The sequence below is a fragment of the Ischnura elegans genome, chromosome 8 (genome assembly GCF_921293095.1).
Source record: "Ischnura elegans chromosome 8, ioIscEleg1.1, whole genome shotgun sequence".
Taxonomy (NCBI): Eukaryota; Metazoa; Arthropoda; class Insecta; order Odonata; family Coenagrionidae; genus Ischnura; species Ischnura elegans.
The window spans coordinates 101823606-101895694 of NC_060253.1; the positions used below are offsets into that span (position 1 = coordinate 101823606).

The 72089-nt window shown below is 39.3% G+C and overlaps 1 protein-coding gene across 1 annotated transcript; it reads left to right on the forward strand.

The window, feature by feature from the left end:
- The first annotated feature begins 27312 nt into the window (after window positions 1-27312).
- LOC124164474 lies at window positions 27313-55044 on the forward strand. Its single transcript, XM_046541801.1, has 5 exons — window positions 27313-27399; window positions 28713-28921; window positions 38985-39062; window positions 41269-42677; window positions 54856-55044. Exons 2-5 carry the CDS (start codon window positions 28762-28764, stop codon window positions 55042-55044), a joined length of 1836 nt encoding a protein of 611 aa, XP_046397757.1. The 5' UTR covers window positions 27313-27399; window positions 28713-28761.
- Window positions 55045-72089: the final 17045 nt, after the last annotated feature.

Below are 72089 nucleotides of genomic sequence, written 5' to 3' on the forward strand. Positions count from 1 at the left end.
GTCAAATCATATTGATACTTCATTTTTTTATTATCTTAGCCATTTTAAAATAGATAGTACAAGTAATATGTCATTGCAAATTCATAATAAGTCATCAATTCAAAGATTGGTAAAATCCAACCAGTTGATATTTTTGATTTACGTCATTCTTATATAAAGCAATTGGTGAATAAGCTTGAGCACGACCCTTTCCCGATCCATTCCTCGACCAGGGGCTCATCTGGAGACAACCGTCAGTGCTTGAGGTTCCTCTGGAATAATTCTGCAGTCATGGTACATGGTTTCCCAGCCGGCACAAACCATCAAATTTCCTTTTGGCAGCTGGATGGCATCCAGATGCAAAGAGTATGAGTGCATTCTTTCATATAGATGCCATCCATATGCCGGTCCGCTGCCGAGGGGATGCGGAAGAGAGATACCGCCGCACTTAGAGAGATGCCGTAAGGATGAGGATGCACGAAAGTGCTGCCGTGCTGCCCTCTAACGGCCGAAAATTGAACTCGGTAGAAATCGCATTTCTGTATTGCTTGCTTGGTTCTCTTTATCTCAGGATAGTTTTGAGATATAAAAAATTCATTGAAAACGGAGGTGCAATTCGGATCTTCATCACTGGTTTGACGTAGCTCTCCACTCAATTCTCCTATCAGTTCATCTTTTCACAACTACGTATATCATCTCTTTCACATCTTTCTTTACCCGTTCCATACATTTCATTCGAGATTTCCTTTTCTGTTCTTTCCATCTACTTGTCCCTCGACGATTGTCTTCATCAGGCCATAATGTCTCAATAACTGGCCGATGAGGTTGATTCTTCTTAATATCGGTTTAGACGAATGGCAATGGTCAATTTTATCCCCATTTGAAAATGGCCAGACTGGCGCCCATGCGATGCCACTCCACGTGACGTCACAGGGACGTAGTTTCTATACGAGTAGATAGGAGTTTTACATCGTCTGAGATTACCAATGCATGCATGAGTCACAGAGCTCAGGGAAACATCTCTTATTAATCACTTAATTGTGTAAGGTCGGAAAGTTTCCTTCGTTTGATAAGGTAGTAATAATCCATATTGAAGCCAAGCGCTACCAGCTAGCAGGGTACTCTGCTACCTGCAATCAACCTGCGTCGTATTAGCGCTCAAGCCTCGCCACAAGGTCACCTCACAGGGCGGCAGTGGGAACCAGAAGTACGTCACACGGACTTTTCCCATCATTCCTACTTAGCCGTCTCGTTTTCTTGCACTTGAAAATTTTCACTTTTCGTTTAATCGCGAAAAATAGATATCGTCATTTAAAAATCTAAAAGCGTGAAATACGTACTCCAGGAGTAATAATCTTTCGATTTAGGCAATAAAAAAATAATAGGAAACCACCCTATTCCGTTTCGGTGATGTTTGGCAATACGGGCGGCCCGCCACTCCGCACCCCCAATATATATCCGCCCCTGGTTATCATTGTTCTGTATGAGTTTTGAACTCAAGGGTCTCTGAGCGTCTGGCCCTGGTCTTAGTTCCGATCATCCGGGCATTTTTGGATTTCAATAGTCTCCCAGACCGGACGGGTTTTAAAGATTTTCTTCCTCTGCTAAAACTTTAATACTATTCATGAGGAACTGATGACCCTCATCAGCATTTTTAGCTGAGTGATCAATATATCTCAATCTGATTGAGTGATCAGTATGTTCGCACGGATTTTGGTTTTGATGGTTCTTCCCGTTTCGCATCACTACGGTTGCAAGTTTAGCATTTGAACTGATAGACACCCTAATTTTCCCGGCCTTTTTTGCCTCTAGGTAGACTTTTAGTACTTTTAGCACCGGTATAAAAGCAGTTTTACCATCAAATTCCTTGATTATTCGCGCTATTTTCTCTTGTTAACCTCTGATGTATATTAATTTAACTCTTTTTTTGGACAACCGCTCTTTGATATCAATTCGCTATCGGTCGTTTTGCTGAATTTTTCTCGGTTGCTTTTGATTGGATCACATCTTTTCTACCACGATTTGTCGACCACATCTTTCCTGTAACCATTCTACAAGGGGAAATTCCGCGGAGTGTTCTACCTATCCTTTGGATGATCCTTTAGATGGAACGAGCGTTGCATCATGGTTTTTTTTAAAAGATCGTATATCTCTCTCTCCTTCGTGGTGTTGCCATTCGAAGTGCAAACATCTGTTCTTATTCACAAGATTTCCATAAATTGTGTGTCTCGATCTGTTAAAACATCTAGGAATGTTAGTTTTCCTCCGACTTCAACCTCTCCGTAAAAGTTATGCCGTTATTACTGCTATTAATATGATTCAGGAATTCGTTTACTTTTGGCGTCCATGTGTCCAAATGAGAAATGCATTGTCCACGTATCCTAGTCATAATTCCGGCCTACATTCAACATTTTCAATTCCTCTTCAATGTCATTGCATCCCTTCTATTCCGATAGTTATCAAAGGAATTTCATGGCACTGGTTTTCTGTAAATTTTACCGTTAATTAAATTCTGTAAGTCAATGTTCAATGCTCAAAGTTTATTATGGACCGGGATATGTATCTTGTTTCGCCTTCTACCTTCTCCAACCCTTCGGACTCGAATGCCTTCCACCTCTTCAAATGCCCTCCGCAGCTTACATCTCACAAGTCAGTGTTCCACCCTTGTCAGTTCCACCCTCGCAGGGGTCAATCACTACGGGTTCCACTCTGCTTACATTCTTACCTGCCAGCCTGCCTGCCGACCCCCCCCCCTCTGATTGCAGCATCGCCTCCACGAATCTAGAACTGTCACGGAGCTGAACATGTCGAGCGTGAGGCATGCGTCGTCTTCAAAGCACGCATTTTTCCTTCTCGGCCGTTTTATTTTGTTTTTCTCGTATTTTGTATTGTTTCGCGGCAAAAAGCTTTCATGACCTACGTATTCATCACGACATTTTTAGAATATAAAGGGCTAATGTTTTTTTCAATAATTTCTAATCTCAAATATAATTTTTTACATTTAAGCGATTACTGAGGTGAGCAATTAAAATTTTAGATAGTGGCTAATGATCTACAGTTGATGTCATGAAAATTCTAAAGATGATTACGAAAGTCTTGAACGAGTTAGGTCCGATTAATGGAATAAAAGTCGAACTAAGCACCTGACGAAAAATTATCTTCACAGCTTTCGCGGGTTTAACGAAAAAAAAACGAACACGCACTTGGCATCATCTATCGTTATTCTGCATAACTATCACCAAACTTCCGCACATACGGATTTTAATGTTGAATTGCTTCATAGACGCGTCGGTGTCTTTCCGAGGTTCAATTCTCATTTCTATATTTTATCCACGTATTAGTTGTTCGTCCCTATACATCTCTTCTATGGTGCAGGACTAGAGACGACAAAATACGGATGAAATATTAGCTACGACACTGCGCATTCAAAAATTACACGCTGATTATCCCGTTAGTTTAAAATAGGGCAAACACTTGCATGCTAATTATCTCGTAAATTTCTCCACGCTATATCTGCGCTATTTTTCCTATGAATGCCGCTTGAGACCTGGAATCTCGCCCTACGTTCCTTCTACGTTTTATTTAAAGTTAATTTCATTTCTAAGTAAGAAACCGGCCTGAATACATCATGAAAATAGACCGCTCGAGCGTAAGTGAAATGTTACTCAGTCCACTGTGTTCCCCGTTTCAGCGTTAACTGTGAAAGCGTAAGGCGCAAGAGACCTCTCTCGGAATAACTGTGAACTAAATGGCTCTGGTGGCGCAAGGAGACGAACGGCGGGAACGGAAATAAATTCGAAACTTTGTAAAGGACAGACGCTGGATCGGAGGCAAACGGAAATTTGAACACGAAGGTTTTTCTGGAGTGTAATAAATCTAAAAGTAATTAATATACAATATACATATGTAAGTTGCATCGCGTATTTCTGATTTTAATTATGTATCCGTGTAAATACTACAAGCACCCTGGACATAGTTGTTCATAATTGGGACTGGTTAACTTTACAGAAGATAATTCTGTCCCTTCAGAATGAATCGCAATTTAGACAGCTTCATACCGCGGAGCAAGTTCGTGTTTTAGCGCGAATTAATTCAGAAGGACTGTATTTGATCAGTGGAAAGGGAACTGAGGATCATTGAAGAAAACATTAAATATTCGAAATCTTACGTAACAACGTAGAGTAATTACAATTTTGTCATTTCACAACTTCCGTATTTTATCATATCGTCCAGAATTTGTTAATTGACTTAGAAAACTTGAAAGGTAGAGATTTAGAAATAAGAAATAATGAAAAATTCTAATATTTTAATCGCACGAAGTTCTAAGTTTATGGTACATTTTTGATTTTTAAAAAAGTAGTATTAATTAGTATTTACTTTTTGTCTTATTTTAGCTCAATGTTTGCATGTTTGATATTTTAGGGAGTTGCTAAACGATTTGTTCCACCGCATACGACAGTTCACTCTTATATTTAAAAATATTTATCCTTCGTGATGTTTTTAATTTATTTTAACAGACGCTTTATAAGTTTACTTTTTAATAAGTGATTTGATTACATATACCTCTATCACAGTTGGCAGACGCATTTTCCGCGAAGAAGTTCCAATTTGAGGTTATAGTCCTTAATGTTTATTTCATGAGGAAAGTAGAGATACAAATCGGCTAATTTCTCGCCAGTTTAATTTTCTTCGGATGAATAGATGAAGAAAATTTTTGATACTATTTTCCCTTACAAGAATTGACGATGATGACTCAACGCTCTCCTACGATTCCCTTTTTTCCTCAGTTGTCGAGTTTCTTTAGGGTTCAATCCAGCAGCCATCATCTTTCTCTTCGTCAGATTGTCTCTCAAAATACTTCTTCATTGGGGGAACCTTACGCTCCTCAATGCACTTACACGCAAAAATATCGCATAATTTAAAATGTTCCTTTAAAATGTTTTGACTCTTTACTTCAATAAAACCCTACTTTTGGCAAATAACGATTTTCCGTAAGTTTTAGTACTTTCTGTGGTACCGCTAAATCCATTTAGTCACATTCATAATGGAAGAGAAGCGCGTCACCATAGTTCGCACACCTTCATAGCCACTCGAGAGGGGTCTTCATAGATCGTAGTCTCCTTTCCTGCGTGCGCAGATCTAAAAATATTTCATCACTTCTCTAAAAGTTGGTAACATCGATTTGTTTAACGCCGACGAGGCGCCAAATAAGGGACAAGTCGTCTCACTACGCATCGTTTTTTACCTTCTACCATCTTCTGATTTATATTATCAAAGATAAACGACCTCCTAGCAGCATGCGCGGGATGAATTTTGCTGTGTTAGAGGCGTGGGAGGGGAGGGGGAGAAGCGAGCGTGGAGGGGAAGGGATCGGCCTGCGGCTCTGGTATCCGCGACGCTGCGTGGGCGTTGGAATATTTTCTTCGCGGACGCGGACTCAAATTAGGCATTTTGTGGCTAAACGGTTGCAGATACGTCAAAATGCACGAAAATTTCGTCCAAGAAGGGCAGTAACTCGGCAAAATCTATAGGAAATGGCCATAAAATATTATATTTTTCGAATATTGACCTTCCCCCCCTAAATTGCATTTGAGCGAGGGTCAGGGGTTCACGTACAGGTCTGAAAAATTTCAGGCCTTATTTTTGATCGGTCCCACAACTTTTTTTCATTTGGCCAGATGGATTTGAAAAAAATCGATTTTTCCGATCCGCCCTAACCGATGGATTACTTGTATCCTGTGACTTAGGCAAATGGCGCACTGCAATGTTTCGCCAGTGAGTCTAATGCAGCCCCGACCAGCCGCTATCCGACGTGGGAATAGGTCTCTGCTGACGATGAGGTCTCTTTCGTGCTCACCCATGCATGGATGGCCTTCCGAAATACCCCCAAGCCATGCACCCTGGCTTTGTCGTATGCACGCGAGAGCAACTGCCAGATAAATGCATCATTAAAGCTGAGAATATCCCACTTAGAGACACGCATGTGTGTTGCGGGCGATGGTAGAAAACACTATAGATTTATTTCAGGGGTGATCTGGAGGAATTCTTACGCACGATTACATTAAAAGTAAGTGGCAGTTTTTTACGAATTCTTTCATTTTAACTCACGGCCTGTTTCTCTACATCTTGTATGATCTTCTATTCACATGAGGGAAGTGACCCGAAGATAATGGAAAATGCATTAAAACCGGTCGTAAATTAAAGGTAAAGTGGTTTAGGAAAACAGCCATCAAAATGTGAATTTTGTAAACTCGGTTAGAGTTTTGGACCTATAACGATTTATACTAATCTACATAATTCCCAGCGTAATTGCCATCTCTAGCGTGTTTCGCCGGGAGTAATCAATGCACATGCAAGCATGCCACATGCACACCATACGGTCGTAAAATATTACGCACAGTAACAAAAAATACGTCCACATTCATACAAAGGCAAAACTTACCAACGGTTAGTAATTCCTATAGCAAATCCATGCAAGATTAGGACAGTGAAAAAAATAAAAACATATAAGTCGACTTGACATGAGTCAACCTTGCGAGTGACGTCATTAATTTTTATTAATCAAGACGTCACTGCTTTCTCTGATAGTACGAGGACAGAACGACATCCCAAATCTTTCTCTCTCAGGATAAATCAGAGCACGTTTATTTCAAAAGTATAACTTAAATGACTCAGCATAAAACAAGAGACAGACGAACACTGGACTACATATGAGAAATATAGGCGTACACAATACAACATGAGAACTTCAGTACAACATTGCTATCCATCGGTGTCCAAAACAAACACAGAGTTCAAATCCAGGAGAGTAGAGGCCAATGAGTGAGCGAGGGTCGATACCGGGAGATTAGTCAAAATTGCTGCAATGTTCAGAATTAAAAAATATCACAATAAAACACGCCTAACACAACACTCAATCTACGAGGTACAACATTGCTATCCATCGAAGTACAAAACAAACGAGGATTTCAAATCCAGGAGAGTAGAGGCAAATGAGTGAGCGAGGGTCGATACCGGGAGATTAGTCAAAATTGCTGCAATGGTCAGAAAAAAAGTCACAATAAAACACGCCAAACGCAACACTCAATCTACGAGGCTGCAACAAGTACAGAAAGGGAAAGATGGCTACCAGACAACGAGTCCATACCTACTGCTGTAGTCATTGGCAGTTCTGTATGTTCGTGAAAATCTTGAATACAGTGAATAATTATAATTATAATTATAATAATTCTTAATATTTTATAATAATTAATTCGAGGATTTGTAGAAATTATTAAGTATGAAACCACATCATGAAAAATATGGCGTACATAGGCACAACTAGCAAAGGATGGCAAAAGGATATTTGGTAACTAGCGCATCCTGTCACACATTGCATCCTCATTGCATCCACTTCACATATAGATGCAGTATGGGCTGTGCCGGCTGGGTTGCTTTACTAATTCAGAAACTTTGCGATTAATAAATTTGGTAGCCGTGATCCTGATGGTGGAGCTATTAATAATGCCATTTGATCGAGGTTCTACAATGACCAATAGTGATTTTACTAAAAGGTGATCAGATTTACGCCAAATGCATCTGAAATATTGGCAATGCCAAAGCTATACGTGGGAATGGGGGATATCAAGAGGTGTCTTTGACTCCCATAAGCAAAAGAAACAAACAAGACAGGTACGGTCTGTAACAAAGGAGAAAATGAGACCTATTGATATTATTTCATTTCGATATATCTTCATTAGGAAACGTTACTTATCAAAATAGTTCATATTCATAGTGAGAACATTGCTGTCTTAGCAATCTCTTAAAACTTTTATCCCCTAACTATGTAAATAAGTCGGAAAAAGGCATCTATTGAATGCACACTTGGATCGATTATAACTTCGATTCTAATCATTCGATCCGCTTGATTTGCTAGGCGATTCGCACATGCTGCGGTTGAGGGTGCACCTAGGGTGGGAGCTGGAGGGAGGTAGGTACATTCTAACAGCCTGATGGAAATACTTACCAGTTAATGGTGTTTGTTAAATTTTTCGTGACATATATCCACAATACTTTTTTCCACAAGTTCACCCCGCCCGGATCAGGATGTGCGTCTCCGGCCGGCTGACGGAGATGGTAGATTTTCATGGATTTTTTTCGAGGCCCGTGATCGTCCTTATTGGCTCGAATGATCTCCGCAATGTAAGTTTGCTGTGACAATGAACATTGACAATAGGTGGTGCATTTTTTACTCAGCAATAAAAAATTTCATCCTTTTCTTCCCTAATTCCAGAATTGCGAATATGGTTCCCTCCAAGGTGCCCTCCATCGGCTGATAATGCGGCTCCTGGCGCCGGAAGTCACATTCCTCACCATTCCTCCCGCGCCAGCCATGTGGGGTAATGACATTTATCGCACACATGTTTTGGCACTGGGGGGATGGTTGAGGAGATATGAGCGATGTAAGATATTCCGTGTTCCTTATGCTTTTGCACTCTACCAGTCGTGACCTATTCATCTGATTAGTGACTTCTTTTGCAGGGAGGGTGAGAGTAATTGATATCACCACTCCCTTCCTTCGCGACTGTGGGGTGGACGACACCTGCTTCGAGAAGTGAGTATCATACGCTGCTATTTGACTGTAATTCCATATAAAGTCGTTCTCATTATAATGTGAATCCTTCCCCTCTTCAATGTAGGTGGATGGTGAAGGGGTGTTGTCGCCATTCCGAAGGCATACACTTGAATGCCAAAGGAATGGGGGTGCTGATGGAGAGTCTGGATAGGCATGTGTGGTAAGGAGTATTTGTTACAATGCATTTAAAATGATTTGAAATCATTAAGAAATACAAAACCAGTGAATAAGCTGAAAAACCTCTTGAAAGTTTCCACAACAGCAACTTGGTCTATCAATCATCACTGTCACAGCAGCATGTGTACTATACAGGGCCACTGCAACTGCTGACATTGGCAGCCTTATAATATCTGAAATACTGAATAACATTGAAAACTCGGGCAAGTATGCAGCAAATGCACGTGACATAATCATTAAACCCAACATAAATCGAAACAATGATAAATTATGCGGTTTATTTCTCCCTTTGAGCGCATGTATCTTCATGCCCAAACAAAATAATTAACATTCATAGCCAATGACAAAAAAAAGTAGTAACAGAACCTAAATTTCCTCTAGGAGCAATTGTGGTGCCACAAATTTTGTCCTAAATCTTTTGAAGGGGACTGTAACTCATTCAAGACCATCCTTGGCCCTTCTTCCCTTCCACCTGTCATACAATTGTTTTCATTCGACCGTCATGACTCATACATAATGTGGCCAACTAAGTTGTCCCATCTTTTTCTTAAGGTTTCTAGATGACTCCTCCTGTCCCCCACTCTTCTTAGTCTTTCATCATTGCTTACTCGGTCGGGCTGTTTCATCTTTATCACTATTCAGCACCAAGGGCAAAATTCAACTCCTGACATGAGTTCTCTTAGCCTGCCAGCATGCAAGTCTTGCCTCCATTGAGAAACATGCTCCATATGTAGCTTATGATTAATTGTTTCCTTACCTCTATGCTTGTACTCTCAGCTGTAATTAGATTCTTCTTTTTGTAGAAAACCCCCTTTGCTTGCGATATTTTTAATGACTATTTCTTTTTTGCTTTTTCCATCATTGGTAATTTGGTTTCCCAGGTAAGAAAACTCTTGAAGCTTATGCTTTCTATGTTAATGTTCATCCTAACCTCCTTTCCTTCTTGCATACTAATATCTTACTCTTCGTTTTGCTGATTTTCAGCTTATATCTGGCCATGAGGTGGCATTCTCACATAAACGCCACAGCGTGGTGTTGGAGGAGATAGCTGTGGCTATGGCTGCAGTGAATGGTGTGCTTTAGGCCATTGATGAAGATCATTGTCCCTAAGAATACGTACCATGACACAAAGGCAAAGAAAGTCTGCTTGTCGTGGAGCTTGCAGCTGGCCTTTTTTTAATGTAAGTTTCTTTATAGTGATAATAAGTGATTGTCCTTTCCCTGTTTTTCGGAGTCTTTTTCAAATCATTCTCAATTCTCAGCGATCACGATCTACCGATTCAATCAATGGATTTTTCTTCCTCATAGGAAAATCCACTAGAATTTGTAGCATTGCGTTTTGCTTGGTTTCCCTGTTAGTAGGGCCCGCATGCCTTTGTGACGGGTTGGGATTCCTCGTCCATTCCCTATCCCCTTCCCGGAGGCCTCGTCGGGCTCTCATCGTGGCGGCGCCTCCTTCCTTGTTCATTCCTGTCCTTCCCCTTCTGGGTGCAGAGGAGAAAAGCTAGTGCTTAAAGTCCCTGCCCCAGGAGTGTATCCCCGCGAAACCTGCCCTAGGGTATCGTTTCCACTTTCTCAGCGATTACACTTCCTGACTTCCTCTTGATGGAGAGAGACTGGAGAGGGGCAAATTGCACTTTCTATTTGTTTCAAGTCACGACTGAAAAGAACTACATAATTAAATCTTTTAACTGAAGTAGGCATGCACAAGAACTTGCACGAATACCTAGTTTACACCAACAGTGCCACATTGCTTCATAAAAAAAAGTATTGCTCTTGTTTAACTAAGGAAATATAATGGTTTTAATAATAATATATTTTGCTCTGCAGTACAATGGTAATTTAATTGATTTGTTTGCAAGGTTTTGGAATACAGTGGTAATACCAAGGTTTTACAAGTATTAATACAATTTGTGACTGTACAAGAGATTTACAATTTGTGTAGAAGCGATTGTGCTGTCTGGCTGTGACCCTCTGCTGTAGAATAACAAGCTTTTTCTCATACAAAATTAAGTAATAGTCTAATTTTCAATTAAAAATGTGTATTATTACTCTTACTTATTTTTACTGTCCATCCCACAATTTATCTAGCCCAGTAATCCAAGAATTTGACCCTGAAAAAATAACATTTAGCTGAAAAAAATCAGTGCTCGCTGTGGAAAACAGCATCATATCAGTCCCAGACAGTCCCTATCATCTATAATCTTGACAGGCAATGCGCTTTTACTTAGTCATGTGTAAATCATTAAAAAAATATTGTGATACCACTGAATAAATTAAATACTGATTCTTCTAAATGCACTAAATAACTCAGATCTCCAGCAATGCAACATTTCACTAAAATAGGGGCACTTCCTTCAAACCTTTATTCACTTTCTCTTTCCTTGTTTCTTGCCTCACCAAGGCAGTTGATTACAAAACTGAGTGTATATAATTAACATCCTGCATGATAAAATTGAAATTCACTACTAGAAATTCTACCTCAACTTGTGGCAAAGGAAAGGTAGCTAAGACTCTAGTGAGTTAGATAAGTCCACTAAGTATCATAGGCATAATTTGCTGGTCAGTTTTGGGTATTGACTGAATTTGGATCATTGTTCACCAAGTCAAACATGAGTTGACCCTTGACCTCTAGGATAATGGTAATACATATTTGCCTCCTCAATTGAAAGAAATGATTTGCAGCATTTTGCAAAAATATGGAATAGATTGTTAAATGGGTATTTTTGAAGTAACAATTTTTTGGAAATATCTATGTATGAAATTTTGGATGGCACATGTGTAATTAGGCTAAGCCTAACTTTGTGGAAGTATGTGACATCCATAATTAAAATACATGATTTGGTATCAGTTGAAAATAATTTTATCCAATCACCAACCTGGGTTTGAAGACCTAGTGGCATCTAGGTGACAATGTCTGAAGTTTTGATGGGATTAATACTGTTGAAGATTGGAATGGTGAAAATGATGAAGGTGCATTTGGGTGGAAAATAGCATGAATTTAAGGTGTGTCATAGGTATATCTTAGTTTTTCAACCTTTCCTTTTGTCATTTAGTTATGACAGGCGAATCCAGGTCAGTGAATTGTAAAATATAAATAGGGCTTCTAATTTAAGGTTCAACAATTTGTCATTCCTAGATCGGAGAGCACTCCAGCTAATTTTGATAGTGAATATTAATACTGCCATCAATGAATATCCAGCTATTATTTTTTTATATTAATTTAGAATTAAAGGTGATACACCAAATGTCCTATCTTGTAGTTTTTATTAATACTTGACAATTCTTTCTTTAGATAACCAGTTCCTGGTCATCAGGAAGGAGATGATGTGAAAAGTAAGATGTTCACAGTAGATCATCTTTAATGTGGAATAAGTCTCTTCCTGTGACTCTGTTAAGTTTAAGCAATCGTACATTTTTAAGTAATATTTTATTTTCTGTGAAACGAGTGATTTTGGATGCCATTTGTCCATTATTCACAGGAAACATGGGTCACATCTGGTGGCACCCTCCTTCTCCTGGAGACATACGGGGAGAGGAAGGCGGCCTTCTGACATAAACGCCACAGCAAGGTGTTTGAGGAGATTCCTTTGGCTATGACTGCAGTGAATAGTGCGTCTGGCACTGGTCGTCAGTGCCAGACGAAGATCAGAAGCCTCAAGGGTACAAACCATGAAACAAGGGTAAAGAGAGCCAAGCCTGCTTACCATTTAACTTGCCATTGGTCTTATTTTGATGTAGGTTCATTGGCAGTGATAGTAAGTGACATTGTGTCACACGTAACGTGAGTGACAAGCTTTCTAATTCTTATGTGCTGTTTTCCCTTCCAGAAAATGGGAAGCATCTTTGGAGGGAAGGCATGGGTGGAGGTTCCTGCCATGACCACCAGTGATAGATCAGTGCCTCCAACCTCTGTACTAAAACATACTCTATCCTCTAGTTGCAGTAATAATAGGTATTATTTCACTTGCTTAGAAATTTATTCCACGTTGCAATTATTGCAGCATTGCCGAGGGAGGGGGTGTGGGTATGCTATGAATCACGCCCATGCATCATTCAATCAATGACACTCTAGAGTGCCCTGTTTTTGTATGGAAATAGTGATTCTGAAGGGGAATTCATTATTCCAATTCTGAATGTCACCCTCTAGAAGTATAAAATATGTTAAATGTTCCAGATGCCAGTTTTGCAGCAGCCAAAGCACGCTCGCTGTGTACCTACGGAATCATAATTACACATACTTCACTCAAAACAAACACTGGAATTTATCAAAATTTATAATGATTTATGACATGATTGGTTAGCTTTATCACACTTAATTAATGAATTCAGCATTACAATAGAAACTGAATAGAACTTGTTCTCTTATGCCAGCTTTCAAAGTTGCCTCCAGGATCACATCAAGACATGCCAAATCCCATGGAGGCTTCGGCACTTCAAAGAATTCATGTATTTTGGAACGATAGCTTCAAGGCCATGAACTGGGATGCATGATTCAGAACGCAGCCCAGGACGGTCAAGACAAATGTTCTGTTTAGGTATTCTACTTTATTTCTATAGTGTATTATTTGTAAAATTCATAGATGCTCATGAATACTTTAGTAACACCAATAAAATATTATATGTACTCTACTGGAGCAAGATAATCAATGTTTGATAAAATTCACTTGTCATACAGGAATAATAATATCCACTATCATAAATAATATCAATTTTTATATCTTGATAAAATTTTCATGTCCTTAATGATGAGTGAACAAATTGAAACAAACGACTTTCGCACTGCATAATTACTCCTTAACAAATGGCGACAGCCAGCTGTCCTGAAATTTAAGGTTAACTATTACAGGGAATACCCATATGTCATGAATACATAAGGTTAAAATATGCCATTCAGTTAGTTGTTCTAGACAAGGCTTATGTCAATTATCTGGAAAAATTTTCCAAACATTTTGTATACATTTGCATAGGGTTTGCATTAGTGACGTAACTATGGGGGGGGGGGGGGATGAGGGGATAGATCCCCCCAAAGCCTCAAAGAAATAAAAAAAATACTTTAAACTATTGTCCAGTTTTGATATGGAATGACTGCGTGTGCTGACTGAATAGAACTATGGATTGACCTATATTAATTTAATTAAATTTAAAAATTATTAAATATCATATGCCAAAATGATGGAAAATGTATTTCCAGGTATGTCATTTTTCAAAAACTTTCCCGGACTGGTGGGGGTAGAGGGGAGACTCCCCCCTCCCCCTGCCTAGAGGGGAAGTTGCCCCTCTGCCCCCAACATCCCTCCTTCTTAATCCAGTGGTTTGTCTGTCCCTGCTAGCACTGAGGCACAAGAAACAAGGATATTTTGTGTTGCTAAATTGCTGCCCAAGAAGAAACAAGGATATTTTGTGTTGCTAAATTGCTGCCCAAGAAGAAAGTTCACCATTTTTAAATCTACACTAATCACCTAGCGATGTCCCAGGGATTTTATCTTCTGTAAGATCAATACTATTGTATCATATTCTTCTTTCATTCCAGTTGAATGAGCGATTGGTATTGAGCCAAAGTTGTTAACATTGTGAAAAACACATTTTAAACAACACTTGGAGCTATCAATGAACAAACGCCAATCACTAGCTTCATATTGCGGTAGTTCCATTTCTTTCAGAAGACCTCTAATGTCTAAACAAAATGTAAGATTGTCTTCTTGAGTAAAGAAGGGTAGCAGATCCTTTTCCCTTGTGCGATAAAAATTATTTTTTGTACTTTGTTCCAATAAATTCTTTTCATGCATCCTTGAAGCTAGTTGTTCAAGTGCTTCCTTCAATAAGTTCAATTCTCTAACAAGGTTGCTTAGTTCACCTTGATTAAATAGTTGAGAATTTGTTGATACTGCCTCGTAGTCACTGTCACTATCGTCAATAGAATCAGGAATGTGTTCACATAGCTCATATTCATCCTCACATACATCTGGTAATGTCAAAATATTACGATCTGCATTTCTTCTGAATGGGGTGCCGGGTGTCTAGCTGAAGGCAAATCTGGATATTTCCACTTGTGGGTTGATTCCCGAAACATTTACCATGCAAATATAACAGTCGTCAATATGGTTTGTAGGTTCTCTCCAAACCATTGTCACACCAAACTTTAAACTTTTCCTTTTTCCTGTAGTCCAATACCGCTTATGTTCTGTACGTTTTACACACAACATGCGGTGCCCACTTTTTACCTTGGTCACCAAGCTGAACACCAAAATATCCAAGGTGTGCACGTTTCACAAAGTCTGTGATGTTTTTCCTATTTTCTTTTAACGTATATTCCCCACAAATGTAACAAAATACATTACAATGATTTACACAGCTTCTTCGAATGGAGCTCATTCTTAGAGGTTGCTTTACAAAAAACTTTGAGAATTTGACCGTTTGTTTTCGGGAATCCCCTTACTCCCTACTTACTCCCACCTCTCCATTTACAAAGACACACTCTCTTTTTACCCTATCCCCCCTTTTTACTCTTCTCCACTTTACTGTGATTCTTCCCACATGTCATTATTCTACAGTTATGACTAGGGTCTTTTTAAACCGTGGGTTTCCCACACCCCTTAGTTATATCTTTTCCCACTGTCTCCACTCTATGCGCCTGTCTCCCCCTTCTTCAAACACGCCAAATCCTCCCCAACCCCTTTCTCAAAGGTATAAAGGTGATTTTTAAAGTAAATACTGCAGAGTGGTTATGAATTAGTTTATTTAGAGATTGATTTAAATTTGAAAAACATTTTCTGAAATATATCAAATATTTAAAAGAATCTAATCATAAAATGTGCCGTATCTAAAAACAAGTAGAGCTGTTACATGAAAATGGATATCATATTTGGATTCAGCACCACGCATATTGTTTATATCAGCTCAGAAACTCCCGGAACAAAATAAAACAATATTTTTGTTGGCCTGTCTTATCCTACGGAGCATCAGTTAGGCAACTTAGCTTTTCATTCATGTATTGCGGGAAAGTATATAGTTTTAGGATCATCATAAAACCATATCGGGCGTTCATACTAGGAACGTGGAAAGGTGCTCACCTCATTTGGTATTTGACGAACTTGAACATAAGTAAATGCAAACCTTATATGATGTGACTCATATTTTTTTGGGAAATATGATGTATAATTCTACTCGGGCGCTCAAGACATCATGGTCAGCTTCGATGTTGTCTCACTCTTCACCAACGTACCCATTGCAGAATCAGTGGAGATTGTGAGAACCCTCGTTGACTCAGGAATACCAAAAGACTTCCCTGACCTAGTCAACCACTGCCTTCGGAATTCCTTCTTCTTGTGGAACGGTGATTTCTATGACCAGTCAGACGGAGCAGCGATGGGATCGCCACTTTCACCTGTGGTGGCCAATCTATTCATGGAGAGGTTTGAAGCGGAGGCCATCAACACCTACGACAAGAAACCTAAAAAATGGCTGCGGTATGTTGATGATACATTCATTATCTGGCCCCACGGAACAGAAGAACTGGACCGATTCCTTAATCACCTCAACAGTCGGCACCAAAACATCCGGTTTACCATGGAAAAGGAGAGAGATGGCAAGCTACCATTCTTGGACGTCATGGTCAGGAGGAAAGGTGATGGGAGTCTTGGACATGCCGTCTACAGAAAGGCCACTCATACCAACCGCTACCTAAACGCAATGTCACACCACCATCCCGCCCAAAAGGCCTCTGTGGTATCCTCTCTACTCCACCGCGCCTTCACTGTCTCCGACGCCGATTCCCTGGAATTCGAGAAAAGACTCCTGACCACAGCTCTACGCAAGAATGGATACAACCAGAAAATGGTCCTTAAAAGGGCCGAAAAGGTCGCCAAGCTTCACGCCCGGCCACCTATGGAACGCCACACCACTGAGGAGGATTCGGTGACGCCAGCAGCGAAACTGACTATCCCGTATATCGCGGGGACTTCGGAGAGGATCGCCAGAATTCTCAAAAAACATGACGTGGTCACCCGATTCAACTGTGTGACCAAGATCCATGACGCTGTGCCCGGGCCGAAAGACCAAATCCCACAGGAGCTATACGAGGGTGTCTACCAAGTGCCCTGCTCATGTGGGAAATCATATGTCGGAGAGACGTGTCGAGGGATGGCCACAAGGATGAAGGAACACGCCCGAGCCATGAGACAGAAGCAGTTCAACTTGTCGGCCATCGCAGAACACGCATGGAGTGAGCCGGGACATACCATTGAGTTCGACAAGGCAAGAATACTGGTAAAGGAGAGCCGTTACTACCCGCGGCAAATAAGAGAAGCCCTGGAGATATACAAAACGAAGAACTTCAATAGAGACCACGGCTACCCAATCGACAAGACATGGAAGAGGGTCCTGGCCAATCAGCGCCCAGGGGCCTGCCTATATAACTCGACGGAAAATTAAGCTTCTCCACTTCGACCTGAAGATGGGAGCAGGATGGCTCTCGAAACCGTCGTCACCCAAAACCGACGAACGCGGCTGAAGCGCCCGGAAACCCATACGCACCATGATCATCGCTGCGGAAACCTACGCAGGAATTTTATAATTCTACTCCTCTGTATCTATACATGCAGTCTATATGTATACATTCGTATATTCTTTGGAGGAAAAAATATTCCAACAAAATGTGTGCCCAATATCGCTCCTTAGGGCTGTTTGCAGGATATATTACACACAAAAGTTAATGTTTATTTGTATCATTGATTTTCCTGGACCAGAACGGAACATGTACAATTGCATGAACCAAATTAGAACATATGTAGTTCAATGTTATGTACATGCATTTGCACAAGTTGGATGGTTACACACTGCATTTTCGTGTTGATTCACGCATTCATACATTTAAACATTGACTTTTAACGGTTAATGTGCAGTTTAAACAGGCCTTTAGAAAAATGAGTTTCCTTTCTGATGGTACAGCAACCAAGGTTGAGACAGAATAGGACACCTACCTCCTTCTTGCTGGTCACCGGAATGGTGGTGTATTTGATATACATATGTTCAAACCTGCTTTCTATTTCACTCTCTCACCTACCTTTTTCATACCACCTCCCTATCACCCTCCTTTCTACGCTTTGGACCTTCTCCTTCACCCATGTAAATCTTGGAGTTAGATTCAAGCCCACCTCTGCTCCTTAGCTCTCTTGTCTTTGAAAATTTGAAGACTGGAGTCTCCATAGTCAGTATACCGGAGGGTGGCGCAGGGGCCCGTCGGCTACCTGAGTTTTTATGGCTGGTCCATTTCTCTTCCCTTGGTGCTCACGACTCGCTGACCGACTCAGGTAACTGGCGGTCCCTTGTGCCACCCAACGGTATACAGGCTGTAGAGGAAATGAGCGATGGCAATTAGGTACTTTGAGCAGTAGAGAGGATGGAAGATAATGTTGAATATCTCAAAAAGCATCATCATTATAGTCATTTTGTTAGAAGTGGCTAATGCAAATAGTTGCCCAAGAAAATCATTAGAAGCCTTTGAAATGAGGATGCATAGAATATTGAGACTATAATGCAATTAAAATAGCATTAAAAATTATGCATGTAATATTTTCCTTACACATATGAAGTTGCTTTGCAGAGTTTCTAAGATTCTTGTGATACTACATACTATATGTTTCTATTTGGATGCCTCCTAATAAAAAAGTTTTTTGTGTATTTCTTTCTAAATTAAAGTATGTATAGTATTCTAAACAATTTCAATACTCGGTAATTAAATTTAGGAAGGTACGTGTTACCTCCATGATCGCATGACTAAAAAATAGCTCACATTCTTAAATAATAGTATTTTTGGTTCAGAATTCATGGTTAAAAATAGACATGGGTGGGTTCAGGTACCCATTTCTCGGTACTGCCGGTTGTACAGCCACGGCCTGTGGAAACGGTATTGAGGACCGATTGCAAGAAGCAATTGATTACTTTGGAACCGCCTTGGAACGGTCGTGAGGATTTGAATTTGGCACCCAAAGCTGAAATGGTATTCAAGGCCAAAAACATGGGCACTCCCAGCAAAGGGCAGCTGTCCTCCCTCCCCCTCCCCCCCCCTAAAACTAGAAGCAAAAATTGCAAATGTCTATAAGGAAAATAATATTTTTCAAGCAAATAATTTCAAAAACATAATGTTGATACACCTAGATACAAGGCATCAAAAAGTACTGCTGTCTGCATGTCTGTAGTGGGCATCAAAAAGTCTGCACGATAGCCACACGTGTGGATGTCATGCAGAATGCTGTAAACACTGTAAAACAATTTTGCGTTAGTTCATGGCGGACCACTTTATCCATGGTGTCACTGTACCGGCGTGTTTATCAGTTTATTGTTGTTGTTATAAGATCTGTGTCAGTGAAGCATACAAATAAATTGTCAATTATAGTAACAATTTTTGCTATATTGCAGAATACAGAATGTATGCTGACCTGACTCACAAGTTACAACATATCATTGCAGATGATGTCGTCAGATATTGGGGGAGTTTCACTATTGATCCTGTTGCTGTGCAGTATGGAAACTGTGCTCCAAGCATATTAGCGTGTTCTTCAAAATCAACATCTACCTCTAATGATTTCAGTGAATGCCTGTTCTGTACTGCAGGCAATATTTAATAATATTCAGGGTAAAAATGTTGAATTTTTAAAAATCTAAACCTGGAGAAGAAAAGAGTGTCTACCTGATGTAATGTGACATATTGGTCGATCATGCAGTGGTTATCAATGTGTTATTTAAACTTTTTTGCCTGGCAAATAAAATTATGGAGACGATCTTTTTTTGGACTGCGCGGCACGGTAAAAACATCGATTTTATTTAGTTTTTTGCTAACGGTCGCAGATTATTTCCGTGGATGAAGACTCTGAAAGGTCTGATGCAATTACGATGTAAATATCTGAGAGCAACTCAGTGTCCTCCTTTTTATACAGCCACGCACGGGCAAAAATGTTACTGAAATTAGCGTCCGCCATTTTGTACTGCATCGACGATAAATATTACAAGACAGTAAAGAAATCAGGTTACAACAAAAGGAAAATAAATGTAGTAATAATATATCATAGCTTTTATTCAATAAATTTGCTTAAAATTATTCACTATCCAACATCCAGTCGAGTACGGCAATTCCCGCGGCCAGCAGCCAGCTCCGGGCGGTGCCGCACGTTCGAAAAATCGATCTTAATTTCGGCGTCGCAGGTGGTCGCAGCTGAACTTCCGATTTTCATAATCTATATACTTTGTTGTATATGTGGTGTAAATATCTCGAGGTAACTCGGTGATCCTTTTTTTAAAATCCTACATAAACACGAAAATTCGACGAAAAACAGGGTCCGCCATTTTGTATCGTATTGGTCACAAATACAACCACTCAGTCGTGAAAGTTTATGATAATTAATGATAACAAACCGTTTAACAATTTTATAAATTTTTGTTACTATTGAATTACTACTAAAGGTGTGACATTAGTTTAAACATGCTGAATTTCGAAAAAAATTCAAAGCGGGCAATTTGCGCCAAATTTGTTCAACTTTGAGGCTATGTATTTTATATAAAAAATTAGCCTGAGAAAAATATTTTGCGTCAAAAAATGCACTAATGTGTTGGCAACAACTGTGCAAAGTTTCAACTTCCATACTCAAAAAAACCATTTTCGAGGTTTTGTCCAGCTTTTTTCGATTTCAGCCCACTGTGGGGCGGTACGCTACCGCCGGGCGGAGTTTTCGTTCGGTATACGGTATCATACCGCCCCTTGCGATTACGAGTGGGACGGTCGGAAACTCACCGCCGGGCGGAGAGTACGTGTCAGGGGGTCGGTAAGGAGCGATGCGGCGGAAGTGACGTTTGTATGAAAAATTCTGAGCTCCTTCAACCCGAAAATGGTGTAGCCAATGGCAAGGGCGTGCGGTGTTCCAATTCCGCGGCAACTGTTCCTAGCAGACGAATATTTCGGCAAGAGTTGTTGGCAGTCGATGAAGACAATTAGTGGTATTTATGGATTAATAAGGATGTGTCCTTCGTTAATTCACCTTAAAAGTTTGACAAATGAACGAATTTTGCTCCTCAATTCTTACTTACAGGATAAAAAGTTGAATAAAACAATAATTAGCAGTGACTTGCGGAAGATATCATCAAAAAATCACGTATGAGCAGACGCAGGTAGTGACAAATTGCATGGCAGACCTTCGAAAAATTACGATAGAAGTACTTTTAGGGCCAACGGACAAGGTTAACCACCAATTCCATTAGAGCTTTGACCGAAATGCCCATTCTTAAAAACTATATGAAAATCCACCACGAATACTTAGCTGGAGAGCCTTAATCACAGACAATATGACACTCAACATCTGTGAAAAGACAAAATATCTGTTGCTCTGCATTCCTTTCGTGTAAGTAACGGGGTTTGGAAACCCAATGCAAATTCAGAGAACAAGAAAGGCACTTTTAAAAATAATGAAAAATAACTTTTTGGCTGTTATCTATGAAAAGCAATGGAGAATTAAAAAACACAAGATATGCACTACTTGTTACAAGAAAAATTTATTTCAATATAATGTGACAGAGTTTCACCATTTCTTTGGTTTATTCACGGGTACACAACCACAGCAAAACAGTCTGCCCACAATAAACATGTGAGATCGCGAATCGGTTCCGCGGCAATCACACACAGAGGCTACAACTTCTTTCAATATTTCAGGTAAAATCCACAATCGATAAAAGCTCACACCATTATAAATAATGGTAAATAGGCAAATACGATCATCAAAAACTGGAAGTCACTACCATTCTTATATTCATCACGTAAACCTTACAATCAAGAGCTCGCTATGATGAAAACAACTATTTAATCACTGATTTTAAGCCTCAGATTATCCCACGCAAGTGGCACAGGTGACTTTTCTCACTACAATTCCTTGGTACGATTGATATACTAGTATAAACAAATTTCACACATGGCTTTGAACTTGATAGCTTGGTCGTGAAATGTAATCTCTGCGGTGAATGACGAAGGTAAAAACGCCACTGACAATTTTTACATTACTATCAGGCACTTCTCGATAGCGTAATACCACTGTTTACAAACCAATCACAATGGAACACTGATAATAGGGAAATTGCATACTTTTTATAAATAGTATGCTGATATACTACAGTAAACACTTAGTACCGCAATATACTTTTTTTCGCTTAAAATTCAGTTTTTACCCTAGAAAATGACTCCCAAAAGTCTCCCAAGTTTCGCGGGCTAAAAAATACCGCCCCCACTAATCTTTGGCCGTGACGTCATAGTTCAGTAGGAGTCCAGATCCAAGCCCAGTAACTGCAGGTTTGGAAGAGCCGCGTTGCGTTTAAAGGAGAACATGGCTGAAATAAGGAAAAATTACAAGTGGTGCATTGTTCCTCTGTGCAATAACACCCCAGAAAAAATTTTCGTCTGCATTCCCACGGAGGAAATTAGAAGAAAAACCTCGATGCATGCCGTCTGTCGGGATGAGCGTTACGGAAAAATAAGAGTATAATAAACGGAATGATAAACCCGTGTGCTATGTAAGCGAAGATAACTTTAATATTAATAATATATCCATATTTCATTGACTGAATAACTTGAAACTGAGATTTTTCGATAATTCGGCCGCCGTAGATTAAAAACTCAACTTCACAACAAAAATCGAGATGGATGGTTATGATGGACTCAAATTATAATGACACTTGTTCAATTTCAGTTACGGAAGGACATAGAAAATTCCATGATGTTTAAAATCAAGGGAGGAAATATGAAAATATAGAGCAACGTTGATCCTCATGCGTTCGAGTGCTAGCCAAGAAGACAGCGTTTTCTTCTACTGTCGGCGTCAAAATGATGTGCCGCAGTACTTTGCAAATTTATATCCTGGCTTCACTGCATGCTATAATAATGAACTATATGTCATTTTAAAGGAAATTTTATCCTAAATTCTGATTTATTTTATTACAAAAAAATTGAAAAAACTAGACACGGCCAGTGCAATATAAATGACTCCGCGCACCGAAAAATTAGCCGTTTTGTCAACTTCATGAACTTTGCAACTCAACCTAGGGAAAACTACTACGTCTACAGCATTCATCTTCCACATTAATTTACACTCGTCAGTGCGGATTAATAAAATGGCTTTTGGGTATTTTTAGAACTTATATTTTGTTATAAATTAATGAAAATATTTAAACATTATCTTGTCCCAAAGATAAAGGAAGTTGTAGATGGAAAAAGAATGGAATCCAGAGGTGGTCACAAAAAATGAATCGCAGAATTCTTTGATTTTATTCTACGCCGGCTTGCTTTTCAGAAAAAGTTGAGTCACAATGACGAATGTTCCGCGGCCCTTGATTTGGAAACTGTGGAGATAGAGGAAGACGTGTGGATCAGCAATTTCCATTTAGTTGGTTGTCAGGATAAACCAAGGATCCATTTAAAGGTTGTTAGGCCATCGTATAAAGATAGGACTGATGTGCACCACAGAGGAAATGGGATGTTTGAGGGAAAGTCAAACCCAAAGTTGTCCAAAGAATGTGCAGTTCTATGTTGCTCTTTCCCAGTTAAAACCAAATAGAAATTGGATTGGGATGATATTTTCACCACGGGTTCCAGTGATAGTGAGAGTGCAGGTGATCATGGTCATCGTCGAAGGTCATCCCTCTAGGATTTCCGATATGGAATTTTTAAGTGACAACCGATCGCAATGACGATGAGCTCGCCATTAGAGTAGGTTTCAGATATATCGTGAGAAAAGCTCCCAAAATGTATTAAAGACTCTGTTTGGAAAATATTCTAATTTTAATGTTACTTTAGGAAGGCCTTCTAATTACAAAAGTAACTTATTAACACCTGAAGACGTTGTATTTATTATATTAATCGAAATGCGATTGACCGATTCTTTCTGCAGAATAGGAAGTGGTTTCGGGGTTTTGAGTTACAAGATGGTAGACTGTGTTGGAAGTTCGTCTATATTATCGCTACTAAATTGAAACATTAATAGTCTGGCTTCCTCAGAACTTCCTGTCGCCCTCCAGGCAAGGTATTTTTAAGTTGAAACTATCATCGACAGCTTCGAGGTGGAAATAAGTTCACCATAAGACTCTACCGGACTGCCAAAAGAATACACACATCACATGAGTATACGCTTTCGCCAATATTATACGCAAGTCTCACTTTGTTATGAACTATAAAACATTTCAGATGCACATCAGCTACCTTTCCATTTCTCGGCATCGACTTTCCGCGCCGACGAAGTCTACAGTTTCACTTAAGTACCCTATTATCATGATGGAATCAGTAACAGGAAGCTTGCTAGGATCAGCCTAAGAATAACCATATTCCTTCATCTTTACGCAATCTATCGCTTTCAATGGAGGAGAAATAGATCAAATAATAGCCCTGAAGTCACAATGAACAACTGCGATACGTCTGCACTTCAATAAATGAATCATAACCACGCCGTCGCATGTATTCAAGTGTGCAACCTCTACTATGGCCGTGCCGCTGTCCGCCGTGCCTCCTCGTACTGAACTATGACGTCACTTTTCTGCCAGCCAATCATCGGGCGTTTCCGCTTCTGACTTGTATTTGAAAATTCTCGTGAACTTTGATGCATTAAATATCGCAAACCACGTCATAAAATAGTAAAAAAACTTTCACCGAGGTATGCAAACATATATTTTTATATAATTTTGGGGCTATTGATTATATCTGAAATATACGCAAGTTCCCTATTACAGATCTTGGCGGATATTTGTCTGGCACAACCACTGGCACTTATTTACAACCACTTGTTTACAACCACTGGCACTGTGATTAACGGTAGTTGTCACGTTGAAAATAACACTATTTTGAAACAAAAGATGTTCGTAGAAATCTCCAAGCAGCGAGCAAAAGTTACATTCACCTCACAATTCAAGCAGTTATAACGTTGAAAATAACACTACTTTGGCACAGAAGATGTTCGTAGAAATCTCCAAGCAGCGAGCAAAAGTAGTATTCACCTTGCAATACAAGAAGTTGTCACGTTGAAAAAATAATATTTTGCCACAAAAGATGTTCGTAGAAATCTCCAAGCGGCGAGCAACAGCTGTATTCACCATACAATACAAGCACAGGCAGTCCTTAACGACGAATTTTCCGGTACCTATGAAGAAATGGAAGAAGTTTTTGTATATAAAAACATAGCGGTCATTAAAAAACATCCAAATTGTTCTAATTAAATAAATGAATGAGGGTCAACTTACAATCAACGTATCCATCTCCTACGGCCGTGGCTCAGACTGCTACAACGTTGTTATATGGGTATTATAAATTTTTTGTTCAGTTGCTCCAGTCGGCTCCAGTTTTATATTTTATACGCTTACTCAGACATTAATATTATAAATAACACAAAATATGATAACTTCCGAGTCTCCATCGTCGGATATTTTGTTTTAAAAACGCCAGCTCGACCCGAAAAAGGTAAACAGACGTCCGCCATTAGGGGGTCGGTATCTCACCACCGGGGTAGCTGGCCGTGGTATCATACCGACCCCTAAGCCGTGGTATGATACCGACCGGTGGCCACTCGTAATCGCTCGGGGGCGGTAAACGCGCTTCGGGGCGGTATGATACCGCAGGCGGTATCTCACCGCATGCGGTGAGCCGTTCGTAATAGGCCTCTTTATCTTCGCATTTCCAGAATATTAATATTTTCAATGAGATTATCTTATCAATGAGATTATGAAATCTTTTGGTCAATTAATATTGCGTGAGATTTTCCATATTTTCTTCTCTGTTCAGAATGTTTGCATTTTCACCAATTTTTTCGTTGTTTCCATATGTTTTACATAATTAACTTCCATTTTATCTTTCGATAGACCATTTCCCTCCATTAATGTTATTGAATGCTGTAAATTACATTATTATGTTTTTATCGCTTCAAAAGCCAAAAAAGTCCACGTTTAAAATGAGAATTGAATTATCGCAACCTTGAATACGCAATTTCGTTCCCGAGCGATAGCAAATGTTTTATTTATGATTTTCAAATTCTGCTTAATCAAATATGGCTCATGGGATGCTGTTCATGCATTGCGTTATTTAGAAATATTTTTGGTTTAATGGAACAAAGTGTTTTCAATACAAGAGTATTATAGTACAATGACATTCTCTTGGACATAGAATTTTCATTAACGCTTGCGATAAGGGCCGGCAAAATAACTGAATTTTAATAATAAAATTTTTGAACATTTCACATTAAACGGACATATTCTGGTCGTATGCTCGCGATAATGCTGTCGTGGACAACTTTCGAAATCTCCTGCAGACGCATCTCCCCGCTGGAGACACGCCCTGGATGCGTGAGCAGTGGTTGAGGTCGCGGTGGCTTCTTTTGTGACGCAATCGAAGCCGATGGTGGTTGGGTAGTAGCCACGAATGTCACAACTCTGGAGAAAGGGTTCTCCCGTCGGCCACTTGATGCGCTGTCGCTCAAAGCGCATTTAAATGGGTTCACCAAAGACGACACTCGCGTCGCTATAAAATTTATTCGTGAAATTTATGTTCGAGTTTTGTACATTTAATTTTTAATTGCTTGATTTTTTTCATTGCTTAATATTTTTTTAATAGCTTAATTTTTTTATTGCTTTTTTATTGCTCTTCTTAGAGGAGAGGTCAATGTTTCACCCTGGTTCCTGGGATGTGGTTAAAATTATACTCAAAGGAAATGTTTCAGCTTCCATATTCGTATAGTGCCTTCTGTTTTATTTTCATTCATTTCCAGATCATTTATCTCTGTCCACGTGTTAATGTGTTCAATAACAGCATCAACGTCATCGATGGTTTTAGCGAGGTTTTGAGGAGTTGAATGCTGGTTTATGTGAAAAACATCGGGATTTAGAAGATTAGGTATCATAGCATCATTAATTACGGTCGATATTTATTTAACACTACAGATTGTCTCTCGGGGAATCATATAGAGAGGTAGGCCTGCATGTTTCAGACGCCAATTCATTGCAATAACTATTGTAATAAGATGGTGATGAAGGAAAGAAAATGATGCATATTCAGGATATTTCTCGTCAAGGATAACTAGATATATTTATAGATTTAGTGAATATTTCAACTTTGTCTATTACGTTAGCACAATTCATTCGACTTTATTTCTTCTAAAATACGCGTCGTAGTGATATGTAATGTTTCCAAGTTCAAGGAAGCCAATCTATGAGAACATTGAAATTCAAAGCTCTTCCTCGCCAGTGCAAATGCACTGGTGCAAATACTGAGAGTGATTGGATCGCTCATGGCCTTGCAGCGGACATGTTGGCAGTCGAGCCCAAAGCGGCGACGTCAATCCAGCCGATGGACTTGGGCCTCCATTTAACCCCACGGCGCGCCCTTTGACCCCAAGAAGAGGGGGTGGCCGAGAGGGTGGCACCGCGTGATGCTGGATGCGAAGATGAGAAGATATTAGGATGTCTCTTCGGTTATCTCTCGTTTCATTTGGACCCCAGTCGGAGACGGACAACAGCACGCCAGCATACAATTCAAACCGAGGCACTGGACTCACGGTCACTGGTGGACAAAATATCGAGCAGAACAGAGGTGGCGTCACACCAAAACACAATTGGAGGTGATTTATTCATTTAAGCATTCTACCGATTAAGGTACGAGGAGCATTTAGTGAATAAGCCTGGCCTTTCATTCCAACCAACTTGGAGTTCTGTCTTCAATTCACTATAAGGCCTTACCATTATATCTTTCCATTATATCTATGAATTCTATTATTTTCCTTCCTCTACCTCCTTTATCCATCCTTCTTACCTCTGACTCCGTTTTCAAAATCCCCTCCCCGCTAAGTACTCTCTTCTTCCATAGCTTCTATCTCCTCTGTATATCATCTAAAAGCTACCTCTCCTCACCCACCATGCCCAGCACTTCGTCCTACCTCCTCCTCTCCGTCCTTTTCACCTTATCCATTCTTCTCGATACCCACATCCCATACGCCTCCAATTTTCTCTCGTCCTCCTTCCAAAGTGTCCACGCTTCCGCACCGTAGAGAGCTGCACTCCAGATCAGACTCTTCACCACCATTTTATTTAAATTCTTGCATACCGAATCTCCATTCTTGGTCGATGCATTTGGTGCGATGCTCGTGACAATTTCCATGCTCCATGAAGTAAATCTTCCCTCACTATATTCTACAAGTGAAATTCGTTTCCAAGTGACAGAAATGAAATGCCCAAGGTAGTATTCTTCAGTGGGTAATCTACCTTAGAATTGGTACTAGCATTCACGTGCAAAGTACGCCATATTTCCGACGCCAAATACAATCAATTTTATTCTTGAATTGCACTTATTTTTAGCGATTCCATGGTGAATAACAATACAATTTAGGGCATGGATACGTGACTATATGTCGATGCAATACATCATAAAATTTCTTTCGTTGCTGGAACGCAAAGGAATTTACTAGTTGTTGAAACGAAAGCATTAGCTATTATACCCTCTTTCCCTCCACCTCCTTAACTATCCCCGAAAAAGATTTCTTTGATTATGAAGGGAACGGTCTTAACGCTGAAATCTATTCGAGGTTAATTTCTGAATGCTGCAATAAAATAAACTGAACTCCCAAGAATGTTTTCGTAATTGAAGAATATATTTTTGAGACCACAATTTTGGTGCGATCTCCTCTTAAACGATGAAAAAATTGTGACCACCTATTTTGGAAGGGCATGATCTTAAATCAAGCGCGTCTCTCCCGATTCAAGAAACTCTTTTGATCAGCAATGTTGAAGACAAGCCGAGGAGTAACCATGTGGCCATAGAGTTTGGAGCAGCAGAGGGGAAATTAAAACTTACCGGAAATGAAATATATCGTAAACTTTGGAGTGGTTCGAATAGTGACTTATTAACACTCGTTTTCTTTTCCAATTCCTCTCCAAGGTTCTGCGGCTGAGTGAATGACCAAGGTTGGCAAGCGGCTGAAGACACCATGGAGACGAGTTTGATGGTAGCAGTGGTGCTTGGATGGGTGATCGGCCAATCACAGGGAGGGATGCAAAATACCGTTAAGACGTCGCTACATCTCGGACCCGTTGCTGAAACCAAAGAAGTGCCGATGCTGGTGGACAGCTCTGGTGAAATGGGATTAGGTATGATACTTGATATGACATTTATCTTGAATATTGATCACTGTTCGGAGGAGGTACGATGGTTTAAAGATACTCTTTTCGTATTTACCCGTCATTATTGGACTACAATTGTATATTACTCGTATTGTACTAAATAGTTCATTAGCAAATTACGAAAAAGAGACTATTTTATAGTCTATGGAAGACAAATTGCTCATAAGATTATCATAATTTATTTGATTTTTCCTACTAAAATACAATTCGAAGTGATATTTAATATTTCAAAATTCCAGGAAGCCATTCTAATTCGCATAAAAAGGATGACACCGAAAAATATTCTCATTTCTACCAAATTCGTTTTCGGCCGAAAATTCTTGTCCTTAGGAATCCTTGATGCTCCAGTAATGCATACCGAAAGAACTCTTGAAAGAACACGCTCCCGTGTCTACAGTTATTGTTTCGAATTATGTTTTCTAGTAATAATGTTTCGCTTTCCTTTCATCAGCTCTGAGGTCATATTTACATAAGTATCAGGATATATGTTTCGGCATCCTGGACGACTGCATTAACTCGAGAGCCGTGAGAATGAAAGTGAATTTTCTGAAACTGAGAATTCTTACTCTAAATAGGGTCAGGGATGAATTAAAAAAAAAACTTATCAAGAAAAGTTTCAGAGACATCATAAAATAAATATATCGATCGTAGAGAGACAAATTGTAGGGCGCAAAAGTGTAATAAATTGAGAATGATTGTAACATTCATACCCTAAGTGTAACGCAAAAATGTTCATGATTTTGGCGAGGAAATCAGTTCTGCCTATAATTTTTTATCATAACGGGATCTGTAAAACTTGGAACTATCTTTTATTCTGAATTTATCGTTTCATAACTAAAAACGCTACGGTTTCACACCGATGCACGGGTATCTTCGTCAGGATAACATGAGCTAAGGTTAGTCTGACGAAGCTAGCAGTATTCAAGTACCAATCCCTTAGGGAAAAAATAATCGCAGAATCCAAAATAATTTGGTTGCCTGAAAAGATAGAAACCGATTTGATTTAAACTTATGTTTAAAATTTAGAATCATTTAAATTTAAACTTAGAGATGAAAGAAAAAGCAAAAAATCGTTTATCTATACCGCCTTTGCAAGAGACAAGGGAAAGTAAAACTCAATTTAACGCGATTATTGAAACCATTTTGATTAATATGTTATTATTAAAATCAACTAATAATCGCTGGTTTTCTGACCAATGTGAATTCGTATAATAGTGATTCAATCTAAAAAATCATTTAGGATGCGTCACTTTAATTTATTTTTGGATTAGTACTGCAGATATGTTTTTAATATGAAATTAAATTTTTGGCCAGTTCTGCCTGATGGAGTATTAGGTAAGCATTACTTGACAATGCTTCCAATATTTAAATATCAAAATAATGGGATATGAAAGCTTGACATTTTTACTCATTTTCTGTCTTACGAAAAGTCTTAACTTAAAATAAGGAAAAAGCTGGGCTCTGCGACAATACCGTGGATAAAAACTAGGAATTATATGAATCAAGACATTTTTTAAATGCAAGACTTAATATTTGCACAGAACGCGAGATTTTTTTCCGAAAAAAAAATCATGCGTCTCAGGGTATTTGTCTAGTCTCAAATCGACATTTCACCAATTCTGAGACCCCAAGGGACAAAAGTTCATTGGTAAGATGACCTGAGCATCTTTTCCATGTCAATTCGAGGTGCAACCATGCCGTATGATTTTAAGTGCTATGGCGCAATGCAATATTAAAACTTTTTCTTTGTATAGTTTTATTAATTTTGGGCAATTTTATGTGCGATTAGTATGTTTTAGTTATATTTTTTATAGTTTACTTTACTCATACTTTATAGTTTTTGTACTCATAATTTCTTAATTTCGGGCGTCTTCCTGATCTCCCCATAGTGAATTGGCATAATAGCAACCTCGGAATATCTTTACTGATATATAACTAAAACTTTAGGGGCCATACCAACGCAACTCATTTTAATATTTTAGTAAAAGATTATCCGCCATAATGTGATGAATGTCCGCAGGTCCATTCCATGACATCTGGTCTCATCTCACGAAAGTGCCCCGATCCGCCATCACGGATTCCAATGGCATTTTCAGCAAACAATTGCACACATGGTTCACTTAATGATTGGTAAAATTTTACGTTTGGCTGATGCGATACTTGATGAGATATGGTCATTTTTTGACCTTAAGTCGCGGCCATATTCCTACAGCTAAAGTCCGCTTTTCTGATACTTAAAGACAATGTACTTCCTAAAATATAAATAGGAATGAAATACCACTCTGGTGTACACCGTTTACTGTTCAATTTGCCAAAATGAAAAGACCTCATCAATGCACTCGAGCTGTTTAGATATATTCTGTCCACATAAAGGAATATGTCAACGAAACCAAACCCCTTAAAAAAAAGTCCAAGTATTGATGGGTGTGCCGCCTGCGGAAATAAGTTAGATCAAAGGTTTCCGCGGCGTTCCTCTCTTTGAGTCTCTACTTCCGGGCATTCCTCCGTGTTGTGTTGTCCATAGGTGTCGACAGTTTCTCCAACCATCCTGCTGGCGAGTGTTCTTCTGACCTGAAGACATCAGCAGGGTGGCTGGAGAAACTGTCGTCATCTATGGACAACTCCACGCGGAGGAACACCCGAAAGCCAAAACTTATACTGCGGAAATAAACATTTTATGCTCGCTATACTTTTCCGTTGATAAAAATTGATATTAAAGCAAAATTTTGTGAAAACATGGCTACGCATCACTTCACTAATCGAGTGTAAAATTTCGAATTGAGTGTAAAAAAAGAGCATTCTCAGACCGCCATTACAAAAAGAGACCCTCTGAAATTTGCTTCTAGATATTATCAACGAACAGTATCGCATTTAATCTATTTTTAAAGTTCATAGTGATTCGGCGGGGGAGTACCGGAAACACAATCAGACATTGATTTTTTTGTGGCCATTGCAATGCAGCGGTGGCCAGCGATCGTCAACCCCCTTCATCACACATTGATTCGCTAAAACGAGTCGCGGCTTATCGAGGCCCATGTTCGGAAAATCCAGGGTTTCTCCTCCTCATAGAGGAATATTTCCTTTCTGTGGAAGTAGCGAATCGTGGTATCGCTTGTAGTGGGTCCCGTTGCCCCTGGTTTCTCCCCATCCACTCCTATCCCCTCCCTGCAGGCTTCGTCGGCCTCTCATCGCGGCGGTGCTTCCCGTCCTTATGTCCTTCCGCGTCCTTCTAATTCCGAGGTGAGCGGGTGAAAAGCTAAAGCCCAGCCCTCGGGAGAGTTACCCCGGGAGTAAGCCCGTCCTGGGGCCACCTGCTCATCGACGGCGACGTGGGCATGAAACAGCACGAGCGTGTGTCACGGCAGAGCAATTTTAAATTTACGGTAAGAGTACCGTTTCGTACTTTGCGTCGGTCGTCGCAGGGCACCCAATTGAAGCAATGCTGAATGATGCACACTAGAGAACATTTGCGCACTTTAGGGGAATTTTGGGAAAAATGATAAATTTAAAATCTAACGTCCATTGGGTATATTATTGGGTATATATATATTGTTTTAACAAATCAAATACAAGATATTGACACTGAAAGGAAATAACTGATAGGTGAATCGATTTTGTGTGTTTATATTAGCTCGTTTTTGCAAATGAAATGTGCAGCCGCTGTGGCTGGAGTTTACCATGTCTAAACTGTGGATAGGTAGATGCTTGTATGACAGACGCTTATACATTGGTGTCATGTGTCGTTTTTGTGATATCTATCATACATGATGTTTCCTTTCGATTATGGTATGACTATGAGTAGTATGGAAGAGAGAGTGAGTCTACTATTGATTGCTGAAATACGAATTTGTAATTGCGCTTTATCACACGACGTTCACGTTTTTCGCTTCGTGACGTCAGCTTGTACACGCAACACCAATAGAGATGCGATTGATTCTAGAGCGTTAGTCCTGGCTGCGAAGTGGCGAAAGTTATGAGACAGCATTAGTTTATTTAACTTGTCATTCAATATTTGTGAAATTGGACGATGAAACAATGGCAGCACGTTCAGACATCATAGATAACGACGCGAAAACAGTGAAAATTGAAAGTGAAAACTGAAATAAACTGGGCCGAAAAACAATCTGGATATTTCCATGGAGACTTTCTGAAACAACAAACCGCTCACTGCAATGCATTACGGAAATAATCCGCGGAGGAAAATACACTATTCTAGAAAGGAAATTATATAATACACTGAAAAAACACTTTGGATATGAGAATCGTAGGTTTGGGTGTCACACCCAAAGCTGAGGTGAAGGAAAGGACTTGTCCATACATTTGGTTGTGTCACCCAAAGGGAATGGGTGATGAGGAGTTGGATGTTCCAACTACTCCTTTGGTTGCTACATCCAAAGAAGATGGACGAGTACTTTGGGTGTGAGAACCAAAGCGTTGGGTAGCTCATCAGAACAGCGTTTGGATACCGAATGAAAACTTTAGATCACCTGCCCAAAAGATGGCGCCCTTACCACTTCCTCCCTCCTTTTCAATTCCACTACACCTTAATATTGTTCTTTTTCAACACATTTTGAAATGGGCCACTAAGACAGTGCAACTAAAAAATTAGAAAACCTAACTCATTATATCTATTATCACATAATTCAACATATTGTAACATGCGCGGGTGGAAAAATAAATATCCATATTTGTAGAACACTAGAAAGAACATTTATTTCCAATATATAAACACACAGTTACATAAAATTCACTCCAAACACACAATTTTTCTCAATCTCTTCTTGTTCATTCTCCTTTCCTCGTCAATAAACTCCGTGCCAACGCTATCGATGATTACTCCGCAAGACTCTCGATGAATCCACCGTTATTATATCATAAAAAGTGCACAAAACACAGTGAATTAATATCATTATCAAATTCTATGCCAATAACATAAAATATTATTAAAATACAATCACAACATATTATAAATATCATCGGGAAATACAAGAAACGTGAGACAATTTAACCTCAATAAATAAAGGTCAATGTTAATAAGCACAGCAGCACTTCCGACAAAATATGATCTGAGTGTGAACTTTGTTTTAATAAGCATATAGAGATAACAATGGGAATTTGAAGAACTCATAAGCAAAGGGTGGTAGTGCGGGCATGAGAATTAATGCAACATGGCGGTGAGAATAAACACAAAATGGCCGTGAGAATAAACAACAACTCGCAACTTACCAGCAAACACATGGATATAGGCTCCAAGTCCAGCCTTCGATAAGAAATTCGCCGTCCCCTCGTCCATAATCTCGAGCAGCAAGAGCAACGAAGCACAAGCGGCAGCAGAATTCGCCCGTTTTGCCCACAACAAGTCCACACGTGTCTACGGCTTCCACGGCTGAACACAGAACTGCGGGTGCTAGAGAGCTTCATGGGATTGCCACCAGAGCGCGTAACAATAGATTTAGATTTCGTACCTAAACCCATGGTACTAATATATTAGTACCATGCCTAAACCGGTTGAGTGCACTAACCATAACTTTGGTTCTCCCACCCAAAGGACGTTGACTGGCCGTGTTTGGTGTGACATTCTTTGTCTTTGGTTCTCACATCCAAAGAGTTAGTTCTGACGTCGCATGATTCTTGATGGCGCATCCAAATCTCCCCGCCCAAAAGGGTTTAGGGTGTAGCATCCAAACCTGTTCTCATATATATATTTGCAGTGTTTATTGGCGGGCATGGAAATACTGAAATGTAAGCCAGTTGGAAAAGTTCAAAATATAGTCCGGCTGCATGCATTGCAATCAGGTTTTACTGTTACAATTGTGAAATTTGCACCAGCTTGAGAAAAATACTTAATTGACTGGACAATTGCACAATATCATAAACTCCTCAATGCAAAAACAGCAAAGAAAGCCATTTTAAATGTGGTACTAAAGCTGCATGCATTGAAAGCAGTCTTAAATCCAACTTTTCTCCGCCGTGATTAACATATTTTTGCCAAATTTTCTACAGAAAACATAATAAAAGATTAATATATAGTGGCTTTTGCCTTAAATTCCAAATTTTCTCAGGTCAAAGTCTCAAGGCCGAAATCCGAAATTGAACATTCGTCATCTCGTCAATGGAAAATCGATAATGGTTTATTCCTCAATTCAAAGTCGGAATTCTTTCGACTTATGAATATTCCAAGATCAAAATCAAAAGGCAAAAAATCTAGTATTTTGATATTCAAGAAATTCGTCCTACGATTATTTCAAATCGGTCAAAAAAAATCCAAAGATTGCAAATCCAAAGAAAAGCATTGGAAATTTTTAAGAAATTATAAAAAAAAACTTATAATCAAAATGTGGCCATGACAACCACACCAAAAAAATTTTTAAAATCTTGTTTTTGTCAGAGGGATTCCATGTTCCTGAAACATTTAAAAATACAAAGTAAAAGGAAAAACGTTTTAGTCCCATAAGCCTCCTATGTTAATTCAAGTCGAAATATCTCGAAAACCAATAGACTTTTTCGAGTTTTCAGATTTTTCTTTCCAATTGATTTTTTTTTACTTTTACGTCAATTAAGCCATATAAGTCTTTAGCAATAAAGAAATAAGCCAAATGAGCCTTGAAAAACACGTTTTTCCCTTATTCAGAGTAATCAACTACTTAAGTTCCAAAATTAAAACCAAATGTGACGACAGAGAATTCACATCATTTGACTCAAGAGCTCCTTGATATCTTTCATAATATAACCCTACAAATAAAACTACGATGTATGTAATAATATTTCTGGTAATGATGTATTGATAACTATTATTACTGGCAAGATAATGGCAATTTCTACATCAAAGATTAAGAAAATAACTGCAGTCAGAAAAAAACTTAAGAGAGAATGGAATACGTGCTACGTAAAATGGACAAAATCCACATTCAAAAGTTCTTTTTTATCGATCTACGATTGATTTTTTTTATAGAATTGACGCAATTGAGATGACTAATGCTCTTAATTCTATTAACTTAACACTTATAATTACTACGGAATTCAATATTTATTCTGATTTAATATGTTTTCTGATTGGAAGTCAAATATACTAAATAAATATCCACCTCATCAGTAAATTAAAATATAAGGGAATAATCATACCCAACCCGAATGATATTTTCTGTTTGCTTACCCATTTCCGTAAAACGTATTTATCTAGGTGATGGATAAACACAGAGGGATTTGTTCGGCGGGCCGGATGACAATATGCGTCGTGCTGGGTGTGACCCACGGCCCACAGCTTGGAGACCCCTGACCTTAACCAATGTATTACTCACCATCCAGGATTTCCATGCATAGCGTCTTAATTCTTGAGCGATGGATTTTCCAAAATCACTTCGTATATAAAAAAGGTCACTCCTGACCTTAACCAATGTATTACTTACCATCCAGGATTTCCATGCATAGCGTCTTAATTCTTGAGCTATGGATTTTCCAAAATCACTTCGTATATAAAAAAGGTCACTCCTGACCTTAACCAATGTATTACTTACCATCCAGGATTTCCATGCATAGCGTCTTAATTCTTGAGCGATGGATTTTCCAAAATCACTTCGTATATAAAAAAGGTCACTCCTGACCTTAACCAATGTATTACTTACCATCCAGGATTTCCATGCATAGCGTCTTAATTCTTGAGCGATGGATTTTCCAAAATCACTTCGTATATAAAAAAGGTCACTCCTGACCTTAACCAATGTATTACTTACCATCCAGGATTTCCATGCATAGCGTCTTAATTCTTGAGCGATGGATTTTCCAAAATCACTTCGTATATAAAAAAGGTCACTCCTGACCTTAACCAATGTATTACTTACCATCCAGGATTTCCATGCATAGCGTCTTAATTCTTGAGCGATGGATTTTCCAAAATCACTTCGTATATAAAAAAGGTCACTCCTGACCTTAACCAATGTATTACTTACCATCCAGGATTTCCATGCATAGCGTCTTAATTCTTGAGCGATGGATTTTCCAAAATCACTTCGTATATAAAAAAGGTCACTCCTGACCTTAACCAATGTATTACTTACCATCCAGGATTTCCATGCATAGCGTCTTAATTCTTGAGCGATGGGTTTTCCAAAATCACTTCGTATATAAAAAAGGTCACTCCTGGCCTTAACCAATGTATTACTTACCATCCAGGATTTCCATGCATAGCGTCTTAATTCTTGAGCGATGGATTTTCCAAAATCACTTCGTATATAAAAAAGGTCACTCTCCGTAGTTGAGATTTCTCTTTAGCTGTTGCCAGGAAGTGTTCTCTTGCCTCCAGCAATAACGGGATTGATAACGTAGGATCTGCGTCGACATCGAGATTCAACTCCGCAGCTTTGTATTCGAGAATGCAGTTTGGTTTTTCTTCATCCAGATGTACTGTCGCTCATAGAAAACCTACTCATGCACCATGATGACTTAATTTTCTTATAGGCAGAGTTGAAACGCACTAATAAAATACGAGCGAAATTGGTTGCAAAGGTGAACTTTTAATTTCGAACTGAAATATTGGAGGCGCAAATTATTCCTGTCCCGTACCTCATGTTTTTCAATAATTTTATCAGCAGAGTACAACACAGTATATAGCGTTCAATGGTATCAGGATTTACTATGTGGAAGTTGATATTCACAAATAAAAAGAAGACTTCGTAGACTTCCACTGATTTATTTTCTTGGTGAGATATGTTTCGATCCCTGGAGGTCAATATAAAGTACTTGAAAGTGACCTCTATGGATTGAAAACATGTCATAAGGAGAAAATAAATCAGCGGAATTCAACAAAGTCTTCTTTTCAATTGCCAGTATATAGCAATACTCCCCATAACATAAATACAGGCTGTTAAGACAAAGCAACTTGGGGCAGAATCTCTTTAAACTCGGAAAAATCGTGTGCTGCCTTAAAAAACATGTTTTTGGCAATTGTAAGCATCGCATATACGCACCACGTAAAATTACCAAAGTTGTGTTTCTGCTCTTTATAAAATAATACTTTGTGTGATACTTCTTTATGAATGTTTAATGACATTATTTCTACGTTTATAGATTAGAAAAGAAACTGAAATAACAGACTAGCTCCTCACTAATGAGATATTTGGTGAAGTTGGAAAACAATTTCCTTTTTAGGCCCTGAAATGGGCGATGTCATCAGAAAAAGGCATAAACTGGTAAATTAAGCATTTTTTGGCAGCAACGAATTGCCTTAATTTTGTCATGAATAATCCTGAATGAATTTATAATTTCATAAAATTGGTTTCTCAAGTAAAAGAAAAAAATAGTCGTGGTAGGTAATGTCCTTAGCTTAGCGATGACTTAGGAGAGAAAAGAATGGATTAGGAGTGACCAAATGACACAATATAAAATCATGATATAAAGATAAGAAAGAGAAGAAAGTATAACTTTAGAAGGACCTATATACAAGAAAACTTTATATCCGTGAGATTTATTTATCAAATATTTGTCATTCCTGGCAAGTGAATATATACTTTTGCAAATTTTGAGCATAAAGTAATCGCGTTGAATTCATCTGTGCAACAGCTCTCTTCTAAAATATCCCAGCTGCGGATTAACGAATTTAAAAATTGTTAATAAATTAATTAAAAATTATCGTTCCCGAAGGTATACAAAATGTATTGAAACCGGTTTTAGGGTAAAATATATGTGGGCAATCGCCACTTGCTCTTATTTTTTGCGTTAATATTATTAACATTACTTTGCAATTTCGCTTGGTTAAACCTGAAAGCGTTCAACGGCTGCAGATATTTTAGGAAACTGATGAAAAGGTGGCACCATACATAACCCAAGCTTCTACAGGAGGGAATGGAGATCCCCCTCTACGCATGGAACTCTGTCAGAATAATTTCCCTCTAAAAACTTACTGCAGTGTAATTCCCCGCGGTGTACTACACACTTGGATGAATGTGACCTGATGCCTCAGATCCCAACCCACTCTGCGTTTCCTCAAGCATGCTGAGTTACGCTTCGACTGATATTTTGTTTCTCCTTCAAACAGGAGCTGCGGGCGAAGTTCCTGATGAGACAGTCGAGTGGGAAATTATGAACGCTGAATTGCATGAAGATTGCAATGAGCGTAAGTATTGCCTATGTTGCTATTCACTTATATAATCATCATCGCTCTTCCATCCGAGGACTGGTTTGCCCTCCTACCAATTCAGCTACGCTCACGTATTTCCTCTTTTCCCATTCCTTCATTACGTCCACCATGTGTCTCCTCCGTGGACTTTCTCCGCTATAAGGTAGTTTCCTTCGTCAAAGAAAACGAAAGGTATTGATTGCAATTCGTTGCACGCCATTAGTGTATTCATTATATTCAAATTATTTGGCTTTAGAAATTCCAGTTTAGACGAATGTTAATGGTCAATTTTAACCTCATTAAATAAAGGCTACATTTGCGCCTATTCGATGCCACTCCACGTGACGTCACAGGGACCCAGATGCTACACAAGTAGCCAGGAGTATTGCACCGTCTGAGATTACCAATGCATGCATGAGGCACAGAGCTCAGGGAAACATGTCTTAATAATCACCTAGTAAAATGCCTATGGTCGGAAATTTTCCTTCGTTTGATAAGGTATTAATAATCCTTATTTAAGTCAAGCGCTACCCCCCAGCAGGGTTCTATTCTGCTACCTGCTAGCAGCCTGCATCGTAGCGGAGCTCATAGCCTCGCACCAAGGTGGCCTCACAAGGCGGCAGCCGGAACCAAAATGACGTCACACGGGTTTTTCCCAGCATTCATATTCAGCCGTCGCGTTTCCACGCGCTTTAAAATTGTCACCTTTCATTTAGTCGCATAAAATAGATATCGTCATTTGAAAATTTGAAAGCGTGAAATATATACTCCAGGAGTAATAATCTTTCGGTTTAGGCATAGAGTACGTATATATACTTACTCTATGGTTTAGGCAATAAAAAATAATAGAAATCCACCCCAATGCGTAGCTGCGGGCTACCTTTACCATTCTTCCCTTATACGATAATTTTAATTTTTTTCCATTGTATCTCATTATATGATCAAATGGTTGTTTCGTCTTCTACACAAGATTCTCGGTATATCAATCTTCTCTTGTACCCTCCTTTGAACTTCCGCATTACCAATCACACGATCTATGCATTCATTCTCCATCACTCTTCCATAACACCACATTTCGATGGAATCCAACCTCGATTTCTCCTCCTCTGTCTTCGTCCTTGCCTAGCTCACACATGGAAACTTCTAAGTCCTGATGAATTAGTTCCCAACTTAAATATTTATATTTTCAGGAGTAAGAAGACGATAGTTTTTTTTTAGGATTGCTCTATCCGCTTTGGCGATTCTACTGACCAATTCCTTCATCCTCCACTGGTCACGCGTCTAGCACCAATCCCAAGCAGCACTAATCCTCAAGTCTTATGTTCCCTTGTCGATCTTATCCATTAACTTATATTCCCTTGTCTTCCACTTTTAACGATTTATCCACTCCAAGTGTATATAACGAGTAAAAACTACATTAACCCTTCACCAATTCGCCACACCAAGAAATTTTCCAAAGGGCACGGCATTTTTATATTAATAAGGCCTTCTCTTATTCAAAAAATTCATTCGATCGTGCCGGGATCAAAAGCGTTAAAACTATTTCAAATTGCTTGGGAACGATGGTGATGTTGGCTGTTGTACGCAGGTAATATGAGCACAAATTTCCGCGTTACTTACAGAGGGATGTGGAGTGAATGGCTGAGATCTTCTCGAAACTCATACATATGTAGTACCCTTCCATCGTTTGTAGTTATACTTTTAATTAATATCGATCTTGGGTCCAAATTTACGACCACACTCTTGGATTGTTGCAGGAATAGAAGGATCAACAAACTTTGCTATTCCCACATGCCAATTTATTGAGACCGACCATGTTTTCGTTACGGAGTATCATTTTCATGGTCAGCAGTGACGCCTAACCTACCCACCTACCCCTACCACCCACCCCACCCACAGTGACGCCTAACCTAAATCCAACCCCAACCCCTACCTCCCCCTAACCAACGGCTCCCGGAAATTTCCCTACCCAACCTTCTTCTATATTTACTGTCAATTTACCTGCATTTTTCACCTTGATAATGTTACTCTGTGACAAAACCATGGTCGGTGTCAATAAATCGGCATGTGGAAATAGCAAAGTTGTTGATCCTCATATTTCTGCGATTATGGATTTCCACCTATATATGACCGCTACTATTAATTATATTCTTGGATTTTTAATTTCTTTGAAGATAGAGCCAAAATTATCTTCTTCCTGCAGATGTGGAGAAGCCGAATCGGTTGCACAGGAGAGCGGAATGGGAGCGAGACGAGATGAGGGGGTCGAGGGATTCGGTGGGCCTCATCGTGGTCAGGGACGGAGGCCTCGGCTGCTCCCGGATGCGGCGTTGCCGCGCCCTCGTCCGCTCCCTCAGGGGCCGCAGGAAGAACTGCGAGCTTAGGGACAACTTCTACGTGGGTGGGGACGGGAACGTGTACGAGGGTCGCGGATGGCGGGCCCCTCCCTACTGGCACCTGCGGGGCCTCTCCGCCGTCACCGTGCACTTCCTGGGCGGCCCGTCTTCGGCTCGCGCTCTCGAGGCCTACCAGTGGCTCGTGGACGACGGCCTCTTCAGCGGACGGCTCTCTGCCGGCCACGCCGTCATCGCGATGGCCACCCTGCTCAACGACACGAGCCACTCCACTCGCGGTCTGCAGGACGCGGTGTCCGCGTGGCCTAGGGCCACGGACGTGGCTCTCCTGTCCCGCTCATGGGAATACGTGCTGCCTCGACACCTGAGGCTGGTGCGGAGAGCCGCGTGGGACAGCGAAGGGCGGGCTTCGAACCGGACCCGCTCGCGCCCGCTGCCGAGGGGAGTGACATACGTGATGATCAGCGAGGGCGGGGAGCGGTGCAGGGGGCGTGTCCAGTGCACGGCCTTCATGACTCGCGAACGCCAAGAGTGGAGCGCGACCCTGCTTGACGACCTGCCGCACAATTTCTACGTAACGGACGGTGGGGACGTGTTCGAGGGTCGTGGGTGGGAGTTTCGGTCGCCCTGGGAATTGAAAGACATCGAGGACAGCTACGTGAGCGTACAGTTGTGCGGCAACTTCACGAGCGACGCCCCGTCCGAAGAGGCCGTCAATGCTCTGAAGCTCTTGGTGGCGAGCGGCGTGGAGTTGGGCAGGTTGTCGCCTGGATACAAATTGGTTTCCATTGGCCAACTGCTTTATGAATCGAAAGGATCTCTTGGAGAGGGCTTGCAGGAGTACGTGGAGAGTTGGTCCGCTTGGTCGGAGGAATGGGCGGTTGCCCTGTACCGATCATCCAGCTCTCCCCTTGCTCTCATCGAACGCCGCGATTGGAGTTTTGGACTTTACCCTTGCTCCTCGTCCAGTCAAATGAAAATGGTTGTGGTGGACGACGGAGGAGAAAGGTGCTACACTCGTGAAGAATGCGTACCCCTCATCAGAGAGAAACAACATATTGGCACTAACGACGTGATTTACAACTATTACATCGCAGGAGACGGTTACATTTACGAGGGGAGTGGGCCATGTACGTCTATAGTGTCTAGTTTCTTCTCTGTTTCTGATGTGATGGCCATAAAATTTTTAGGTTCCTTCTCCGGGGATCGCCCTTCTGCGCTGGCCCTCGGTGCATTAACCGGTCTCCTGGGTTACGCTGTGAGATCGAATTTTTTATCGGGGCAATACAAACTGACGTCTTTCCGGGAGACATACAGGACCGGAGCACCCTCCCCTGCGCGTGGGCTGGACGGCTACTTGAGTACGTTGCCATCATGGACGAGTTACTCAACGCTAAAGGTCGATTTATTTTCGAATGGTCGAATTCCATTCCCAGCATCGAGACTGGATTACCAGTCGTCGGTAGCGAGCAATTTTACAAGAGCCGTAGATTACGTGGTTATTGGGGAGTTAACAGACACTAATTGCCTGTTCTACGTGACACCCTACTGCTTGAGCGACAATGTCAACTTTCACATCAATGAATATGGGAGATCGTTGGAATACCGCGGCTGGCAGTACCCCTCACTCTGGGAAAGAAAAGCCCTGAAGACTGAATTCTACTCGGTCGTATTCAAAGTCGTATTCACCGAGTCGCTTCCCTCTCGTCTGGCAATGATGCATTTCCATCACCTCGTGAGACTCGGAGTGGAGACGGGTAAACTGGCGGCAGACTACAAGATACTGACGTTTCGACAGATATCCGAGGGACGGCATGAGAGCGACCCTGGTGATAAGTTTTGGAATGAGATTAGAACTTGGGACAGATGGGCGGAAATCGATCCTCTCCCGCTGTAGAGGACCACTCTCGATACGATTTAAAAAATGGAAACCAGTCATAGTTTGCATGCTTGAACATATGTTTTTATTGGACGTAGGGCTTAAGAGGACTCATTCCGTAAGCTGGACCGGTCTTTTTAGGTGAAGGATCACAATCCTATAACCCACGATGTCATTGATAGATTTCTCTAGGGTTTCCATTCTGTTATGAGAATCTGTCTGGTCCAGTATTTCGATAACCATCATGTACCTCTTCCCCAGGAAATGATGCTGGTGCCATCAGTGTCATCCGTATTTATTACAATCTCTTATGTGTAGAGTTTTCCCGTTGGTTGATACAAATTAAGGCTCTCCAATTATCTGTTAGTCTGAGCACTGAGGAGTTAACCGTCGTTAAGTTGGACAAGCTGACTTTTCAGCGAACTCATTCGCTACTTGCAGGGATAGCAACATAGAGCAAAACCAAAGGATATACAATTTCAATTTCTAGCAATTTTTACTGCTTCTAACCGGTGTGATAGGCAGTGCAAAGTAATTCTGTTAAATAATAAATAATCTCTGTTCAAAATTAAAAATGGATTTTCTCTGATAAGACTCAATACTAGACATGTAAATACATACAAAAATTTATATATTTCGCATTTATTACTTGGTAGAAAAACATTTGTAAATCTCCGTGAGTGCAGCGATGAGGCGAGGATAGGAAGAATGAATCTTGAGTGTGACATGTGATTACCTGGATCAATGCCAAACAATTTTACCGAACACATTTCATCATTTACTACCATCAATTGACTTAATGAGAAAAAATACTTCTTTAATACCTAATACCTGGAATCTATCTGCAGACCTGCGTCTCTTAGACCACCGGTATCTACATTCTCGTGGTAATTGCTCGAGGTTCATGGTATTAGGTCGCGTTGGTAAGCGCACATAGTACAGTAAATTTCATAGCGTAGAACAACGATTTAACATAACAAGTCAAGAATTACTCCGAACGGAAGAGGCATCCAGATATCGTAGAGGAATGAAAAAAAGTGAGCATGGACTATTCTAATAGTACCTATGGTACGAAAGTCGTTAACACAGCGAAGACTGCTAGATGTCTCCTGCGTTGGAGGTGGTTTGTAAATTATCACGTGAGATAGTTGTGCTACGTCATCAATTGCACTCTGAATGAGACTATCTTGATTTTTTGCGCTTTCGGAAACACCTCTTGATCGTTTCAGACCTAGAGCAGTCAGAAGACATAATAGTCAAGTAACACTTTTATCAATTTTGGGTGCCTCAAAATTTCCAATATATACACTCGTAGCCAAAGCAAAATATTTTTCTATTCTTTACTCTATATTTGCTGAAATGACTGAAACACACAGATTAATATTTCAATTGTAAAAAAGTTAAGGAAAGTGCGTTCCGGCACTGCTAATGTTGCCATGAAACCACTGACCATGAAGGATGGCAGAACTAGGGATTGTGGGCCTCCAAGAAACTGTTATCAGGAGTCAACCTCATGCTATCGCCAAAGAAACGATTAGCAGCATTCTTATAAGAATACTTAAATTCTGCAGCGTAGACGTGAGCGCCGGTTAAATTCACGGTAATTGTCAAATGAAACAAGGAATCTGGATGGCGTAGTGGTCTGCGTGGTAATAGGGAGAGCCAAAATTCCGTGGTTCCGTTTCCTGTCTGAGGGAATTCTAGTGATAAGCTGAAGGAAGAGTTCTCGGGTTTCCATCCGGGTCCAAGGGTTTTTCAGCACCGACGTTTCAAAGGCTAAATCTGCCATCGTCTTCAGGGTGAATGGATTAAGCCAAGATTTGTCCGTCCGGCTTCTTACTAGAACGTCCAACATCTTGGCTTAATCCATTCACCCTGAAGACGATGGCAGACTTTGCCCTCGAAACGTCGGTGCTGAAAAAAAACCCTTGGACCCGGCTGGAAACCCGAAAACTCCTCCTCCAGTCTCCAGGCGCCGGGAAAACCTTAGATCCTTCATTCGTAATAAGCTGTTACCAATTTACGCTTTCCAATTACGGGATAGTTTTAAACTCTGAGGAGCTGGTCGTTTTTCTTGCGACGGATTACTCCCTAACACCTATCCTATCAACGATAGAGTTCTCTTGGGATACCATCCGGGTGAGAGAATTCATCCGGTCCATTTTTTCGATCACCTTAGAGTGTGGAGCGTCGCGTTTATTTATACGTATGGGTGTGGTATTTCTGGTGTGTGCTTTGCGTCAAGTTTCGATCACTCATGCCCTGATAGTCTGGCTCCAGTCCCTTACGATGAGTTGCTCATGAGTTTTCCAATCCAAATTCAATTCTCTCCGTGGATATTTTGCCCCAATAATTTGAAGTTTGGCGGAATATTTCGCAGAGCTGCGTCGAAAGTTTCCGCTCCGGGTCAATTATTATCTGTTCTTCCCCTTGCGATATGGCCTTCGCTTGAAATATCCGGGATGCAGACACCGCTAAATATTCGCATGATTGTCAAAGTTGAAAATTTTGATGCGATACTTTCTCGGATTCAAATTTCTTGGGGAAGAGGCGAACTTTGACATCATATACTTGCATGGACCATTTTCGGGTGTGCTGCCGTGTGGAACCGTGTATGAATTGAAGAACTGCAAAAGCGCATGGCCTGTTAAAGCTATCCTTTCGAAAGAAGTAGCATAAACATTTCCTTTTAGAATTGAGAAGAGATGTCTAGAGAAGATATTGTTTCCACACGCTGCTATTGAGCAGCGTGTGGAAACAATATCTTGCTGGATTGGAAAAGAAACACTTCAATTAAGACAGGGAGTGAGTGAGTCCTGAGACACTCATCATAAGACTGGAGGTGCTGGAGCCAGACTCTTGAGATGTGGACGAAGGAGAACTGGCGCTAACCAATGGGAAGACAGGGAGAACTGCAATGCTAAAAAGATTTGTCCTCTAAACGAACTAAAAAGAAGACTCAGCATTATTATCGATAAATTTAATCTTAATATTTCACATCTAAACTTGTCCTCTGCAGCCAAACATGGATTACTTACGAAATTCTTTATTTTACATCAATAATTCTTACAACATCAAAAACCGTGTCTAAAACGCATGTTACGGCATAATTTCAAGCACCTTAAGTAAAATGATTTTAAATGATAAGAACAACAATAAGGTTTCAGACGTTATTATAAACATGTCCAGGTGTAACCGATAAATATTGGGGATTGTATGTCAGTCAAACCAACGGCGCTATCGAAACTTGGATGATGGTACTGTACTCAAAACTTTGGAATGCTGGTCGCTACGCAACGAAGCAGTTGAATCGAGGCTGAAGGTCGTCCGGGTACTCCCAACGACTTCAATGTCTTTTGAATGGGGAAATGGAAAAACTCAGAATTGAGGAGAGTAATTCGATATGCAGACGAAGTTGATGTAACCGCTCACCAAATAGATCTTGATTACTTCAACTTCAAAAGTGCAGTCGACTCTAACTTTAAGTGCCGAAAATGAGTTGCGATTGATTCATTAAATTTTCAGCGCACATCAATTTGGTAGGACACATACCTCTATATGTCCTACCAAATTGATGTGCGCTGAAAAAAATTAAACCTCTCCCCTTCAAGTAAAATGGTTTGAATGTGGGTGATATTTGACAGTGTTAACATAAAATATCATTTCGTTACGATCGCAAGCCAAATTCCTCAATAAAAACATTGTGAACACCGTTTGATTCTGTCATACATTAATGATGTGTAATTGCTGTATGAATTTTTTTGATCCATCAAAGTCAGTGGATTTCTCCTTGGAGCATTTTTAATTTTTAATGATGTAAGGAACTCAGTCATCTCTTTTTTTTAAGGATTACGGCACATTTGAAATTTTCACGAGGTGTATTCACTTCCTTAATATGTGCGTGTTTTTATCGATAACATTACCAGTGATACTCCATTGGCAAAAATGTTGTTACATGTGATGTGATGTGTAAAATGTTCTCACCCACGAGTGATAACATGTGTGGTTAAGTGACAAATAAGGATGTATGTACGGAGATGATTCTGTAAATAAAACTTGTTTAACGAATTGATAATACCTGCAAACATAAAATTATTGGTATTAGAGAGCAGGAAATAATTTTACTTTAAATTTTTAATTTTAATTAGATAGTAATGTTTCGTTTATTATTCTCGTTTTAGATTTACATATTTTATAATTTTTAGCCCCGATTTAAAAGTACCAGTGCTACTCCATTGACAAAAAATGTTGTAAATACCCATGTGCGAATACATGTGTGGTTAAGTGACAAAGAAGGATGTAATTAGAGCGATTGTTGTATGAATGAATATTGTAAAACCGATTGATATTCCTTTTACTTAGCAATACCGGCCACCTTTTCATAATTAGAACTCTACTACGGATCGTTATTTTCCTTAAAGAGGCTTTCAATTTGGAATTAGCGCTGCGATAGCGTAGCTTTTTAAATAACCACATTTTTATTTATTGAGCGTTTCCGAGTGTAATACACTTGAACTATGGCGAATGATAATGCTATTATTACTCCAGAGTGTGAATAACTGCTCGGAGAGAATTTTTAGCGCAAGCAAACTGCTTTTGTGTAATGTCAGAACCCACGGATTGATCTTTTGATAAAATGAGGATTAGTTTGTATGCTATCATTTGTACCAGGCCGCTTTGCAATTACCTCCCATTTTTTATATACCAACAAATTATACGTTGGGAGCATTTAACGTGGCATTCCATAGAAAATGCTTCAAGGACAGGGTTATTAGAAAAAAAGTAGCGTAGAACATGGTGAGATTTAGGGGGAAATCACCGTGAAGGGTTTTGGTCGATTTTGAATCGGCGGGAAAATGAGAGCGACAATTTGGAACGAGCACGAGCTCTTTGTTTTTTTTTCGTGCGCATTTCGTCCGTGTTTTGTCAGCTCCAACCGTGAATCATGGAAGCATAAATATAAATAAAAATATGCCGATTGTGTAGTCCATGAAGATTTTCACCTCCGAATCATTTGAAATGAAAACAATTGATCTGAAATTTTGCACGTAGACAGAGAATGCGTCAACAATCACTAGACGATTGAAGCTTCTACCCCGGGGTGGTTTTCCCCGTTTTATCAGAATGGGCTTTTATTTTTTTCAAAATAACATTTATTATCTACAGAGGGCAGGGCTTTAGTCAAGCAAAATGTGTGGATTCAAATTTTCTTGATGTACAAATCACTTTTTAAGTCATTCAGGAGTGAGCATTAATTTTTTATGATGGAAGAACGAGTTTTTAAACGGTATTTTTTTACGAATAACATAGGAATCACGCCCATAATTTAGAAAGATGTGACAAAAAATTTTAGGTTATGAGTTAACAAAGAGAACGTTTAAAGAAAATGAATCTAATGAAACACTGACTTGCAATTTCCCACAAAAATAAAATTTAATTCGACTCGAGTTTCGATGTTACTACATCATTTTCAAGGTACAACGAATGAATCTAGTGTCATATGATATTCATATGCTTGTTGCCAGTAAAAATGTAATAAGAAACTTTAAATGCAGACATATGCTTATTTTAAATGTAAATTTAATGTTAACTGCAAACTAAAACATCAAGATGGCCATACGTAGTGCATCGATTGCCAGAATAAAACATGCGTTACCGTTACAACTAAAATAAAAACGATTAACCCAAATAAGCATTGCTTAATATATACCGAAGAATCAAAAGAAGTGAAGACCGCTGCATCATTCAACATGCATTAAATAAAATATTTTCATGAATAATCTCCAACAAAATGGATGTGAATACGAATGTTAGCAAATTACATTCACGAGAAGGAGAAACAAAGACAGTCGGGAATATATCTTTGTCGGGGAAAATATTTCCAACTTAACGACTTAAAATACGTGTGGGTCGATTTCAATTCCAAACTTGACTGGGGAATGCATATCGATCAGGTGGTAGAGAAAGCATTTAAAACCTTGCATTGGATCATGAGAAACATAAAAGAGAGTAAAAAAGAAACAAAAAATGGCCTACATGACGATGGTTCGGTCTGTACTAGAATATGCTTCTTCGGTGTGGGATCCAAATTGCAAAAATGAATCTTCAAAGGTTGAAAATTTTCAGTGACAAGCAGCCAAGTATACTCTAGAGGAAGTATAGAAGTGGGGAAAGTGTAACAGTTATGCTGAGGTGTTTAGGATGGAAATCTCTAAAAGTGAGAAGAACCATAAACTACAAATAGGTTATGCAGGGTGTACAAAGCCTTTACTAAAGAACAGGGTTGGAAAGAAATCGGTGTAAAGCTGGATTTGCATTAGGTTTTCAAACCCCGTTACTTACACGAAAGGAATGCAGAGCCACAGATGTTTTGTCATCCCACAGATGTTGAGTGTTATGTTGTCTGTGATTAAGGCTCTTCAGATAAGTATTCGTGATGGATTTTCATATATTTTTTTGAGAATACGCATTTTGGTCAAAGCTCTGATGGAATTGGTGGTTCACCTTGCCCGTTGGCCCTAAAAATACTTCTATCGCAATTTTTCGATGGTCTGCCATGCAATTTCCACTAGCTGCGTCTGCTCATACGTGTTTTTTTTAGGATTTCTTCCGCAAGACACTGCTAATTATTGTTTTATTCAACTTTTTATCGTATAAGTATGAATAAAGGAGCAAAATTCGTTCATTTGTTAAATTTTTAAGGTGAATTAATGTAGAACACATCCGTATTAATCCATAAATACCACTATTGTCTTTATCGACTGCCAACGACTGTTGCCGAAATATTCGTCTGCTAGAAACAGTTGCCGCGGAATTGGAACACCGCAAGCCCTTGCAATTGACTACACAACTTTCAGGTTGAAGGAGCTCAGAATTTTTCATACAAACGTCAATTCCGCCGCATCGTTTCTCGCCGACCCCCAGAGAAGGTCTCTCCGCATGGCGGTGACCCTCCGACCGTCCCATTCGTAATCGCAAGGGACGGTGTGACACCGTATACTTACCGAACGAAAACTCCGCCCGGCGCACAGTGGTTCCCAGACCATGCATTGTTGGACAAAAGTCTAGAAATGATTGAAATTACATGTTTTTTTTTATAGAGGGTTTATTATTGTAAGAAACTCAAGTTTATCAGTTTAGAATCCTTCAGCAGTTGATTTTAAGCATATTTTTAAAATCATGCATGTTTTAATTCAGAATAAATTTTGGAAAAGTGTTACGCATGGGAAAGCATCCTTCGTAGCCCAGATCATTTGGTCGCCTGTCGGCGATATCTACTTGGAGGTAAATTTGTGAAACGGGGTTTGTGGCATTAATATTTTATAAAAGAGTTCCATTGGATTTCATGATTTTTATATTTGAAATGCTCAATTTTTATCAAAGATAATAAATATTTTAGCTCACTTTATATAATCATCATAAATTGATTTAACAGTTTATACAGGGCAAACATTTTCATTTTGAAAGCATTAAAATCTTTAGGTAATTATTAAAAGTATAAATTTATAAATAAGTAATTCATGTGTACAAATTAATGTTATTAATATTTCTTATTATTAGGTTAACCTTAATTATTTCTATGTCATAATCATATTATTTATTTCATTTTGTATTTCAAACAACTCCGAATCATCTTCAAGGGGCTGTAGTATCATTACCACCTCCTTAGGTATGCTCCCAGTTTTTCTTCTAGGCGTTTCATGTCAGCTGGATACTAATGGATATGAATTTTATGGATATTAAATCGAGTAACCACGTGAGGAGGCATTTTATATTGAATGGCGGAAGGAGCCTATATAGAATATAAAAAATAAACATTAAATTTATAGAACCAATGGATAGCCAATGTCCTAATGAGTACACGGGGAAGAACATGTGGTAAATGTGTAAAAGACATGAGTTTAGAATATCTTTAATTGCACGAACAGAAATCTTAATGAGAAAAAGACGAGGCGATCAAAATGTTGAAAAAATAACACATAGCATATCTGATAGAGCGGTCAGATTTATACCCAAAATAAATTACGCTGACGAGCACTAGTTAATTAACGCATTTACACTGAAAATACGCATTTTGAAAAATCCTAGGTGAGGTTAGAAAGAAGGCGTTGAGCAAAATCCCACGATATCTCACAAAGGGTGAGGGGACGGGTCCAGAATAAAGCAAAATTATTTCAGAAATATTACTTATTTACAAGTATATTAAAATAACGGTGACATTCCCAGAAAATGAATATGCCGATTGTTCCAAGGGTCGTGTGTCATATTTGACCTGTAATTTTAGTAACTTTGCATCGAGCAATATTCATGAAAATTGGCACACTTAAGGGGAAAGGTCCTGAGTTTTGTTGAGTGTGAGCAAAATTTAACAATTTTGACCTCACAATGTGGGTCCAAACAAAAAATCTGAATTTGCCTTAAGGTGTTTAAATGTTAAAAAAAGTCTGAATTTCATTGACCAATGTGTCAATTCTTAGGTTTTCGGACCCGAGAAACCCGAAAATAACACTTTCAGTCACGAAATTTTAACCATTCACCCAGTAAGGTCACCTTCAAGGTCATAAGGGTGGCAAAAAGAATAGCAAACCAACAAAGGCGTACATCCATGGGTTTTATAGGGTGACCGAGTCATTGGTATTCTCCAAATACCCGTATTTTTCACTAATTGACCTCCAAGGTTAATACGGAGGTCAAAGGTCATAGAGGTAAACGTCTAGCCATCGTGACAACCAAGGTATCGAACCATAAGGTTTTGGAGGGTGCCCAAGTCGGGGTTTCAGTTCATAGATCCGTATTGTTGATTTTTTGACCACCGAGGTCTAGATGGGGTCGAAGGTCATAGAGTTAAAGTTACGTCGTCGGCGACCGGCAAATTTTTACACCATGACCCGTTTCGTCTCTAAAATTCCCCCCGTTTCCAATTTTTTTGTAAGATTTCATACTTTTATAACGATGTTCCGAATGATGCTAGATCGCTAACGAGATAAGATGGGTTTTATAGGATACCCCAGTCATTGGTATTGCCCAAATACCCGTATTTTTCACTAATTGACCTCCAAGGTAGGTCAAAGGTCATAGAGTTAAAGGTCGGGCCATCGTGACAACCAACGTGTCAAACCATACGTTTTGAAGGGTGCCAAAGTCGGTAAGGCAGTTCATAGATCCGTACAACAATTTATTTTGACCTCCGGAAGTCATATTGGGGGTCAAAGGTGATAGAGAAAATATTACGCGCCATCCTTCCGAAATTTTTCCATTTCCTCGCAGTATTTTCCGACAGGCCTCCCATGCCCTCTTACTTTCGCGCCGAATTTCATTATTTATTTCTCTAAACATTCTTTTGATTTGCCGCCCAAAGTGAAAGACAAAACTCCGTTTAAAAAGACATTGGCTATGTCCGAAACCATAAGGTAAAACATAAAAGAAATGGATGAATCCAGCTTTTATTGTGATGGCATCATGCAATGTGATAAAAATTTGACGATTAAAGAGAAATATCAAAGAACGACTAAATTAATAGGATAATGAACTGAAATGTGAGCATGGAGTTTTAATTGTGCTAGTCAACCATACAATCGCAGTAATAGTTTCAATCAAATGAAGTTCTTCGAAATATCATTCCTACTATATTACAAGAATTGCCATGAGAAAAAATTTCCCTGGACCGGGACTCGAACCACGGACCTTTGACTTTCCGGGCCAATGCGCAGACCGCTACGCTATCCAGGTTCTTTAATTCCCATGGCAATTATTGGACCGCGAGGACCTAATACCTATTGTAGTGCAGGTGTAATTGCCGTGGGTATTGGGTAGCGTAGTGGTCTGCGCATTTGTCCGGCAAGCCAAAGGCCCGTGGTTCGATTCCCGGTCTAGGGAAATTTTTTCTCATGGCAATTCGTGTATATTTCACCGCCGTTCACGCGGCAGGGTTTTAAATATAACACATCATTCCTACTGCCGTGCAAAATAAAAAATTATCCGTTACATTTCACTCATTTGACAAAGTAATCGCTTCTGGATTTGTTTTAATAAAATGAGATTCACTTCATAGATGATCTTCTATGAAGTGAATCTCAATTGAAATTGCATCCTCTTTTGTTACGCATTATGACGAAAATCCAAAAAATTAAATTATGTCGTAAATTGTTTAAAAAAATTAAGATAGATACATACGTACATAATATGTACATATGTAATTATGTACGTCTGTAGATACATACGTACATAATTACATGAACATATTTAATAAGTCAGTTAATAAATCAAATAATATTGATTGTTACAAGGCAATTTTTTTTAAATATTTTAATCCAATCCTCTCTATCTTTCTAATTATAAATATGTTAATAGGTACTATTTATTCCCAGAATTTTCCGTAGCGTACGTAAATCTTAGGTGTCACTTGATAGACCGGCGCTAGACCTTTATCCACCATCACAAAATATTAATAACACGAGAGCTGTCTGTTAAATAAAAAAATTCATTAATGAAATGACTAAATTACTTACCTAAATCATCTGAATGCTGATTTGTTGACATCCCTTTTTTAATAGCACTACCGCGCAGTTCAATTTGCATCGCATAAGTGACCGTTAAAAAATTACTATATGAAAAGGCGTTGCCGCGTTACTTCGTGGACGACCGGAAAATTTTTTACACCATGACTCTTTTCCTCTCGAAAATTCCCCCCGTTTCCATTTTTTTTTGTGAAATTTCATACTTTTATAACGATGTTCCGAATGATGCTAGATCGCTAACGAGATAAGAAAAAATCTGCGGAAGTGTACAAAGGGCTTTCTCTTCATTTTACTGCCACAATATGTTTTCGTCGCTGCCAATGCCGAAAAATACCACTTTTAATAAATTTTAAGTTGAAAAATCCAACCATGGTTGAAAGAATGCTTCTTGTACATAACACAATAAATATTAGGACTTTTAATTGAAAAATCGCGAAGAAAACGATCAAAATACCGCAGTGTTACAGTGAATCACCATTCGTAGCCAGGCACTACAACGATGCGCTTCCCAACCGTGACATCACGCCGCTTTAAAAGTGGAAGGGGAAGGAAGGGACCGGAGGGGAGATGTTGGCCAAGGTTCTTAGACTGTACTTCCTCTAATAAACTTGGATGTTGGCCGCACGGCGAGCAATGGGTAGGGGTGGGGAATCGCGGGTCTACTTGCTTATATGGTCTAAGCGCAGTTGCAAAAGAAGTGAGTGTGGCGAAGCGATACATGACGTCACGGATAGCAAATGAATATCGTGGAGCGCTGGTTCGAAACAAATAAGTGAGGTGAAGCGGATGAGTTAGGAAAAAGAGAATCGATGCGCTGCGAAGGATAGAGCGACTCTCGCGAGTGGGGGGCCGGCGAGCAACGGAATCCGAGGGGTGGGATCGGATCGGATTCAATCAATATAATGAATCAAATTTTCAACTTAGAATTAATATATTCAGGCATGCATTGCCATTGCGAGGGGGTTAGGTACCTTAGCTTCAAATAAAATCAAAATAAAATTTATACGTATCTTTTATTTCACTCATTTTAATATACAAAGTTTAAAAATAACGGAAGCCAAGTGACTTCAGGCGTGGTGGTGGTGAAGGGGGTAGAATGTCCAGACATTCTAGCCCTGGCCCACGATTCGTCCTCCTCCGCCTCCTCGGCTGCGGTACCCGCTGCTGCTCAGGCTTGCACGTTCCCTGTGGCTGCTGCTGCGGCAGAGCCCCCTTCGGCCGCCGCTTGAGGATGGACACATATGATGGTGGTGGTGACTACGCCTTCCTCGGATGCGCTGCTGAAGGTGGTGGCGGACTCTGGTGTAGCCACCTCGGGAGCCTGACCGGAGACGGCGACGGTGACGGTGGAGCGGGATGCGGGAGTGCCGGGGGATCCATGGGCTCTGGCAATATCTCCCACCAGTTCATGGGTGGAGTTATTAACTCCCCCGCCGGGTCCATTCGTCCCGATCTATCGTTACGGCTTGTGAAGGAAGGGATCGGGGAAGGGAGAGGTTCTTCACTGGATGGTAAAAGGCACTACCTGCAGTTTCGCGCCGGTTGAATAGTTTGCACGAAGCTGCTGTTACAACCGACGCAAGTTGTTAGGATAACGTCCCCCGTCGTCACTATGCGTCTTTTATCCCATGCGACGACCTCCGCCCCGACGCCACAGTCGAAGCACAGCATCCGTCCGTCTGACTGCCTATAGGCGAAGCTTATAACCACGCACAATGGCTCCATGATAGAGAATGATACGATAATGGCTCCGTGCAGAAGCTTTTATAAGGAAATAAGATGGTGGGGATGGGAAGTTTTGTTTATGCATGAAGTTAGTCCTTTGATGTGTGAGAACGTGCGTACAATATGGCGGTGAATACTCGACAGCTGCCGAAGTGGAGAGTGGCTTTCCGCCTCAGCCCCGCAGCTGTTAGGAGGGGGGAAATCGCCTCTTCGAAGGAATTATGATATAAAAAAAATCTGCGACGCCTTGAGGCGAGTGTATAATGACTCAGCTGCTTCGTGACTGGCGTGGGGTGGGGCAAGGAAGCGCGTTAATGCCTGATGAGATCATTTCTTCTCATTTGTGGGAATGGAAAGATTCGCCTCAGACTCGCAGCTATCCCAACGATCACATCCTGGTGGGGCAAGGAAGCGCTTTAATGCCCGATGAGACCATTCCTCTGAGCGTGTGACAGACGATGTCTGCATGATGAGCGCTACTGCTGAGTTTGAGAAGGGTGAAGTCTAGTTTCAACTTGCTCGAAAATGTGATGTGTTTCTCGTAAATGAAACACTTGTATAAAATAAACCATTTTAATATATTTTCAACAAATCTCTTACAAATATTGATAATTAACCGTTTAACAACTTTTTCCGTGAATTACAAATTGCTACATAGGTTTACATTAGATATTAAAAAGGCACTCATGGTAAACACTATACATCTTCTTCCGCTTTCAGTTTTAACAAAATTTTGTTTTTAGAAACATTACTAAGAATCCATTTGTTCAGTTTTGAACAAGTTTTCACAGCACACGCAAACTTATCCGTCCCATGACATGTTAATGAGCAATAACTTGGTAATGGTTGCAGATACCTTAATCAGGGTACATTGAAAATTTTGTCAAGTTCGATCACTTCACGTTTCAAAGCTCGCGAAAGGAATTTACATTTTTCTATTCCGTTCGCAAATAAGTGGTCATAAGACCAGGTATTCTGCTTGCTTCTCGCCGAACAAGGGCAAACAAAGCATTAAGGAGGAGGGTGAGTAGTCGTCCGCCAACGGCAATAGCTCAAGTCAAGTAGGGCAACTTTTACACGTTATTCTCGACGTGAGGACAGTATTGGATACGAAAAAAAGTAATGTTTGTATTTTTCTTTAAGGGCTTATTATAAATATGTGTATATAAATGTATAGGCAATTTTGATTATCTTATTAAAATAGCTTTATGTTTGCATACTAATCCACAAACCTCCCCTCCCCCCGAAGTATTTTCTGCTACGGCCGTGGATGCAGGCTTAATTTAGTATAAATACCGTCTTATAAATACAATAATTGACAAATTGAATCAAAAACGGGACAAAAAATTCTCAAAGAGCTCTGGGTCACTTGAAAAAAAAAAATAACGCACCCTGGGGCCGTATTCTGTAACTCCAAACCGACCGGTGCGGCACCGATTCGTCGGGTGCGACGTCACACCGACTCCCGGCAAGCAGTGGTGCGATTCTGTATGCACCCGATCGGTGCGGCACCGACGTGAGGACGGGAGATCGTCGGCAGCCGTACCGACAGCAAAAAGGTGTCGGTACGGCCACCGACTAGTGGGTTTCATGAACTCCCCGGTGCGCATTGTACGTTTTATTTTGTTTTTACCTCATCACCGAGTAAATAATGAGGTTTTCTGCAATGTTATCTTTTTCTGCCCCTTCGAATACGCCTCTATAATTCACTGTGTCATCATCAATATTGATTGCCTTGACATAAATATAAGATATTGGTTAATAAACATGAGGTCTGCTAACGTATAATGACTTTCTCTCATTTATGTTACCACTTTCACTCGCTTGTAATAGGCTTTATTTCTCTCTATCATCATTTATTTGCTCCTTTGACATAAAAAAGATATTTTTGATTAAATATGAGTTTTACCGCAATGTTATCACTTTATATCACTCTGAATAGGCGACTATTATTTCACTCAATCATCAATTTGGCGTTTCTCTCGGCATAGAAATAAGATCTTTTTATTTAAGTATGAAGTTTTCCACAACGGTATCAGTTTCTTTCATTTGTAACAGGCAACTATATTTCATTTTATCGTCAGCCATTGATTCCCTTGACGATAAAAGAAGATATTTGTTAATAAGCATGAGGTTTGCCGCAATATTATCATTTTCTCTCACTTGGAATGCGCAACTAGAACATATGTATTTCACTCAATAACAATTTCTTTACTTCCTCTTCATTACACTTCTTTTAATTACACCCAGCTCCATATTTTTATAACAACTTCCTAACTTGTTCCTCTACTATGATATTTACATTTGCTTTTGAACCCTACGCTCACGTTCCATGGTATGTTATTATCGTCTGCTACGGTGCCAATGGCATAACTTTCCGTTGACAACATTTAGACGGAACTTACTTAATGACAACTATATTACCAAATCATGAATAAATAGCAAAATACGGAACCAATATTTAAAAGAAACTACGATCTCAAGGATAGTTTCAATAATTCATTCCAGCAACAACAATCTCCATCACATACAAACTTTATTGTGATGTTGTAATATTGTTTCCTTCGGTTCTGTAGGTACAGCATTACTACTACACATTATATAACCATTGTTAACAACTTATCCAATATCGATTATCTTAATCTAGCAATAAGTCGTAATTTCCGCAAATAAAAAGATTGAGAATGACGACAACAAACTGTGCCAATGAGTCTTCACTTGTTTTTACCCTTCTCATTGGTAAGGAGACACGTTATATGACTTCTAACTTCGGATATATTCGGATTTTCCCTGTTTGGGAAGGAGAGGGAACCGTACCGACTGGTTTGATACCGACGACCGTACTAAATCGCTGAATTTGCCGTCGTCGGTACGGAATGATGTGCTGTCGGTGGGCTGGGAAGGGAAACCGACCGGTGCGGTAACGACGAAATACAGAGTACGGCCCCAGATTGCCGTTAAAAATAATGAAATTCAGTGGGATATATAATCTATTGAGATCAATTGAAGAATAAGGGTAAAAAATTATAATGCATAATTATATAGGCAAAGACGTCCAAAATCAATAAACGAAAATCCAATTGATAGAATGTTACCGTACGGCTACGTTTTACTGGTTGCCAAGGTGAACGAAGGTATTTTTGCGGCGCCAGATAGAATCGCCTTTCGCCCTATGCTAAATGCCATTGTTTTGAGCTGAAATGTGTTCAATTCAGTAGAGGATGGATGGAAAAAGCATGTGTTTTGAATATTATCACATTCTCTGAATGGTAAAGTGCATTTAAATTCACCATTTTTTGTAAGCCGGATACTGATTTTGAAGCATATTGCGCGAGGTTCAATCTTCTATATTATTTCTACTGCATAGATACCTTTTTCTCAACTTACACGCAACCAAACTCCACAAATGAGGTACCAAAATGCACAGAGTTTATCAGAGAACATGCGACGGCATACCTTACTTCCTAAATATTACTATTGTTTCCTAAAATTGGTTTTTAAATAATTATAAAAAAACAAAAACAGGTAAATATTCCTGACGTTAACGGCGCACAAACATTCCTGATACATTTGTTCATTTGCAACAATATCACGAATTCTTTAAATAACTTTTATCAAAATGCGGTTAATTCCACACTCGAAGTCTCCTGTTGATACCTAAGTATGAGTCATCATGTGCATTTAATAGAGGATAGTGTAATTCCTTCCAATGTTGTGTTCAAAGAGGTCCTCTGACCTCAATTTGTACATGAAGATTCCAATTAACTTTGTACATAAGACCCTGCCTTTTTTTCTATATTTTAAAATAAGAAACGCGCCTATCCCTGGACCAGACCTCAAAAATGTTTTTTTTAGTCTTGAAATTGCAGCTTGGCACATTTGCTTATAAAAATTTTGTGATGCTAAGAGTTTTTCCTAAGCTATATTTTTAAGCAAAATACATAGCCTCAAAGGTGAACAAAAATCGCAAAAAATTTCCGCATTGTTTTTTATCGAAATTCAGTACGTTAAAACGAATCGCTGACCTTTTATACATATTCAACAGTTACAATATTATTCATTGGTTTGTTTTTAATGATTATTCACAATTTAGTTGTATTATTTGTGACCAATGCGATGGAAAAATCGCGTACCCTGTTTTGTCGTCAAGTTTTCGCGTTTAAGTAGAATTATACATAATGATCACTAAATTACCTCGAAATATTTACACCAGATATACAAATAATTCTGTAGATCGTGATACGTAGAGATGAATAGCGACCGCCCACGCTGCAGAGATTAAAAGGGAGACAAAATTGCACCGCCCAAAATCAATTTATCGAACATGCGGCGGTCCGTAGATGGCTGCTGGCTACGCGCATCACCTTTACCAACGGATGATGGAAAGTGAATCTTTCAAAGAAAGTGATTGAAAAAATCTATAATTACACACAAACACTTTTTCATGAGCTACATTTTTTTAAAAATTCGCAATCAGATACCTACACTAACGGTGGATTTCTTTAACAATTATTCGACAAAAATTGAGTTAATGAATTTTAAATAGAAAAAGGAGAACGTTTATAATGTATTCTTAACGTAGAACTCCGCGGTTTGGTGGTTGTAATAACTATAGTTAGATATTTACATCAGTAACTGCAACATAACTGCAACCTGTGTGACCGGATACAAATGCTAGTGGAGGCGGAGATTTTTCAAGTATTGCACCCTGTGTGCCATAGCACTTTGAGAAGGGCGTTAGGAGCATAGTAATCTGTCTTCGGATGGTATGACAAGCTGTCATTACAATGAATACTTTCCATAAATATTAACGTGATAGAACAACTTTATCTTTACCTCTTAATTCTCTCTGCTGCTGCTGCTGCTCCATCGAGGCTGATGTTTTATCTTTATTTATTTCTAAATCAAATCATTGTTATATATTTAATCTGCTTAAATCAAGCAAGTAATTCTGATGGCTGGTTATAAAATGCTAGTGGTACAAATTATGGCATCAAATTAAATTATTGCATTACAATACTTAATAGCAAACTAGGACTTTGCCCCAAAATTGAGCCATGAACCGCATTTTACAAGTTATTATAGATAAATACAATAGATCTTTGCTATAGTGTCCATTTGTCGCCAAGCCTTTTCAATAAGCTATTATTATTTAATACATTTATTAATGACCATGTGGCAGGCATAGTTAAATCAAAATCATCCGGAACTCTCTTCTTCCGTGATGCCTTGTGATCTGGTATTCGTCCGAAACTTTAGGGAAGTCGATAAAACCCCCAAAGAGACCACCGTGTCCTCATCAGGGTTGGTGAATAGATGACGTAGATTGTTGTCCTTCGATGCACTCTCGTTGTCCTTTGCATTGTTGGTCCAGCGGATTTCGTGGTGATGCTGCATGTGATGTGCTGTATTTATATAAAGCGGAATCAGTCTACCATATTATAACACTACTTTATTTTTGAAATACTCGTCCTTTTTGTTATAACCTAATCTATAAGGCATAGGTCATGGAGATACTTTACAATATACATTCGGATTCAATGATGGAAAAAAGTTCCCACAAGTTCTCATCGCCAAACCAAATTTTTAATGGTCACACGCCCGTTTTCATGAAGTAATGGAACATTTATTAGGCGATGGAATCATGCATGCTCTCAACAAATAGATGTGATAATTTCATAAGAAAAGATAGACAAGATGCTGCTGAAGGAAGGTAGAAAGGAGAGAAATACCTGGTGCCTAATGGGCGTAAGATGAAATTTAGAATGATTTAATAAGGTCGGCTTTATGCTATTTCAAATTGGAACTTTAAGTATTTCATTATATCGTATTTTACCTAGGTCGCGAAGAAATTTTCTTTCAGAAACATGTGGATAGGTATTAAATTCGAAGATATTGTGAATGTTGGATTAAATTTGACTCGAGCCAGATAACTACCTTGCAAGTGATTCTAATATGACTTGATGTACATTGAAGACCAATGGACATCTAGTCACGTTAGAATCACATGATGACCAATGAAATATTAATCGTGTGAAAGGAAGTTTCTCTAAATTTTAAGAATAAGTAGAGCTCTGATAGTAGGAATCAGCATCAGAGATAGCGCCTCACTTGAAGATAGTGTTCGAAAAATCTCTAGCAGAACACACAGTCCCTAAACATCGGAAAACAGCAATCGTCATGTATATATTTGAAGATGGGGATAGGGAAAAATCTAGTAATTACCGTCCGATTTCACTTGCTTCCATTTCTTGCAATGTATTGGAACATATTATTTTCAGTTCGATAATGGGTCACCTAGATTGCCAAAATCTGTTAAGCCCGTATGACACTTGCCAATTTATTGGCCAATCCATTGGATATTGGATTGTGGACCCACTGACACACACCAATTTCTAGCCCAATCTCCGTTTCACAATATTGGGCACAATTTCTTGGCCAATCTAGATTTTAGAACGGGTTCTATTTTCTCGAGGCCAATCTCCAATCAGAACTCAGTCTTGTCGACTCCTAGTGGCCAAATCTAGAAGCTCTTTGCAAAACATTTCACCTCGGAATTTTAATATCATATATAAAAACTTTAGATGCATAGCAATCCATGGAATAGCTCAAATAATTAATATGTACTTTGAGAGAACATAAATTCACAAACATCAACTGTCTAAAGTGGGTAATTCGGAAATAACATTTCGGATATTTAATGAATAAAAACGTCGTGATTCTCCTCGATTGCGTCTATATTTTGTTTAAATTACAATTATTAAACTATTTTTCATGATTTGAGCGCTAAAGTTTCGGGTGAAAGTCCCAATTGATGACACAATCTCTGTTTATTCGATGAACATATTCCAGCCAAAACGAGCCGCTACGTTATCTTGGCTCACCTATGAGATCACAATATTTCCTATCTCTCATCATTCAAGGAACTCACCCGAATGAAATTTAGAGCAATTCGAGAACATCTTTGCAGCCCCTCGAAATAGTTATTAAATTTACAATTATTATGCCACCTCCCATTCTGTAGCTCATTGGCAATCAATCTGCGTCTTGAGATGCTCTTTTGTCATTTTGTGTTATGTGGCGTTCTCTAGTGGGGTATTAGAACACTATAACGGCCAATATTGGTGTAAATATTGGTGCGTGTCATACGATGCCTAAAGCCCAATATTTTAACCAATATTGTGCGCCGATATATTGGCCAATAAATTGGCAAGTGTCATACGGGCTTTAGTAAAAGAACAGCACGGATTTAGAAAAGGGAGCTCTTGTGAAACTCAACTTGCTCTCTTCGTTCACGATATCTTATCCACGGGTGACAGACATGTTCATGTCGACGCAATATTTCTAGACTTCAGAAAGGCAACCGATAAGGTTCCGCATTTAAAGTTGATTCAAAAGTTGGAAGCATACGGCATAGATACACACGTGGAAGCATTCACATATATACACAAACATTTCCTAAATGATTTCAAACAGAGGGTTGTTGTGAATGGAGTTAGGTCGGATACAATTCAAGTTATCTCAGGAGTACCCAAAGAAAGTGTTATCGGCCCTCTTTTGTTCCTTCATAACCACCGTGGTCACGAGCAAAATCTGCATCTTAGCAGGTGATGTAGTTGTTTACAGAGTAGTTTACGACCATAGCGATAGATAAGTATTAGAAAAGGAACTCGTAGCCATTAATGACTGGTGCAGTATTTGGAAGTTAGAATTAAATCTTGAAAAGAGTATGGTGATGAATTTTTGGGAAAAGGATATATCTTCAAGAAGGAGCTACACCGCTAACGGGATTCCACTACCAAATACCGAATTCGTTAAATACTTGGGGGTCACCATTACCCGGGATCTTTCGTGGGGTAAGCACATACGTGAAGTATGCAGTAAAGCTAACCGTAAACTTGGATTTTTAAAAAGAATTCTCGGTAAATGCCCAAAAAAGATGAAAGAAATAAGCTACCTGACTCTGGTGAGGCCTCACTTGGAATATGCTGCTAGCGTGTGGGACCCTTACGAGGTAGGAGTAATAGGTTAAATCTATAAATAGGTATCGAGTACAGCGCAGGGCGGCCAGCTTTGTGATGACTTGTTAAGACAAAAAGTGCAGCGTTTCAAGTATGTTACACGAGTTAGGATGGGAATCTTTACAGGAGCGAAGATCGAAGCATAGGCTTAACTTACTTAGGAAACTCGTAGAAGATATTTTCTCAGACAACGTGAATCATATCCTTCGTTTACTATCGTACTATAGTAGACGCGATCATGAGAAAAAAATAAAAGAAATAGAATGCAAAACAGAGAGATTTAAAATGTATTCTTCCCTCGAACTATTAAGGATAGCAACGTTGTCTCAATTGATAGGATTAATGGCGTCGCCTGCTATGATCACTTATTGCATGTTCTTTTTATATTTCTAACTTTCCATGTATTTGCTGTAGGAATTACTAACCATTAGCAAGTTTTTTTAATGAATAAGCATGCAGGTATATTTTGCTAGTATGCGTAACATTTCTATGACCGTGCGGTGTGCATGTGGCGGTCCGCTTGCATGCTGCATGTTGGTGATTTGTCACCCCATGCCAAACACCCTAGAGGGGGCTCGCAGGGTATTATGTAGATATAACAGTCATTAATTCTATCGCTTAGTGAGAACCGTGGAGTGACTACGACGAAACTTAACGAATGGGTTAAGCATTGACATTTCTTGTCCTTTATGCTGTTAAAGAGAACTTTTTTAAAAAGCAACTGTGACTAAAGATGAGACGGATTCCATAAGACATACCTGAAACAAAGTTACAGTCAAAGCAATGGAGGCATTAAAAGTCACCAAGCTAGCCAAGAAAATTCAAGTAATCCTTAAACAATCGAAATATTATGCTACTACTCTGTTTTGGGGCCAATAAAGCGTGTTATTTTTAGATTTAATTCTGCCGGGCTTAACGATAAATTCAAATGCATGGTGTAAAAAAACAACCTCATTGCGCGGAGCCATTCAAAATAATGTAGGAGACGTTCTGAATTCTTGAAGTGTTTTGATACATAACAGCGACAGTGTACTCAGTATTATATTTAGCAATCAAAGGATTTTTAATCAATCAAGTCGTCTTTTATTCATCACCCATTGGAGAATGAAAAAAACAGCCCTCGGAAATGAAAAATAAACATATAAAAATAATAAAAAAATATGCAACACTCAGGCAGAGAGTATTAACTCAAATCAGGAAGATAAAAAAAGAAGATAGAAAACAATGAACACAAATGAAAAACTTTCAGGCATAAAATATTAGCCATAATTCTTAAACTATATCTATACTTTAGGTGGTTCGTTTCCCGATAATTAAGAAGACTACAAACCTCGTCACCTACCGCCATCGCCACGACCTCCCCAGGTATAAAAATAATGCTATAATATTAAAAATTTAGCGGTGATAATAATAAGTAAGTTATTAATTGCAGTACTTGATACCACAGTTGCTGCTACGTAAATGAATTGACATTCGGATGGAAGTTAATCACGTGATAAATTATTGTTTAGTTGAACCTTTAAAGATTACTATTATAATCGATTATTACTTATCATGAAAAACACATATCAGATGTTTCTTTTGTGTATTATGATTAAGAACTTTTCCTTGGTGTTTATGTTTGGTAAAAGGATACATAAAAATGTGTAAGGAAATGTGTAAATGCATCAACACAAGAAGGCACTGCGTAACCAACCCAATTGCGCCGGCGATTGAAAGAAGAGAAACAGAAAAAATAGCATTTTAAATAAATAAATAAATAAATAAACTTTATTGGCTCTAGGAATCCTTTCCTTTGGAGCCTAAATTAATACATAATCATAAACACTCAGGCTGAGAAGGTTAACATAAAAAAAAGAAGAAATCATGAAACACTCAACCCACCAACTCAAACAACCACCTGTATACAGATTTCCAAAGACATGAAACAAAATCAAAAACCATACAAAACACATACAAACCCAAAAATTGCAAGTTGCAGACGCTTATATAATTTAGGTATCATAAAAATAAAAAGAAAACAAAGACTTTTTGAAATTATTGAATGTTGAGATATTTTTTAACTCTTGAGGAATCGAATTCCATACATGACATGAATTAATATAAAATGAATTTTGGTACATGGTTGTTTTATGAATAGGTACAATTAATTTATTTTTATTTCTTGTAAATCTTGTTTTTTTCATAAAGTTATCTATGTAAGGCTGGAAAATGTAACAAGGAGTTTCAGTTTTTAAAAGTTTATACATAAATAGACCCATTTGAAATTTTCTTCTGTTTTCAATTTTTAAAATGTTTAATTCCTTATAATATGGAGTGACATGCTCATAATATCCAATGTTACACACATAACGCAAGATACAATTTTGTATTTTCTGTAATTTAGATATCTGACATTTATTAATGTTCGACATCACCAAAGAACAGTAATCAATATGAGGAATCAACAAAGCATTCGCTAGTTTGAGTCTCAATGGTACAGGCATTAGGTTACGGAAGCATTTTAACTGGTGCAAAGATTTAATTACCTTATTAGAAATGCATGCTATGTGTTCATCCCAAGTTAGTGTTTTATTTAGAATAACGCCTAAATTGTTAACCTTTTCAGAATAATCTATTTCTACGTCATTAACTTGAATTTTAGGCAGTAAGCCGATGTTTATGGATGACAAGACCTTTGCACTGCCTATTACAATGCTCTTTGTTTTCTGTGAGTTTAGTTTCAGACAATTTTTAGACGCCCATTCACATATAATTGAGATATCTTCGTTAACTTGTGCAATGGCGCTAGAGATCGCATTGCGATCGCAGTCAATATAGATCTGCAAGTCATCAGCATACAGATGGTACTTACAATGACGTATCTTATTTGGGAGGTCCTGAATGTAAATGACAAAGAGCAATGGCCCCAGTATTGACCCTTGGGGGACCCCATGTTCGACAGGGAGTAATTCAGAATGTACATTGTTTTTCCGATCATTCACCGCCTGGAAACGTTGACTCAAGTAAGAACGGAACCATTGTAAAACAGAGGTAGATATTTTCAAATTCGATAGTCTTTTTAAAAGTATACTATGTTTAACACAATCAAAAGCTTTACTAAAGTCGAAGAGTACCAATATTGTTATTTTCTGCTTATCCATTGAAAGTCTTATGTCATCTGTTATTTTAATCAATGCTGTTTGAGTGCTTTGCGAAACCCAGATTGAAAATTATTTAAAAAATTATTTTTTGACAGATGTTCAGTAACACAATTAAACACGAATCTTTCAAGAGGTTTTGATAAGGCACACAGTATTGCAATAGGGCAGTAGTCAGACATTTATACAGGATTGGGCTTCTTTTTAATTGGTTGAATGAGGGCAGATTTCCACAAGGAGGGGAAGTTAGAGTAATCTAACGAGCAATTATAAATTGAAAGCAAAATTGGAAGAGCTAGATGAAGAATCTTTTTAATTACCTTAATACTGATTTCATCTACTCCCGAAGAGTTTGAATTTACCATTGAAATGTATTTTAATAGTAGATCGGGGGTAAAATGAGGGAAATAAAGATTTTCATCGCTAAATTCACGCTCAATGCAAGTATTGACATCGAGACGCTCTTCCTCGTCTATACAATCAGACGATGTGGAACTATTTAGAAAATAGGTATTAAGCTCATTGAGGGGGAAATTAATATTGGTGGGTTCATTTCTGGAATTTCCCAGACCCAATCTTTTAATTTCTTGCCACAGAGAACGAGCGTCATGTTTATCTGATAAGCAAGAGAAGAAGTAGTTAACTTTTGCATTATGCAGCATTTGCTTCACTTTATTTCGGGAGACTTTATATTCATTGTATTTTTGAGCAGACCGAGTTCTTCGAAAGTGCCTACGTAAAGAATCTCTGTGACTCATGGCGTTTGTAATTCTTCTTCATCAACCTTTAAGGTATTAGGCAGGGAGTGATTAATCACCAACTTGCAGCATGCAAGAGGACCACCACATGCGCAACGCACGGTTATAGTAGTATTGTTGTATTTGTGCTGGAAATAAATGAGGCTCGATTGGCTCGACCGGCACGCCGCCTACCCCGGCTTATCAGCGGCAGTTGTGAGCTCGGGCAGTTGCTACCCTACCTGCCGCCGAGCCAGTTGGACTCGCTGAACTGAAAACCACGTTGTCTTGAGTCATTGAGCGGTACACCACAAATGGCGACGAGGATAAACTATGTGGAAACTAGCGTTATCTAACAGATCGATAACGGCTAGGATAAAGGAAGTAATTCTGTGTGATCCAGTAATTCTGAAATGGCTGGAGTAATAGGCTCGGTTGGCGAGTTTGATAGTACGATAGACACGTGGTCGTCGTATGTCGAACGATTTGAATTGTTCGTGGAATGTAACGAGATAAATGCGAGTAAGAAAGTGAGTACTCTCTTAACCGTTGTGGGAGTTAAAACATTTAATTTGATTCGTGATTTGTGCACGCCGAACAAACCATCGTCAAAGACGTATGGCGAGTTAGTAAAGCTGGTAGAGGACCATCTTTACCCGGCACCATCATTTATTGCTGAGCGCTACAAATTCAGCAAGAGAAATCAAAATGAGGGGGAGACGGTAGCTGATTACATCGCAAGCCTCAAAAAGCTGTCAATATATTGCCAGTTCGGGTCTTCCTTAAATGACTATTTAAGGGATCGCCTAGTAAGTGGCATCAGGAATGAGTCGACGAAACAGCGATTACTTGCAGAGGCCAGCTTGAGTTTCGAGCAGGCAGTCAAGATTGCCAGCTCAGTGGAGGCAGCAGAGAAGAACGCAGCAGCCTTGGCTGTCCAAGGAGTCAACAACGGCGGCCGAGTACAGCACATCGCATCGTGGAGAGCAACGCAAAGGATCAACAACCCTACATCGACCAGGTCAAACTCAGTGTCCAGGGATGGTGGTGTGAAGTGTTTCTGTTGTGGGCAAATTGGGCATGTAAAGAATCAGTGTAAATTGTATGGTGTTACTTGCCATAAGTGTGGGAAGAAAAACCACATTGCCAAGGTTTGTCGATCGACGAGTGCGTTGACAAGTGCGACAACTGTGCGTAATAATAGTTACGGCCATTCCAGACCACCAAAATGTAAGTCTTTTAATAAGTCTATGTTAAAGCCAAAACACAATTTCGTGGGTTCGGAAAAATGTTCCGATACGCCAAGTGCTTTTTGTGTGGGAAATCAAGCTGACGATTTTCACATCGAAGATATTCAGCATATGTTTGCCATGTATGAGGAACATACCGAGAAAGTCAAAGTTGACCCAATAAGGGTAGATATTGTCGTTCAGGGTGAAATGACTACGTTCGAAGTAGACACAGGAGCAAGTGTGACTGTTATTAGTGATACATTTTACAAGAATAATCTAAGTTCTTGTACGCTTTACCCTAGCGAGTTAAAGCTATGTTCCTATACCAATCAACCGATTGTTCCAATTGGTAAAATTAAAGTCAAGGTCAGCTATCAGAATGTAAATAAACTTCTTGATATGTATGTAATCCAAGGGGGATCACATCCGTTAATAGGACGTGATTGGCTTAAAATATTGGGCATAGACATTTCCTTCAAAAATAAATCCGATCTGTACGGAATTAGCGATTCAAGTAAAATATTTGATAACTTTGATTTAATGGTTAACAACTTAGTAAAAAAGTTCCCTGAAGTTTTTACCAATAAATTAGGCCAGTACAAAGGCGAACCAGTAGAATTAATTCTTAAAGAGAGTGCTAAGCCGAAATATTTCAAGCCAAGACCCATTCCCTTTTCCTTAAAGTCAAAGGTTGAGAGTGAATTGCAACGTCTAGTGGACGAAAAAGTGTTAATGCCTGTACGTAGCTGTAATTGGGGTACGCCAATTGTGCCCGTGTTAAAAGCTAATGGTGACATCAGAATCTGTGGGGATTTTAAGGTCACACTAAACCAGTATTTGGAGGTTGATAAATACCCCATACCTCGCATTGAGGATTTATTTGTAAGCATGCATAAAGGTCGGCATTTTAGCAAAATTGATTTAAGCAATGCATTTATGCAATTGACCTTAGATTCTGAGTCACAAAAGCTTTGTGCTATTAGCACACACAAGGGTCTCTTCTCTTATTGCAGAGTGCCCTATGGTATTTCGAGTGCTCCAGGAGTATTTCAAAAGGCCATTGAACAAACCTTAGCAGGGTTAGAAGGTACTGTTGTGTTTTTAGATGACATTTTGGTTAGTGCACCGGATACTAAAACTCATTATAAGCGATTGGAGGCTGTGTGTAAACGTCTTAGTGAATGTGGTCTAACAGTCAAAAAGGAAAAATGTAAATTTTTTGCAAGTAAGGTTGAATATTTAGGGTTTAAAATTGATAAAGACGGATTGCACACATCCCAAGATAAAGTAGCTGCGATTGTGAATGCACCCATACCAAAATCAGTCAATGAAGTTCGAGCATTTATTGGTCTTGTGAATTATTATTCTAAGTTTATTAAAAACATGTCAACCATTTTAAATCCTATGTATAAACTTCTACGTAAAGATGTTCCGTTCAAATTTGGCAAAGACTGTCTTTATGCATTCAATGAAGTGAAGAAAATCTTGACGCAAGCACCTGTGTTGGCACACTATGATCCAACACTGCCCGTGAAATTGGCAGTTGACGCCAGCTCCACCGGACTTGGTGCTGTTTTAAGCATAGTCACTCAGGAGGGTGTCGAAAGGCCAGTTGCATTTCATTCGCGAACCTTATCTCCTACCGAGTGTGGGTACTCACAGATAGATAAGGAGGCATTAGCAGTTGTTTTTGGCGTCAAGAAGTTCAACCAATATTTGTACGGACGGAAGTTTACTTTATGTACCGATCACAGACCCTTAGTAAGCATTTTCGGCCCAAAAAGGGGATTACCTGTTTTTGCCGCGAGTAGACTGCAGAGATATGCTTTGTTTTTATCAGGGTATAATTTTGATGTTCAGTACGTTAAATCTGAAAAACATGGTAATGCTGACGCTCTTTCACGTATGCCATTACCTGACTTACACTCTGTTAATGAAGAAACAAAATTGGTAGGAACTTATTTGCATTGTATAGCTGAGAGTTCCGTACCACTAAATTTTGAACATGTAAGAAAAGAAACACAGAGTGATCCTATCTTAAAGAAGGTGTATAATTATGTAATGAATGGGTGGCCTAACTTTATCTCAGAGGAAAATAGTGAGTTACAGCCATATTTCTTAAGGAAAGATGAACTGACTGTAGAGCATGGTATTATTATGTGGGGGTACAAAATTGTTGTTCCAAGTAAATTGCGTGACTATGTTCTGAACGAATTGCATTCGGGTCATCTAGGTATTGTAAAGATGAAATCTGTGGCTAGAAATTATGTTTGGTTCCCTAATATTGATAGACGAATAGAAGACGTAGCTAACAATTGCTCGCCTTGCCTTAGAGAACGTTCTAGCCCTCCCAAGAGTGAACTTCATGTGTGGCATTATCCCGCTTCTCCTTGGGAGAGGTTACATGTGGATTACTTGGGCCCTTTTAAAGGAAAGATGTATTTAGTGGTGATTGATGCTCATACTAAGTGGCTTGAGGTATTTGAAGTTAGCTCTACCTCGGCTAAGGTAACCATAGAAAAGCTCAGAGAGCTATTTTCAAGATTTGGACTACCTGTTTCCTTACATTCCGATAATGGCCCACCTTTCACTTCATTAGAATTTAGAAATTTTATGGTATCAAATGGTGTGAAGCACTCATTTTCGCCGCCATACCACCCTCGATCTAATGGCCAGGCGGAGAGTTCTGTTAAGTATGCTAAGCATAAGTTAAGTTGCGCTTTTGTAGAAAATGCAGATGTAAATATTGCCCTGAGTAATATATTGTTTAGTTACAGAAACTCTATTCATAGTACTACGAATGAAACCCCTGCTAAACTAATGTTTGGTAGACCTTTAAGATCCAGACTAGATCTATTGAGGCCTAATGTGGTCAAGAGAGTGGAACTTAAGCAAGAAAAACAAAAAGAGTATTTTGGTGTTAAGAAAACAAGGATTTTGTTTGAAAATCAACCTGTTCTAATTAGGGATTATCGCTGTAAAGACAAATGGGTTGAAGGGATCGTATTAAAACAATTAAGTGGTGTAATGTATTCTGTAATGTTCAAGTCTGGTTTTGTTTGTAACAGACATATTGATCAGCTCATTGGGATGAATTCCAGCTCAGTGTATGCCAATTCTGATGATGTTAAAATGGGTGATTTCAATGTCAATAATGACGCAGTAGCGGAGAGGTTCCCAAACAAAAACAACCTTTCCCCTCACTCCTCACCCACCTCTAGCATTCCCAGTACGCCACGTTTGCCTCACGCATCCCCATCGCTGCAATCCCCGGTTCCTTCTCACTCTGACACTCAGTCAAATGCAAGTGTTCCATCTCCAAACGAGGGATCAGCTGTTGATAAAAGATACCCTCAGCGCATTAGGAAGCCGGTTGATAGATTTCAATCGCAATGATCTTGTTTATTTGGTTATATTTG

Excerpts from the sequence above, each read along its gene's own strand:
- LOC124164474 (XM_046541801.1), top strand. The coding sequence starts at position 28,762 with ATGGAGACGAGTTTGATGGTAGCAGTGGTGCTTGGATGGGTGATCGGC. Across the intron at positions 28,922-38,984 it reads CTCTGGTGAAATGGGATTAG|GAGCTGCGGGCGAAGTTCCT; the intron begins GTATGATACTTG and ends TCCTTCAAACAG. Across the intron at positions 42,678-54,855 it reads CCGGTCTCCTGGGTTACGCT|TTTAAAAATAACGGAAGCCA; the intron begins GTGAGATCGAAT and ends TAATATACAAAG.